The sequence below is a fragment of the Musca autumnalis genome, unplaced genomic scaffold (assembly GCF_047663935.1).
Source record: "Musca autumnalis isolate F117 unplaced genomic scaffold, ASM4766393v1 scaffold_363, whole genome shotgun sequence".
NCBI classification, from domain to species: domain Eukaryota; kingdom Metazoa; phylum Arthropoda; class Insecta; order Diptera; family Muscidae; genus Musca; species Musca autumnalis.
The window spans coordinates 1-72,089 of NW_027411937.1; the positions used below are offsets into that span (position 1 = coordinate 1).

Below are 72,089 nucleotides of genomic sequence, written 5' to 3' on the forward strand. Positions count from 1 at the left end.
TGTGGGCCCTGTGCTACAAAAAGATATTATTTCTCTCATATTAAATTGGCGTCTGTACAAATATGTCTTTAACGCAGACATATCTAAAATGTACAGGCAAATACTTGTCAATCCGAATCAAACCACTTTTCAAAGATTCGTTTATCGTACTTCCCCTGATGAGGAAATAAAAGATTATAAATTAAATACAGTAACATTCGGTCTCAATTGTGCCCCATATTTGGCACTACGAACTTTGCAACAACTAGCCCAAGATGAAGAACAAAGGTTCCCTATAGGGGCAAAGATTCTGAAAGAAAACATGTATGTTGATGATGCCCTGGTAGGCATACATACCATTCCAGAAGGAAAAGTTGCAAAGGAGCAATTAACTAACATTTTAAAGTCTGCGGGATTCCATTTGCGCAAATGGACATCCAATTGCAAGGAATTACTCGATGACCTGCCACGAGATCATCTTTTGAACGAAGAATTTCTAAACTTTGATGACAATAGTATGGCTAAAACCCTCGGAATTAGATGGAACGGTGCCTCAGATTCCCTTTTATTTCGTGACGGAAACGATAAGTAACAAAACTTCGTTTACCAAAAGACAAGTTTTGTCTGTTATTGCCCGATTGTTTGACCCTTTGGGGTGGCTTTCACCGGTTATAATCACAGCAAAAATTTTCATGCAACAACTGTGGTTAGAGGATATAAAGTGGATGACCAATTAAAACCATTACCTCTGATGAAATGGAGAGCTTTTCTGGCGAACTATAGTGATATTGAGAAAATAAATATACCACGATGGGTAAAATATTCGCCAGAATGTTCACTAAAATTCCACGGATTTTGCGATTCCTCCGAATTAGCATATGCAGCCGTTTTGTATGCAAGAGTTAAAGTGGGAAATGTCGCCTCTTCAAATTTACTGGTCTCGAAGTCCAAAGTTGCACCAATCAAGAAGGTTTCTCTGCCTCGACTGGAGCTATGTGGGGCTCTTTTGTTAGCTGACTTAGTTCATGCTTTTCTGCCTCAACTAGGCATTCAGAAACATATTTTATATTTGTGGTCTGACTCAACAATTGTTTTAGCGTGGCTTAAAAAACCATCTAATACATGGACAACCTTTGTCGCCAACAGGGTGGCCAAAGTCCAAGACATGGTGGGTGATAATTGGAAACATGTCTCTACCCACGATAACCCCGCAGATCTAGCAACCCGGGGGTGACTCCTTTAGAGTTAAAGGAGAAAGATCTGTGGTGGTTCGGTCCATACTGGCTCCGAAAAGACGAACAAGACTGGCCCTCGAATGTTCATATACCGGATGTAAACATAGAAATTAAAACACAAGTACATGTCGCTAGATCTGCTGATCCAAAAGGAGACGACAAAAATGATCCAGAAAGTCACCTTCAACATATTCACCGCTTTGTCACAGCTGTGCATGTCTTTGGATATGTGGAGAGGTTCATGAAAGCCACTCATCCTGCTACGAAGAAGACGTACAAATATGAAAGTACAAGGCTGTCCCCTAAGGAACTATCTGCTGGGCGCAAATATCTAACAATTTTGTCCCAAAAGCTCTACTTTCCGAGCGAATACTCCGCACTGTCCCAAAGAAAACCGATTGATAAAAAAGTCCCTTATATACACTAACACGCTCTTTCGATAAAGATAATATTATCAGAGCCAATGGACGCCTAGGATCGACAATGTCACTGTCTTTAAACGAAAGACATCCATTTATTTTGTCCCCGAAAAGTAAGTTTACTAAACTTTACATATCGTTTATACACGAAATAACATTGCACGGAGGACCACAATTAATGATGGCAACGATTCGTTTAGAATGTTGGGTTATCCGGGGAAAGAATTTAATCAAAGCCCACATTAATAATTGTGTCAAATATGTTCTGGCCCGTAAGAAGTTGCAAGGACAACTGATGGCAGCGTTGCCACCGGAAAGGACGACTTTAAGCAGGCCCTTTGCTAACACGGGAGTCGATTATGCAGGCCCTTTCGAGATTAAAACTTTCTCTGGTCGTGGTTGCCGCATTGTAAAGGGTTACATTTGTCTCTTTGTCTGTCTCGCCACAAAAGCTATTCACTTAGAAGCAGTGAGCGATCTTTCTACCCCGGCTTTCATGGCTGCGTTAACACGTTTTGTCTCTCGTCGTGGCTGTCCCAATAAAATATTTTCCGACAATGGTCGCAACTTCGTTGGCGCTGCTCGGGAGATCAAAGCTAACTTCCGAAAGGTTATCTTGGACCTTAAGGAAAAGGCCATTTCACATTTCGGCCAACAGAAATTAGAATGGCACTTCATACCTGCCTCAGCGCCACATATGGGTGGATTATGGGAGGCGGGTGTAAAGAGTTGCAAAACACATCTTAAGAAGATTTCCGGGCAGATACGCCATACTTATGAAGAGTTCACCACAATATTAGCAACTATAGAAGCCTGTTTAAACTCACGGCCACTGACTCCGCAGTCGGATAACATTGACGATTTGACTGCTCTTACGCCTGCTCATTTCTTGATCGGGTCATCTCTTTTGGCCCCAGCGGAACCTGAAGCGGTTCCTACCAAAACAGCGTTGTTAAATCGATGGCTTAAGCTAAAAGTGATTTCGCAAGAATTCTGTCGCCGATGGTAGTCCGATTATTTAAAGGAACTTCATAAAAGAAACAAGTGGAAGCGCCCGTCAGAAAATTTGATATTAAATGACCTTGTTGCTTTGCCCCAAGAATTGGGGAACCCTAATGAATGGCGTTTAGGGCGTGTGATGAAATTGTACCCTGGTCCGGATGGACATGTAAGAGTCGTTGACCTAAAAACATCATCGGGCATCATCCGACGCCCTGTTCATAAACTTGTTTTGCTTCCCAGATCCAACTAACTAAATTACCCCTATTGTCCCGGCCAGTGCATCACATCTTTCCTTAAACTTATTGTAATAATTGTTTCTTTTTCCTGCAGCCATGATGTATGATGATGAATACCGTTGTCCCATTTGCCAAACGCGCCATTCTCTTCGTCTGTGCCGGTCATTCTTGGCAATGCATCCCGAAGAAAAAATGAAATATGTACGACAGAACAAAATCTGCAGAAATTGTCTCGGGATGTCTCACGCACTGAAAGACTGCCGCAGTAACTCGGCATGCCATCGCTGTTGGTATGACCACCACACACTACTCCATCCTGTTACCAGTCCAAAAGAAACCTGGCTTCAAATGACCGCTCTGGCCCTTATACACCGTCCAAAGATGGATGAGAAGAAACGAGTTGTGCGGATTCTTTTGGACCCTAACGCCACGGAAAGCACTTTCTATAAGAGTAGCCTTTATGTTCCATTCGATATCGAGGAAGACGAAGGTCTGGTGGAGGTGCAGCTTACAGACCGCCACAGCGAAGTTCGAACGCTAACCGTGAAGCTAAACATCAAAGCCGGTGCACCGCCAGAACAGACTCCTAGGGGCCGTGGGCTCCCCGAGAAGGTTCTAAAGAGGTATGACTTGGAAGATTTAGCAGATCCTTCCTTTTACATATAACATGACTGTGTGGTGGTTTTAGGCCGGGATGTGTCGAAATCGATTTATTTGGGGCTGCCCCGGGAAGAAAAGGGTCTGCCCTATATGCAGAATAGTATCTTCGGCTACACCTTTTTTGGTCGAATCGAATTTGATCTGGAGGGAAACCGTGCAGAGGTCATCTGGCTCATGAAGAACGACAATGAAGAAGTTATTTATATGTGTATATAAATTTTTCGTTTAAATTGTCCCTGCAGGATTTTGTTTATTTTCATGCTAAATTTGCCCCAGGTGGGCTTGTAGTTAATGAATTCATTTAATATTTTATCATAAATACTTATCATTAACATATGTATATTAATTTACTTGCCCCAGGTGGGCTGAATTGAATTGTACTTGAAGTTTGTTATTTTGGAACTGACCGTCCAAGGGAGGCGGTATGTTCACGTACGTAGGGTTATGCTATTTAAATTCATTTATAGTTACTTAAATTTGATTGTTGAGTTAAAGTTTAATAATCACAACTATGTAAGCACGGCCTAATTATAAAGAGTCCCAACCCTGCGTACGTGAACTCCGTTTGTGTCATCACTGGTCAACATCAATTATCAGTGCTCCCTTTTTTTCCTTTTGTTTTGTTTTGATCCCTCATTCATTTTCTTAGATCGTAAGTTGAAATTTATAGTTATTAGTTTTTTGGCAATCGAGCGAACGACTTCTCCCTCAATCGTGTTTTGTGCATTCTTTAACTAATTAAAAAGAAACGTAATCATTGAATTCCAATATAGTTTTATGACTCGTTCAATATAAATAACAATTGTTGACTGGAAATAAAAGTGAATTGAAAAATAAACAACTTAAATAAAACCATTAAATTAAACCAATCAAATCGTGTTCCATTATTTCATGCCCCGTTTAGGGCGATCGATTAAATAATTAAAGAGTGTGGTTCTCGACATTTGTGTTCCCTCGGGTTTTGTTCCAATTAAAACTTGTGCTATTTTCTATTGATGCCCCAACTGGGCTAAGAACAGTCTCAAATCGAAAAGTGTTGTGTGTGATTTCCTGCCTCATACGAGTGTCACCAAACGGATTTATTTGTTTTGGTTGTTACCTCTTGTATTCACGCGGCTGTTCCTGTCTTCCCCTGCTGTAAATTTTGGTGTGGGTATCTTTGCTGCCCGAGGTTAGTGGTGTGGCCCTAACAAGAGTTGATTTTGAATGACCTAAATCAATCTTTGGTGATGGTAATGCTGTAATTTAAGGTTGTTTTTAATGATTTTTTTGAATATTTTTAAGTAATTATAACTTACTAGCATATGCCCGCTACTTCGTTAACGGAAAATCCCCATGGTATAAAGCACGATAATAAATAAATTGACCAAAATTCAGAATATAATGTCTCCATTTCCCATTTACAACTCTTTTTATCAAAATAAAAGCCAGTAATGCCACTTACGATAGTCAAGAGTGTTACTATTTATCTTTTTCTAAAAATCAAGTATGTAGTTTTCAAAAATAACTACATAAATCGAATCTTTCGCGATATAGTTTGACGTAAATCGACTTATCTCCAAAAATTAAAGTCTACAATCATAAGCAAATATGTCTCTCCCTCCCTCCTTCCCTTCGCATCTTATGGTATTGTATTTTTTGAAGGCAAAAAAATTATTTCTTTGTTAGTTAATACCAGCACTTTAATGTTAATTAACATTTAATTAACAGCGAAAACACTAATTATCAAAAACTCTACCCATCTGTAAAAAGTGAGCTTGCTTCTAGTTCTGTCTGTTCACACAACCCCAGTGATCCCCATTTTAACTTACAGAACTATATTTTAAAATCACCACTTTATCTCAACACCAATACTAAATATCAGTTTAGAAATCTGTCGGTTCACAAAAACCAAAGGTACCAAATTTAGTATGCAAATTAAAAACTTTTTTACTTTTCGGTTTTTTATTGAAATCGTTAGATAAGTACCCAACGCAATTTACCCCTCGCAACGTCTTAAAAAATGCATTTAAAGTTGCACTTTTGTTTCATAATTTTTGTAAGGAACAAACGGTAGACACATATCTATCATTCTTAATATTTTACAAAACAGTTATATTTTACTCTTAAAATCAGAAATTTGAAAAATATGGAAATTTAAAGCGACAGAAGAAATTAAAAAAATTAATCTACTAATAATTACAAAATATGATTTCTGTGATACTGAGAATCCTCTCGCAAATGAAACGGTAAAAATAGAAATGCAGTGACAACCTGAACTAATGTAAGACATTCTGTATAAAATTGATGGTATGATGATGGACCAAAGTCGATTGAAATTTTTGTCTTTAAACTTTAAAATACTTCAAAACCTTAACCTATGTTGCTAATATTTCGCACAGAGGTTTTCTATCTACAAAGAACAACAAATGCCAAATTACAACAAAATACGTAGGAAAATGTATCCTAACGGCCGTGTATTGAAAATATTTTGTACATATTCCGAAAACCCTATATTCGAAAGCGGAGTACACACGATCAGTTTTGACTGTTGAAGCAAACCATTTTTAATATTTTATGAATTATCTTATTTAGTTTATCTTCTCATTTGAATTCAATGTTTAGTATGTAAGTTTGTACATATTTAACGGTTTCTATGCAACACTGTACATATTTCTATTATCATACTATTTCATTACAACATTGTGTTTACTACTATAATACACATCTATGTAAGTCTAGACGACTTTTGCGCTTCTCAAACCAAGTACCTTAGTAGAATAAAAATGAATAAAATCACTTTGAGATCAAACTTTGAGAACCAACTAGTCAACCAGCTTTTAATAAGTTTGGGACAAAGTACTAGTTGAGAAACCAAGTGGAAGATACCAACCAAAGTACAAAGTTAAATGAAACATCATGTAAACAGCAATACTCTTCGTTTTAATGAACATTGGGTTTAACCTTAGATGAAGAACTGCTTTATTGGCGCTCCAACGTGGAGCACAACACCAAATAACTGCTTCATTGACGCCCAACTTAGTGGCCACGGAACACGACCACAAAGAAGAAGAACCCGATAACAACGCATCATCCAACAGCGACGAGTACGATTCAGGAGAAGAAATATATAGAATATGCTCGCTACTTCGTTAGCGGAAAATCCCCATGGTATAATGCAGGATAATAAATAAAATGACCAAAATTCAGAATATAATGTCTCCATTTCCCATTTACAACTTTTTTTATCGAAATAAAAGCCAGTTATGCTACTTACGACAGTTAAGTTTTGTTACTATTTATCTTTTTCTAAAAATGAAGTATGTAGTTTTAAAAAAGTACTACATAAGTCGAATCGTTCGCCGATATAGTTTGACGTATATCGACTTATCTCCAAAAATTAATGTCTACAATCGTAAGCAAAAATGTCTCTCCCTCCCTCCTTCCCTTCGCATCTTATGGAATTGTATTTTTTGAAGCAAAAAAAAAAAAAAAAAATGATTTCTTTGTTAGTTAATACCAGCATTTTAATGTTAATTAACATTAAGTAATATTCGTACCGCGAAAACACTAATTATCAAAAACTCTACCCGTTTGTAAAAATTGAGATTGCTGCTAGTTCTGTCTGTTCACACAACCCCAGTGATCCCCATTTGTAAACTTACAGAACTATATTTTAAAATCACCACTTCATCTCAACACCAATATTAAATATCAGTTTAGAAATCTATCTGTACCAAATTTTGTACGCAAATTAAAACCTTTTTTACTTTTCCGTTTTTTATTGAATTTTATTGAATTCGTTAGATAAGTACCAAACGCAATTTACCACTCGCAACGCCTTAAAAAATGCATTTAAAAGTTGCTCTTTTGTTTCATAATTCTTGTAAGGAACAAATGGTATGCACAAATCTATCATTCTTAATATTTTACAAAACAGTTATATTTTACTCTTAAAATCAGAAATGTAAAAAAGTGCACATTCAAAGCGAAAGTGAATTTGAAAAAATTAATCTACTAATCATTACAAATTATGATTTCTGTGATACTAAGAATCCTCTCGCAAATGAACTTAATGTAAGACATTCTGTATAAAATTGATGGTATGATGATGGACCAAAATCGATTGAAAGTTTTGTCTTTAAACTATGCCAGTACCATAACTTACAGTTCTCCGAAGTTTTCAGTATGTATTACATTTTTATTTTCCAGGGTTGTAAGATGGTTGCGCCATACTTTTTGGGTCCCCTCGTAATAATACAACATAATGTTCTTCTCATTGGAAAATATAACGTCATCAAAGTACTTTAAAGGGCTTGAAATCTTCTCTGTAGAAAATTCGTTTCCCTATATTTTACGGGGAGAGCAGTGGTTTTTCCTATCCCCTCGTGATAATGCTTTTCAGACTTTTTCACGTAACGCACATATTCCAAAATCGTTTTCAATTACAAAACCAAAATTTGATTCTGGTTTGTGGTCTATTATTGATTTCCTAAATTATTTAGTGGCGAAAAGTTATAGACACTACATTTCTTTATACCAAGAACGCCATAAAAATTTTTAATTGCAAACAAATCGTGGGAATATTCACAATTTTATTGCACTTTAACATACAGCTTTTGTTGTTGTTATTTCTGGCCGATTTCTGATTTTATTGCCTTAATGATATTTTAAACAGTAAAAAACTTTACATTATTGAACTAAATTTTGTTTTAATCTTAAATTAAAAATCAAAATGTTCCAAATTTGTTGGCAATAATTTTTTTGTTTAAAAAAGAAAATCTGTTGTGCGACATCTGTTAAGTGAAAACAAAATTACTCCAGACTCGTAAATCTGGATCGGTTAGTTTTTACTGCTTACATTACGTTAATACTATACAATTGCGATATCTGTTGAAACGGAAGAAAAACTTCTAATGTCTACAATCGTAAGCAAATATGTCTCTCCCTCCCTCCTTCCCTTCGCATCTTATGGTATTGTATTTTTTGAAGGCAAAAAAATGATTTCTTTGTTAGTTAATACCAGCACTTTAATGTTAATTAACATTTAGTAATATTCGTACCGCGAAAGCACTAATTATCAAAAACTCTACCCTAAAACCCAGTGATCCCCATTTGTAAACTTACAGAACTATATTTTAAAATCACCACTTTATCTCAACACCAATACTAAATATCAGTTTAGAAATCTATCTGTACCAAATTTAGTACGCAAATTAAAACCTTTTTCATTTTTCAGCTTTTTATTGAATTTTATTGAATTCGTTATATAGGTGATGGAAGATACCAAGCAACGGTCCTGACCGGTTTTAACATGGCAAAGCCCAGGATTTATCTTGGTCCCTCTTTCATCTCATCTCACACTGACCTCCCCGTGGTGTCACCTGTGGAACTGCCTTTAACACCCGTTAATGGTAGTGAGCTAACATGTGCCGCGAGTAATGTAAACCGCTTATTTATCCAGGTTAAATTCGATTTCATAAATAGTTTTCAATAATTTATTTGCAATTAATATTTTTAAAATATATGTTTCAGAATAAAGATCTTATTTATTTGAAGGGAAATACAAAAGTGACAAAATATGAAAATATGAAAAATATGTTTTACAGGAAATGAAAATTATGAATAACTGTAAATTCAAATATGTCGATAAGTACAATTATACAAAGTATTGATATTATAATAATGAAGAGAACAAATCTATAAATTAATCATTTATAATAAAATGTGTGTTATATATGTTTATAATTATTGAATTAATGGAAATAAGGGGAAGAAGGAATGATATTTAGCTATTTATTTTTTTACGAAAATAAATAGATTATTAAATTAAATTATAAAATGAATAAATAGAATTATTATATTCGTAATGATAATACTATCACTACTTCTCCCCCATTAAACAATAATATCATGTTGTAGATTGTTTTGTGGTACAGTATACAATAAAGTTTTAAAATATATGACAACAGGAAGAAATAAGATATAATATTATCATTCTTAAATAAATACATACATATAACATAAATATTGATATTATATTTAATATATTACTTAATACTTATTTAAAATACTAAAATGTTTTAACTAATCGTTTTATTTGGCTTCACGTTATATATCTTTAGTGTGCTCATTGTTTAAATCATTATATCTGAATTTAAGTCCTCCTTTTTTCTAACTGATTTATAATTTGTTATTAATTTTATTTCTCCTTTTTCTTTATAAATTTCCCTATGTAAATTTTTGTTCTCAACGTTATGTATTTTATATTTTAGAAGTTTGTTATAAATATCTGTTTTGTTGCGTTTTCTATATCCATTTGTAAAAGGCTTCTCTTTAGTAACTTTGTGTAAATTCTTATTATAATATTCAATTGCCTTAATCTTTTTATATTTAGTTTCCAATGATTTTTCTTTTTTATATAACATTCTAATTTTTTTTAAATCTCTGTCTGTAATTTAGAAATTTATTATCGACATTTATTAGAATTAATGTATTCATTGTATTTATTTAGTGAATTTTGTATTTTCCCGCCTTTCTTATTTGATGGTTTAAGATCTTCGCTCTGAGACACGGAATGAATGATATTTTTTTATACCCCTGTATTCCCGGTTTTCATTTTATCAGATAATGCAAAATTGTTAAAATGATCGTGTTGTTCGAAATACATCACATTAATAATTTTATTAAGAGTCGCAACATCGTCCGCAAGTTCAGTTCCTTTTTCTTCAGAGAAAGAAACATTATCAATAGCTTCAGTTTTTTTATTTTAGATAAAGAAACTTTATCAAGAAGTTCTGTAGTTTTATCTTCCGATATAGAAACATTGTCAAGAACTTCCATTTCTTTATCTTCAGATAAAGAAATAATCTCATGAAATTGTTTTTCTATGCCTTCAGTCGGATAATCATTATTACTATACAAAAAACTTATGTCATAATCCATATGATTTATCTGCTGATACGTTTTTTCTTCTGTATTGAAATCAATGCTGTCATATAAAGGGCTACTTACAATATTGTTTATTCCACCAGTATCGTTGTTTATACTGCTTGGGAAGTGCCTTTTCGAAGCAGTTAAGTGAAAATTAAAATAATTATTCATTTTCTCTGGGTACTGATAACTATCCCTACCCATTTCATTGTGTACTGACTCTTTGTACCTGCCACTGTTATAATAATCGTAATGGGAATTATTGTGATTGCTTGTATTTGTTTTTTGACAGCTAAGATTATTGTTGTAATTATTTCGAAAATTCGTTTGAAAGCTATGACTTTGTGAGCTGATATGCTGATTATTATTATAGTTATTTGTATTATTCCTATTAGAAAAAATTACACTTGCTGGTCTATTTTGATTTAAGTACGGGTTATTAAAATTAAAGCTATGATTTCTATTTTTGGGAATGTTCTTAGATGAAAATTTATGGGAGTTTCCCTGTATATTTCTTTTTTGATAATTGTATTTAAATCCTGAATTTGTATTCGAAAAACTATTATGATTACTAATTTGTGGTATGAATTGTGTGTTGGGATATGTCTCTGAAATATGTTATATGTTATGAGTATTGTTATTATATGATTTCTGACCGCTATTCCTAATTAGGCCCTGTTGCTCTAGTAAGATGTAAGCATCTCTTAATTTAGTGACGTTTCTATTAATTAAAACTGAAGCCAAATTTACATCTATATTATTAACAAAAGTTCCAAAAATTATTTTTTCTGAATTTGTAGGACTAAACTCTACAGGCTTCTCTAAATCATATTCATACTTTTCGTTAATCTTGCAAAGAATATTTAAAAAATGATTATAATAGCTAACTATGCCATTATTTTTAACTCCAAATGCCTCTTGAAAAACTTGATGATACGATTCCCTTATTCCAAAATTTTCAGTTAATGCACTTTTGGTTTCAATCCAAACCGGATTAGGCGCCAAAGATCTTAAGACATGGATAGCCTCCCCTTGTATTTTATTCAGAATAATTCTGTTGAATATGTAACCTCTTACTTCAGCATTGCTCTCAACCAATGCAAGAACAGTGTCAACTTCCCTTAAAAATGAGGTGAGCGCGTAAGAATTATCACCTCTAAATTCATGAATTCTTTGTGCATCTTTGAGTCAATAAATTAAAGGACCAGAGATAATTGTACGTTGTTGTTGCTTATATTGCTTGACGATTGCATGTTTTGAGATATGTATGTATTTTTTTCCTCTTCTAAAAATTTAAAATTAACAAATTTGTTCTATATGTGTATTCGTTTCCCTCCAAAAATGGAAAAAAATGTAAAACTGATTGATTCGTTATTTGCTATTGTTTTCCTTCAAAAAATATGAAAATATGGAAATTTACAGGAAATAAAAATTATGAATAACTGTAAATTCAAATATGTCGAAAAGTACAATTATACAAAGTATTAATATTATAATAATGAAGAGAACAAATCTATAAATTAATCATTTATAATAAAATGTGTGTTATATCTGTTTATAATTATTGAATTAATGGAAATAAAGGGAAGAAGGAATGATATTTAGCTATTTATCTTTTTAAGAAAATAAATAGATTATTAAATTATATTACAAAATGAATAAATAGAATTACTATATTCGTAATGATAATACTATCATTACTCGCGCGTTCACCCATAAGAACGTTAAAAACTTGGGTTTGGGCGTCGGGTTAGTAACCCTCCCCTAGAAAAAACAGCCTACTATGAAAAAACGAAAGAAAAGAAAAACAAACCCCTCTAAAGTTTACAAACCCCGCAAACGTTTTAAGGACCTTGGTCTGCGAATCTGCACCTGGAATGTTCGCACTCTTTATAGAGAAGGCGCAGTCTTCGCATTGGCAGACGTACTTGAAAAGTACAAGGCCGATATTACTGCCATACAGGAAATACGATAGATTCGGAAAGGCGTCACAACAACACCTAAAGGTGACGCACTGTATTATAGCTGCCATGACGTAAAGCATGAGTTTGGATGCGGATTTGTAGTTAGTCGGAGACTAAAACATCTGTTATCCAGCTTCACCCCAGTGAATGAAAGATTTGCTGCAATTCGAATAAAAGCTAAATTCTTCAACTTACTTGCGCTCATCCTCCCACTGAAGAAAAGGTCGAACAGACCAAAGATATATTTTACGAGCGCATAGAAGAAACATATGACCGTTGCCCTGCCCATGACATTAAAATCATTCTAGGCGATTTTAATGCCAAAATTGGAAAGGAGAATATCTTTGGCCCAACAGTCGGGAAATTCAGTCTCCACAGTGAAACATTTGACAATGGTATGAGGCTGATAGACTTTGCAGCTGCAAAAAACATGGTAGTTAGCAGTACCAGATTTAATCATTTCGATATTCATAAGGGCACCTGGCTGTCTCCAGATCAAAGAACAAGTAATGAAATTGATAATGTTGTTATAGATGGAAGACATTCATCCAGCGTGTTGGATGTACGATCGTTCCGAGGCGCAAACATTGATTCGGACCACTACCTTGTTGCAGCAAAGGTACGTACCCGTCTAAACGTTGCAAATAAAGCACGAACAGACACAACGCGGAAGTTAGACATCGATAGGCTGCAAACACAACAGATAGCCATAGCATATTCCACTCAACTAGCCCAATTGCTTAACGCGAGCACTCCTTGTTCCGATAACATAACAACACAATGGCAAAATATTCCCCACTCCATGCAAACAGCCGCAAAATCAGTACTTGGATACCAGAGACCTCCACCAAAGAATCCGTGGTATGACCAGGAGTGCCGTGCTGCTACCGAAGAAAAAAATGCGGCATATAGGGCTACTTTACAATCAGTAGCAACGCGTAGCGCACGAGAGAGATTTCGGGAGAAAAGGAGAGAAGAGAAACGTCTTTTCCGCAAGAAAAAGAGAGAAATGGAAAAGCAGGAGTGTGAAAAAATCGAGATGTACAGGAGCCAGAATTAAGTCCGAAAATTCTACCAAAGAGTAAAACATCAAACAGATGGCTTTGGTACAGGCACATCCTCCTGTAGAGATCAGCAAGGTAAACTGGTAACAGATACAGATAGCGTGCTCAGGATATGGAAGGAACATTTCTCCAATCTGCTGGTATCCAATAGTAGCGAAGACGATGATACCAAAGATCCAATCCCAGAAGATGGTATAGAATGGCCAAGCTGAGGTAAAAACAAACAAACCGGATGCGACGCGCTGATAAGGAGTATTTATCAGCTAGTTAGCACCATCTGGCAGGAAGAACGCGTACCCGACGATTGGAACCTGAGCATCCTATGTCCCGTCCACAAGAAAGGAGATAAGACTGTATGCACCAACTGTAGGGGCATAAGTCTTCTCCCTATTGCCTATAAGATAGTGTCAGGGATATTGTGCGAACGACTAAAGCCAATGGTCAACGAAATAATTGGACCATACCAATGTGGCTTTAGACCTGGCAAGTCCACCATTGACCAGATATTTACTCTGCGGCATATCCTAGAGAAGACCCAAGGGATGCAGATCGACACATTTCACCTTTTTGTCGATTATAAAGCAGCATTCGGCAGTCCCCTCCGATCAAAAGTATTCCATGCAATGTCTGAATTTGGTATCCCCGCAAAGCTCATCCGGCTTTGTAAGATGACTTTAACTGATACTAGGTCCTCAATTAAAATTGGAAAGAACCTCTCCGAAGAATTTTGTACCAAAAGAGGTTTCAGACGAGGAGACAGCCTTTCGCGTGACCTATTCAACATTTTGCTGGAAAAGGTAATACGAGATGCAAATGTCAAAAGAAATGGCACAATTTACACCAATAGCCACATGTTACTTGCCTATGCTGATGACATAGACATCATGGAACATCGAAGCAGAGTCTGCGAAAGTGAGTCTGGCGGTAAACGGCAAAAATACCAAATTGATGTTGTCGACGCGCAAAGCGTCCATAGAGCTCGGACCAACTGTGGAAGTTGGTACCTACAAATTTGAGGTAGTTAAAGACTTCGTCTACCTCGGTACTGCCATAAACACAACCAACAACACCAGTTGTGAAATAAGAAGAAGAATTGTATTGGCCAACAGATGCTACTATGGTTTAAGTAAGCAAGTTAAAAACAAAGCCACATCTCGTCAAACAAAAATAACACTATACAAAACGCTGATACTACCCGTGCTAATGTATGTCTCCGAAGCATGGGTACTTGCGCAAGCAGATAAGGCAGTGCTAGGTGTGTTTGAGAGGAAAATTCTTCGAAAGATCTACGGGCCGATTTGCGTTGACGGTGAATATCGACGTCGTATGAACCACGAGCTATATAAGCTATACAGAGACATGAATATAGTTAAACGTATCGAGATGCAACGATTACGTTGGCTAGGCCATATCATGAGAATGAGCGATGATGAACCCGCTAAAAAGGCGTATAAATACGGGCCGCATGGAGGTTCTCGCAGATCTGGAAGGCTTCGTTGGAGCGAACAAGTGAAACGAGATATCACAAAGCTACATATCCCAGATTGGGAAAATACAGCAGCAAACAGAGAGGATTGGAGATTTTTTCTTAGTTCGGCTTATGGAACAAATGTTCAGTAAAAGGCCAGCTAAGTAAGTAAGTAAGTCAAGTTAGGTTAGGTTGGGTTAAGGTCAAGGGATACACTATTTATATGGTAACAATATTCCACATTTAACAGTAGAATTCTAACAATGGAAGAAGAAATGTTAAAACGACTGGTTCAATCCCACAATGTTTTCAAAAGAAAATGTCGATATATTGAAAGGGGAGAACAAGCATGAACAACGCAATTGGAAAATACCTTCAAACCTATAACAGATGAATTAAACAAATTAGTTTAAACAGCAAGTGAAAATACGTCTAAATACATGATTCCCAAGAAAAACATGCATGAATATTAGAAATCAACGTCTTCCAGTTTCAAAAAACATAAAGAAGATATTAAAAACGAAATCAATGCAAGCGATGAAGACTACGAAGAAGATAATAATCAAGATGACTCAAGCAAAGATGAGGATGGGTAAAAATCTTTTTATTCTGTTCATGATGATTATGATTACGAAAATAATCTTTCGCAGATGAAAAGTATGAATAACCTGGACACGGTATACGGTGCACATAAAGATGATGATGGGGAATGGAAATTTGGAGATATAAATAATGAAAAAATTGTCGTAGAATTGGGTGCTCACACCAGGCTTATTTGAACTCCTATTTCATCAAAAACCGAAAAACAACGCTCAAATGCACATAAAGTAAACTACAACCGTAATGAACGAGAAAAATCTAACAAAGGATATAAATACACCAATATAATAAAGAAGACAATCGATGGCACCGAAAAACCTCAATATGTATATTGGAACGATCCCAATGTGCTTGTTGAACGACTAAAGCGGTTGGTGGAATCAAATCAAAGTGGAAAATATGACCATACAAATGAGATGGTTTCTATAATTGAAGAACTACGAGAGACAGATATTATATATTAATTATTCATATGTGTTTATTCTGGGTGACGTAGGGGATGGAAGATACCAAGGAACGGTCCTGACCGGTTTTAACATGGCAAAGCCCAGGATTTATCTTGGTCCCTCTTTCATCCCAAGTGGACACTGACCTCCCCGTGGTGTCACCTGGGGAACTGCCTTTAACACCCGTTAAAGGTAGTGAGCTAACATGTGCCGCGCGTTCACCCATAAGAACGTTAAAAACTTGGGTTTGGGCGTCGGGTTAGTAACCCTCCCCTAGAAAAAACAGCCTACTATGAAAAAACGAAAGAAAAGAAAAACAAACCCCTCTAAAGTTGACGAACCCCGCAAACGTTTTAAGGACCATGATCTGCGAATCTGCACCTGGAATGTTCGCACTCTTTATAGAGAAGGTGCAGTCTTCGCATTGGCAGACGTACTCGAAAAGTACAAGACCGATATTACTGCCATACAGGAAATTCGATGGATTGGGAAAGGCGTCACAACAACACCTAAAGGTGACGCACTGTATTATAGCTGCCATGACGTAAAGCATGAGTTTGGTTGTGGATTCGTAGTTAGTCGGAGACTAAAACATCTTGTATCCAGCTTCACTCCAGTGAATGAAAGACTTGCTGCAATTCGAATAAAAGCTAAATTCTTCAACATCAGCTTTATTTGCGCTCATGCTCCCACTGAAGAAAAGGATGAACAGACCAAAGATATATTTTACGAGCGCTTAGAAGAAACATATGACCGTTGCCCTGCCCATGACATTAAAATCATTCTAGGCGATTTTAATGCCAAAATTGGAAAGGAGAATATCTTTGGCCCAACAGTCGGGAAATTCAGTCTCCACAGTGAAACATCTGACAATGGTATGAGACTGATAGACTTTGCAGCTGCAAAAAACATGGTAGTTAGCAGTACCAGATTTAATCATCTCGATATTCATAAGGGCACCTGGCTGTCTCCAGATCAGAAAACAAGAAACCAAATTGATCATGTTGTGATAGATGGAAGACATTCATCGAGCGTGTTGGATGTACGATCGTTCCGAGGCGCAAACATTGATTCGGACCACTACCTTGTTGCAGCAAAGGTACGCACCCGCTTAAACGTAGCAAACAAAGTACGAACAGACACAACACGAAAGTTAGACATCGGTAAGCTGCAATCACAACAGATAGCCACAGCATATTCCACTCAACTAGCCCAATTGCTTAATCAAAGCCCTCCTCATCCCGATAACATATCAGCGCAATGGCAAAGCATTGCCCACTCCATACAAACAGCCGCAAAATCCATACTTGGATACCAGAGACCTCCACCAAGGAATCCATGGTATGATGAGGAGTGTCGTGCTGCCACCGAAGAGAAAAATGCGGCATATAAGGCTACTTTACAATCCGTAGCAACGCGTAGCGCACGAGAGAGATACAGGGAGAAAAGGAGAGAGGAGAAACGTCTTTTCCGCAGGAAAAAGAGAGAGATGGAAAAGCGGGAGTGTGAAAAAATCGAGATGTACAGGAGCCAGAATGAAGTCCGAAAATTCTACCAAAGAGTCAAGCATCAAACTGACGGCTTTGGTACAGGCACATCCTCCTGTAGAGACCAGCAAGGTAATTTGGTAACTGATACAGATAGTGTACTCAGGATATGGAAAGAACATTTTTCAAATCTGTTGGTATCCAATAGCAGCGAAGACGACGAAGATACCACAGTCCCAATCCCAGAAGATGGTATTGAATGTATACCGCCCAGCCAAGATGAGGTAAAGACAGCAATAAATCGGCTGAAGAATAATAAGGCAGCAGGGGCCGATGGCTTACCAGCCGAGCTGTTCAAAACCGGAGGCGACACGCTGATAAGGTGTATTCATCAGCTAGTTAGCACCATCTGGCAGGAAGAACGAGTACCCGACGATTGGAACCTGAGTATTCTGTGCCCCGTCCACAAGAAGGGAGATAAGACTGTATGCTCTAACTAGAGGGGCATAAGTCTACTCCCTATTGCCTACAAGATCGTGTCAGGGATATTGTGCGAACGACTAAAGCCAATGGTCAACGAGATTATTGGACCATACCAATGCGGCTTTAGACCTGGCAAGTCCACCATTGACCAGATATTTACCCTGCGGCAAATCCTGGAGAAGACCCAAGAGATGCAGATCGACACCTACCACCTTTTTGTCGATTATAAAGCAGCCTTCGACAGTCCGCTGCGCTCAAAGGTATTCCAAGCCATGTCTGAATTTGGTATTCCCGCAAAGCTCATCCGGCTTTGTAAAATGACTTTAACTGACACGAGGTCCTCAGTTAAAATAGGAAAGAACCTCTCCGAAGAGTTTGGTACCAAAAGAGGTTTCAGACAAGGAGACAGCCTTTCGTGTGACCTCTTCAACATCCTGCTAGAAAAGGTTATACGAGAGGCAAACGTCAAAAGAAGTGGCACAATCTACACCAATAGTCACATGTTACTTGCTTATGCTGATGATATAGACATCATGGGTCGATCAGTAAAAGAAGTAACTGATACCTTTATAAAAGTCGAAGGAGAATCTGCTAAAGTGGGTCTGGCGGTAAACGGTGAGAAGACCAAGTTGATGGTGTCGACGCGCAATGCGTCCATTGAGCTCGGACCGACTGTGGAAGTTGGTTCCTATAATATTGAGGTAGTAAAAGACTTCGTCTACCTCGGCACCTCCGTCAACACAACAAACGACATCAGTTGTGAAATAAAAAGAAGAATTGTATTGGCCAACAGATGCTACTTTGGATTAAGTAAGCAGTTTAAAAACAAAGCCACATCTCGTCAAACAAAAATAACGCTCTACAAAACACTGATACTACCCGTGCTGATGTATGGCTCCGAAGCCTGGGTACTTGCGCAAGCAGACATGGCAGTGCTTGGTGTGTTTGAGAGAAAAATTCTTCGAAAGATCTACGGACCAATCTGCGTTGACGGTGAATATCGACATCGCATGAACCACGAGCTGTATCTGCTATACAACGACATCAATATTGTTAAACGTATCGAGATGCAGCGATTGCGTTGGCTAGGCCATATCAAAAGAATGAGCGATGATGAACCCACTAAAAAGGCGTATGAATACATGCCACATGGCGGTGCACGCAGAATTGGCAGGCCAAGGAATAGATGGCGCAAACAAGTGGATGATGAGATGACAAGGCGCGGTATTCCAGAGAGCAAAGCAACAAATAGAGAGGAATGGAGATCTCTTCTTAGTTCGGCCTATAGAACAAATGTTCTGTAATGGGCCAGCTAAGTAAGTAAGTATGTGTTTATTCAGATTATGTAACAAATTCAACCTATCTTCTTCTGAATATCATTGTTTGTAATTCATTTTTGTTTTGTTTTAAATGAGTAATAAGGTACAGTTACGTAAGCAAGTCGTCATTTGTAATATCTTCGTAATAATTTAGGTATCGGTACGTCAACCCCTTGATGACGTTAAGTTTCTTTTCCTTTGAATTTTTAATTTGAGTGAGGAACACTAATATTTATTTGCTTGAAATAAATATTCTTGAAAATATCATATATGTACTCTTTGTAATTTTTGTAATTTTCATAAATTTAAACCAAATGGTATGTTTGAGAACTATCAAAATGTGTTCCTTGTGTGAAGAGGTTCGATTTAAAGTGAAGAGGGTTGAGCAGGAACCTGTTGAATCGAAAAGGTATCTGTGGAATAAGATTAGGGAGCTGTTGAGTTATAATATGAAGCTGTTGAACCCTAAGAGAGAGCTGTTGAAACAAATTAGGGATAGGGTGAGCTATAATAATAAGTTGTTGAAACGAAAATCGAGCTGTACAACGAAAAAGTTACTGTGCATAGTGTTGCCACATTTTCTCTAAATACAGGGACAAAATTTTAGATCAGAAGATGGCAATTAGACTTAAACCAGTATAACCAGTAAAGTATGTCTCTGACTAATAAAATTATTACAATGTAGGTGTGCATTTATAGATCTTAAATGTTAATGAAGAGTGATATTTTTTTTTCATAATTTGTGTATTAAGTTGCGGAGAAATGGGGTCACATTTAGATGTTGTGATAAAAAGCAACATAGGCATATTTTCAAATTTTATTTCAAGGTCAAGTTGAAGCATACCTTTGCCTCTATTTGATGTTCCAGCCCAGCAGGCCAGGTCCAGCACGACTGTCCATCGAGGAATACTTTATGAGGCAGCAGAGAAGGAAAGAAGAAGAGCTGGTTAGAATTCCGCGGACGTAAAAGCCGAAACATAAAAGAGGAGGTAAACTTGTGAAGCTCCGTCGTCAGTTGGCAGACCTTAAGGCCTGAATAAATTCAGATCCTCCACCACCATGGAATGTTGCCATCGAATTGTGGAAGCTGGTGGACGAAATTAAAGCCCAAATGCCAAAGAAGAATGGGCTAACAAAAATACATGACAAAATAAATATAATCAATAAAATAAGCAGAACTTTCTTTTTATTAAATAAGTTGTTTAAATTCATTTATTTTTACAAAAAGGAAACATCAGAAATAACACTTAGAACACAAAAACTTGAAAAACTAAAAGAAATCACAAATAAGAAGAAGAAGGATCTAAATAAAAACTGCAGAAAATTAATTATCACGATCAACTAATAATGACAACTACTCGGCTGTTACAATAACAATCAGATAATCAGTAACCACAATCAGAGTTGTTCACGTACGTAGGGTTATGCTATTTAAATTCATTTATAGTTACTTAAATTTGATTGTTGAGTTAAAGTTTAATAATCACAACTATGTAAGCACGGCCTAATTATAAGGAGTCCCAACCGTGCGTACGTGAACTCCGTTTGTGTCATCACTGGTCAACATCAATTATCAGTGCTCCCTTTTTTCCTTTTGTTTTGTTTTGATCCCTCATTCATTTTCTTAGATCGTAAGTTGAAATTTATAGTTATTAGTTTTTTTGGCAATCGAGCGAACGACTTCTCCCTCAATCGTGTTTTGTGCATTCTTTAACTAATTAAAAAGAAACCTAATCATTGAATTCCAATATAGTTTTATGACTCGTTCAATATAAATAACAATTGTTGACTGGAAATAAAAGTGAATTGAAAAATAAACAACTTAAATAAAACCATTAAATAAAACCAATCAAATCGTGTTCCATTATTTCATGCCCCGTTTAGGCGATCGATTAAATAATTAAAGAGTGTGGTTCTCGACATTTGTGTTCCCTCGGGTTTTGTTCCAATTAAAACTTGTGCTATTTTCTATTGATGCCCCAACTGGGCTAAGAACAGTCTCAAATCGAAAAGTGTTGTGTGTGATTTCCTGCCTCATACGAGCGTCGCCAAACGGATTTATTTGTTTTGGTTGTTACCTCTTGTATTCACGCGGCTGTTCCTGTCTTCCCCTGCTGTAAGTTTTGGTTTGGGTATCTTTGCTGCCCGAGGTTAGTGGTGTGGCCCTAACATATGGTCCTGACGATCCCTACAAGAACGAGTTTTTGCAAAGTTTCAGGCCGATACCAACCAAAACGATAAGGTATGTACACAATCCTATTTATATTGTGATGCATTTGGAAAATTACTGGCCCTTAAATCCATTGCCTCCTACAACATACCCTTTCCCCAACCTATCCCGTGCTGTGTTGCAAAATTTCAAAAAATTTTAATTTTTTTTGGCTCAAAAATAAATAAGCAAAAAACTGTTTACCGCTATCCCTTGCTTTGTTGTTGAGGTAGGTCATCGTCATTTGCCTACACCTCAAACACATAAAACCAATGAGAGATTTCAGAGTCTAATATAAAAAAGTAGTTGCACATACACACATACTGGATTATTTGATTGTCATGTTGTTGCTGTGATCTATTTCAACTCGCTCTATCCCTTATTTATTTAACACCGGAGAGAAAGCCTTAATAAATTTTACTAAATAAAGAGAACACATAACAGAGGTGTCAATACGAAGTGCAGAAAAAATCGTCAATATTTTATTATGCCCCATCGAACAGAAACAATAAAAATAAATCGAGTTTAAATCATTTACATTTTATAAACGTTATTATACTTTAATGTTCTCCAATATCTATATACATTTGTTTGGAAATATTTGTCGTACCTTTTTGCGGACACACATCACTTTTGAGGAATAAAAACACTGTTTATGAGACAGTCATAATTTGCTCTTAACAACAACAAAACACAAAAGCTAGCTGATTTAATTTTTTACATAAATTGCCTCAATGCATCGTTAATTGGAAGCGTGCTGTTTTTTTGTCAAATTTATTTCTACACACATACATACATACGCTCTCTCCGTCTCTGCTTTGTAAGAGTTTCTTGCCTTTCGCGCTACTGTGGTGGCTTAACTAAAGAAGATACATACAGACATACATACTGCGTTAAAGCATTTGATGGAATATTGTTTTTTGGGCACAGTGGTTTCTAGAGAAATTTTGATATTTTTATATTTATTATTGCTAATTGGAAATATCACTATTTTGAAAAGACATTTATATCGTGATACTTATGCATGATAGTTTGATCTGTCCCTGCACTAAAAAACCTTTGCCGTAGAAATTTGAGTTTTATATTGTTGATTAGATACTAAATAAATTTCGGTCTCAAACAAATTTTGTGAGCTTTTTGTTGGTTTTGCCTTTTAAATATCACATTTCTACTTCTGTCTTTGAGGACAAGTTAAATTAAATAAATACATTGTCTCTGGAGCATACTAAAAGAAGTTTGGACAAACATTTTTTCCTAAAACAAGTATCTGATTTAAAGCGAATATTTTGAAAAATCACTTTTCCCAGTTTAAGGAAACATAAATTGAGGCAGAAAGTTGAATTTTCATATCAAATTTAAGTATTTAACAACATTCGTTCAAAACTGTCCCTTGTTGTCGAATCAGCGACGCATTATTTATTTTTTAAATAAAAATATTTTACTTGTTTAACTGACATTGACGTCATGGGAGTAATGGAAGACTTTTTAGTCCAATGCGAGGAAATAGCTTCGTTTGAACAACAGCTTAGAGGAGCCGACTTCAAAGTTTACAACGAAATGTCCTTAGAGGCGGAAAAGCAAGAAGTGGAACGTTTATGGGAAGATTAGAACACTTCGTATAAGAACTGTTTATCTGCCTCTGATTTACAGAAGAAAGATAAGGCAACATTAAAAAATAAAAAGGCAGAAGCTCATACAAATTATATTAAATGTCTGACCCTGATCGGTGACGCCAAAGAAAATCTGAAGACTGAAAGTTCAAAGTCAAATCCAAAAATAAATTCTTTAATTTCTGTCCCGCCGTGTGATACAGAGGTATTTCACGGAGATTACCTAAACTGGCCTAGTTTTAGGGATCTATTCACGGCGATATATATTAAAAACAAGAAGCTTAGTTCTGTAGAAAAATTATACCACCTTTTTCAAAAAATTAGTGGGGAAGCGAAACAGATCATCCAACATATCCCACTGACGGATGAAGGGTTTGACATAGCATGGGAAAACCTCAAAAATCAATATGAAAATAAGAGGATCCTCATAAATAATCAATTGCGAACCATTTTTAACCTGCCCCAATGTGCTCACGAATCAGCGAGTGCCTTAAAGAAGCTGCAGAGGGACTTCAATAATGCTATTTCGATTTTAAAACTATATAAGATAGATATTGGGTCGTGGGATCCAATTTTTGTGTTCCAATGTTCATTAAAATTGCCAAAACTTACTTTGTCTCTTTGGGAGCAATCAATTGCCAAGAAGACTGAAATGCCCTCTTGGGAAGAATTAAATACCTTCTTAACGGAACGGTTTCATGCACTAGAGAGTGTATCCGATATTTATGGCCCCCAAAGCTCACGATCTTCTTTGCCCCAACAGCAAAAATTCAACAATTTTGAACGTACAAAGAATTACAAAGTCCACCACACTAAAGTTAGTAGTCAAAAATGCAATTTGTGTAAAGGCAATCACATTTTGCGGTCGTGTCCCAAGTTCCTAAGCATGGACTTTACAAATAGAATGTCTATTGTAAAGCGAGACAATCACAGTCTCAATTGCCTAGCTCAGGGTCATATGGTGGCAAATTGTTCCAGTAAAAATAGATGTTCTAAGTGCAATTCCAATCACCATACACTCTTGCACAAGCCAAACATGTCCCAGCAGGGGAATAATAAGTCGAAAGAGTCGAGGCAAATGTCTCAGTCCTCACAAACAACAAGTTTACAGTCCACTGATATGCCTTCTACATCTGAAAATATCAGAACATACCATACTTCCGTAGCAAGTAAAACAATGTTGGCCACCGCTTGGGTGACAATTGTGAAAAATGGTATGTCTCATAGAGTCAGAGCATTGATAGACCCCTGCTCGGATGATTCGTTTGTCTCAGAGCGGATCCAGAAGTTGCTGAAATTGCCCACTATGCCGATTGCGGCCAATATTAGCGGTCTTGGCGGCGAATGCCTAGCAAGATGCAATAAAGTAGCGGTATTCACAATATCTTCACTAATTGATCCCACATTTTCAATCGATATCGATGCCTTAGTTGTCCCTGATGTTACAGGAAACGTTCCAACACATTCCTTTGATCAATTTAATAGAAAACGATTACCAAAATTGAAATTCGCTGATCCTGATTTCTACAAAAGTGCCCCAGTTGATATCCTCATAGGAGGAAACTTATACCCAGTGATCTTACTCGGCGGAGTGGAACATGGGATACTTGGATCGTTGGTAGCCCAGGAAACAGTCTTTGGATGGATTGTTACTGGCCCAACGAACAGCAGGGTCCCGAGAACAACAACGAGGGTGTCTCATTGTACGAGAGTGTCCATTGACAAACAATTGGCTCGATTCTGGGAAATCGAAGAAATCCCAACCAAACCTAAGGTCTCTGAGGACGACAAAATATGTGAGCAAATATACGCCGATACGGTTAAAAGGAACACCGACGGCAGGTACATGGTAGATTTGCCATTTAAGATTGATGAACCATCAAAATCGGTCCTCAATTCAAATAGATACGTGGCTCTTTGTCAATTTCTTAGGAATGAACAATCAATGTCTAAAAAGCCTGAACTCAAATCGATGTATGACGAGGTCATACAGGAATATCTGTCCCTGGGACATATGGAATTAGTTGAACCACCTACTTCGAACTACGAACAGTGTTTTTATTTGCCCCACCACGGCGTATATAAGCCGGAAAGTGCCACAACTAAACTGAGAGTAGTGTTTAACGGATCTTGCGCTACCGCAACCGGGAAAAGTCTGAACGACAAATTATATGTGGGCCCTGTGCTACAAAAAGATATTATTTCTCTCATATTAAATTGGCGTCTGTACAAATATGTCTTTAACGCAGACATATCTAAAATGTACAGGCAAATACTTGTCAATCCGAATCAAACCACTTTTCAAAGATTCGTTTATCGTACTTCCCCTGATGAGGAAATAAAAGATTATAAATTAAATACAGTAACATTCGGTCTCAATTGTGCCCCATATTTGGCACTACGAACTTTGCAACAACTAGCCCAAGATGAAGAACAAAGGTTCCCTATAGGGGCAAAGATTCTGAAAGAAAACATGTATGTTGATGATGCCCTGGTAGGCATACATACCATTCCAGAAGGAAAAGTTGCAAAGGAGCAATTAACTAACATTTTAAAGTCTGCGGGATTCCATTTGCGCAAATGGACATCCAATTGCAAGGAATTACTCGATGACCTGCCACGAGATCATCTTTTCAACGAAGAATTTCTAAACTTTGATGACAATAGTATGGCTAAAACCCTCGGAATTAGATGGAACGGTGCCTCAGATTCCTTTTATTTCGTGACGGAAACGATAAGTAACAAAACTTCGTTTACCAAAAGACAAGTTTTGTCTGTTATTGCCCGATTGTTTGACCCTTTGGGGTGGTTTCACCGGTTATAATCACAGCAAAAATTTTCATGCAACAACTGTGGTTAGAGGATATAAAGTGGGATGACCAATTAAAACCATTGCCTCTGATGAAATGGAGAGCTTTTCTGGCGAACTATAGTGATATTGAGAAAATAAATATACCACGATGGGTAAAATATTCGCCAGAATGTTCACTAGAATTCCACGGATTTTGCGATTCCTCCGAATTAGCATATGCAGCCGTTTTGTATGCAAGAGTTAAAGTGGGAAATGTCGTCTCTTCAAATTTACTGGTCTCGAAGTCCAAAGTTGCACCAATCAAGAAGGTTTCTCTGCCTCGACTGGAGCTATGTGGGGCTCTTTTGTTAGCTGACTTAGTTCATGCTTTTCTGCCTCAACTAGGCATTCAGAAACATACTTTATATTTGTGGTCTGACTCAACAATTGTTTTAGCGTGGCTTAAAAAACCATCTAATACATGGACAACCTTTGTCGCCAACAGGGTGGCCAAAGTCCAAGACATGGTGGGTGATAATTGGAAACATGTCTCTACCCACGATAACCCCGCAGATCTAGCAACCCGGGGGGTGACTCCTTTAGAGTTAAAGGAGAAAGATCTGTGGTGGTTCGGTCCATACTGGCTCCGAAAAGACGAACAAGACTGGCCCTCGAATGTTCATATACCGGATGTAAACATAGAAATTAAAACACAAGTACATGTCGCTAGATCTGCTGATCCAAAAGGAGACGACAAAAATGATCCAGAAAGTCACCTTCAACATATTCACCGCTTTGTCACAGCTGTGCATGTCTTTGGATATGTGGAGAGGTTCATGAAAGCCACTCATCCTGCTACGAAGAAGACGTACAAATATGAAAGTACAAGGCTGTCCCTAAGGAACTATCTGCTGGGCGCAAATATCTAACAATTTTGTCCCAAAAGCTCTACTTTCCGAGCGAATACTCCGCACTGTCCCAAAGAAAACCGATTGATAAAAAAAGTCCCTTATATACACTCACACGCTCTTTCGATAAAGATAATATTATCAGAGCCAATGGACGCCTAGGATCGACAATGTCACTGTCTTTAAACGAAAGACATCCATTTATTTTGTCCCCGAAAAGTAAGTTTACTAAACTTTACATATCGTTTATACACGAAATAACATTGCACGGAGGACCACAATTAATGATGGCAACGATTCGTTTAGAATGTTGGGTTATCCGGGGAAAGAATTTAATCAAAGCCCACATTAATAATTGTGTCAAATGTGTTCTGTCCCGTAAGAAGTTGCAAGGACAACTGATGGCAGCGTTGCCACCGGAAAGGACGACTTTAAGCAGGCCCTTTGCTAACACGGGAGTCGATTATGCAGGCCCTTTCGAGATTAAAACTTTCTCTGGTTGTGGTTGCCGCATTGTAAAGGGTTACATTTGTCTCTTTGTCTGTCTCGCCACAAAAGCTATTCACTTAGAAGCAGTGAGCGATCTTTCTACCCCGGCTTTCATGGCTGCGTTAACACGTTTTGTCTCTCGTCGTGGCTGTCCCAATAAAATATTTTCCGACAATGGTCGCAACTTCGTTGGCGCTGCTCGGGAGATCAAAGCTAACTTCCGAAAGGTTATCTTGGACCTTAAGGAAAAGGCCATTTCACATTTCGGCCAACAGAAATTAGAATGGCACTTCATACCTGCCTCAGCGCCACATATGGGTGGATTATGGGAGGCGGGTGTAAAGAGTTGCAAAACACATCTTAAGAAGATTTCCGGGCAGATACGCCATACTTATGAAGAGTTCACCACAATATTAGCAACTATAGAAGCCTGTTTAAACTCACGGCCACTGACTCCGCAGTCGGATAACATTGACGATTTGACTGCTCTTACGCCTGCTCATTTCTTGATCGGGTCATCTCTATTGGCCCCAGCGGAACCTGAAGCGGTTCCTACCAAAACAGCGTTGTTAAATCGATGGCTTAAGCTAAAAGTGATTTCGCAAGAATTCTGTCGCCGATGGTAGTCCGATTATTTAAAGGAACTTCATAAAAGAAACAAGTGGAAGCGCCCGTCAGAAAATTTGGTATTAAATGACCTTGTTGCTTTGCCCCAAGAATTGGGGAACCCTAATGAATGGCGTTTAGGGCGTGTGATGAAATTGTACCCTGGTCCGGATGGACATGTAAGAGTCGTTGACCTAAAAACATCATCGGGCATCATCCGACGCCCTGTTCATAAACTTGTTTTGCTTCCCAGATCCAACTAACTAAATTACCCCTATTGTCCCGGCCAGTGCATCACATCTTTCCTTAAACTTATTGTAATAATTGTTTCTTTTTCCTGCAGCCATGATGTATGATGATGAATACCGTTGTCCCATTTGCCAAACGCGCCATTCTCTTCGTCTGTGCCGGTCATTCTTGGCAATGCATCCCGAAGAAAAAATGAAATATGTACGACAGAACAAAATCTGCAGAAATTGTCTCGGGATGTCTCACGCACTGAAAGACTGCCGCAGTAACTCGGCATGCCATCGCTGTTGGTATGACCACCACACACTACTCCATCCTGTTACCAGTCCAAAAGAAACCTGGCTTCAAATGACCGCTCTGGCCCTTATACACCGTCCAAAGATGGATGAGAAAAAACGAGTTGTGCGGATTCTTTTGGACCCTAACGCCACGGAAAGCACTTTCTATAAGAGTAGCCTTTATGTTCCATTCGATATCGAGGAAGACGAAGGTCTGGTGTAGGTGCAGCTTACAGACCGCCACAGCGAAGTTCGAACGCTAACCGTGAAGCTAAACATCAAAGCCGGTGCACCGCCAGAACAGACTCCTAGGGGCCGTGGGCTCCCCGAGAAGGTTCTAAAGAGGTATGACTTGGAAGATTTAGCAGATCCTTCCTTTTACATACAACATGACTGTGTGGTGGTTTTAGGCCGGGATGTGTCGAAATCGATTTATTTGGGGCTGCCCCGGGAAGAAAAGGGTCTGCCCTATATGCAGAATAGTATCTTCGGCTACACCTTTTTTGGTCGAATCGAATTTGATCTGGAGGGAAACCGTGCAGAGGTCATCTGGCTCATGAAGAACGACAAATGAAGAAGTTATTTATATGTGTATATAAATTTTTCGTTTAAATTGTCCCTGCAGGATTTTGTTTATTTTCATGCTAAATTTGCCCCAGGTGGGCTTGTAGTTAATGAATTCATTTATGCTCTGTTCCAGAACCTGCAAGAATCTACTATTTTTTACTACGATAACAATTTTTCCTTTATGTTATCGAAAAAAATAGTAAAAATTAGTAGATTCTTGCAGTACTGGAACAGACCATTAATATTTTATCATAAATACTTATCATTAACATATGTATATTAATTTACTTGCCCCAGGTGGGCTGAATTGAATTGTACTTGAAGTTTGTTATTTTGGAACTGACCGTCCAAGGGAGGCGGTATGTTCACGTACGTAGGGTTATGCTATTTAAATTCATTTATAGTTACTTAAATTTGATTGTTGAGTTAAAGTTTAATAATCACAACTATGTAAGCACGGCCTAATTATAAGGAGTCCCAACCCTGCGTACGTGAACTCCGTTTGTGTCATCACTGGTCAACATCAATTATCAGTGCTCCCTTTTTTCCTTTTGTTTTGTTTTGATCCCTCATTCATTTTCTTAGATCGTAAGTTGAAATTTATAGTTATTAGTTTTTTGGCAATCGAGCGAACGACTTCTCCCTCAATCGTGTTTTGTGCATTCTTTAACTACCAATATAGTTTTATGACTCGTTCAATATAAATAACAATTGTTGACTGGAAATAAAAGTGAATTGAAAAATAAACAACTTAAATAAAACCAATCAAATCGTGTTCCATTATTTCATGCCCCGTTTAGGCTATCGATTAAATAATTAAGGAGTGTGGTTCTCGACATTTGTGTTCCCTCGGGTTTTGTTCCAATTAAAACTTGTGCTATTTTCTATTGATGCCCCAACTGGGCTAAGAACAGTCTCAAATCGAAAAGTGTTGTGTGTGATTTCCTGCCTCATACGAGTGTCACCAAACGGATTTACTTGTTTTGGTTGTTACCTCTTGTATTCACGCGGCTGTTCCTGTCTTCCCCTGCTGTAAGTTTTGGTGTGGGTATCTTTGCTGCCCGAGGTTAGTGGTGTGGCCCTAACAAGAGTTGATTTTGAATGACCTAAATCAATCTTTGGTGATGGTAATGCTGTAATTTATGGTTGTTATAATAATCGTAATGGGAATTATTGTGATTGCTTGTATTTGTTTTTTGACAGCTAAGATTATTGTTGTAATTATTTCGAAAATTCGTTTGAAAGCTATGACTTTGTGAGCTGATATGCTGATTATTATTATAGTAATTTGTATTATTCCTATTAGAAAAAATTACACTTGCTGGTCTATTTTGATTTAAGTACGGGTTATTAAAATTAAAGCTATGATTTCTATTTTTGGGAATGTTCTTAGATGAAAATTTATGGGAGTTTCCCTGTATATTTCTTTTTTGATAATTGTATTTAAATCCTGAATTTGTATTCGAAAAACTATTATGATTACTAATTTGTGGTATGAATTGTGTGTTGGGATATGTCTCTGAAATATGTTATATGTTATGAGTATTGTTATTATATGATTTCTGACCGCTATTCCTAATTAGGCCCTGTTGCTCTAGTAAGATGTAAGCATCTCTTAATTTAGTGACGTTTCTATTAGTTAAAACTGAAGCCAAATTTACATCTATATTATTAACAAAAGTTCCAAAAATTATTTTTTCTGAATTTGTAGGACTAAACTCTACAGGCTTCTCTAAATCATATTCATACTTTTCGTTAATCTTGCAAAGAATATTTAAAAAATGATTATAATAGCTAACTATGCCATTATTTTTAACTCCAAATGCCTCTTGAAAAACTTGATGATACGATTCCCTTATTCCAAAATTTTCAGTTAATGCACTTTTGGTTTCAATCCAAACCGGATTAGGCGCCAAAGATCTTAAGACATGGATAGCCTCCCCTTGTATTTTATTCAGAATAATTCTGTTGAATATGTAACCTCTTACTTCAGCATTGCTCTCAACCAATGCAAGAACAGTGTCAACTTCCCTTAAAAATGAGGTGAGGGCGTAAGAATTATCACCTCTAAATTCATGAATTCTTTGTGCATCTTTGAGTCAATAAATGAAAGGACCAGAGATAATTGTACGTTGTTGTTGCTTATATTGCTTGACGATTGCATGTTTTGAGATATGTATGTATTTTTTTCCTCTTCTAAAAATTTAAAATTAACAAATTTGTTCTATATGTGTATTCGTTTCCCTCCAAAAATGGAAAAAAATGTAAAACTGATTGATTTGTTATTTGCTATTGTTTTCCTTCAAAAAATATGAAAATATGGAAATTTACAGGAAATAAAAATTATGAATAACTGTAAATTCAAATATGTCGATAAGTACAATTATACAAAGTATTAATATTATAATAATGAAGAGAACAAATCTATAAATTAATCATTTATAATAAAATGTGTGTTATATCTGTTTATAATTATTGAATTAATGGAAATAAAGGGAAGAAGGAATGATATTTAGCTATTTATCTTTTTAAGAAAATAAATAGATTATTAAATTATATTACAAAATGAATAAATAGAATTATTATATTCGTAATGATAATACTATCATTACTCGCGCGTTCACCCATAAGAACGTTAAAAACTTGGGTTTGAAAAAACAGCCTACTATGAAAAAACGAAAGAAAAGAAAAACAAACCCCTCTAAAGTTTACAAACCCCGCAAACGTTTTAAGGACCTTGGTCTGCGAATCTGCACCTGGAATGTTCGCACTCTTTATAGAGAAGGCGCAGTCTTCGCATTGGCAGACGTACTTGAAAAGTACAAGGCCGATATTACTGCCATACAGGAAATACGATAGATTCGGAAAGGCGTCACAACAACACCTAAAGGTGACGCACTGTATTATAGCTGCCATGACGTAAAGCATGAGTTTGGATGCGGATTTGTAGTTAGTCGGAGACTAAAACATCTGGTATCCAGCTTCACCCCAGTGAATGAAAGATTTGCTGCAATTCGAATAAAAGCTAAATTCTTCAACTTACTTGCGCTCATCCTCCCACTGAAGAAAAGGTCGAACAGACCAAAGATATATTTTACGAGCGCATAGAAGAAACATATGACCGTTGCCCTGCCCATGACATTAAAATCATTCTAGGCGATTTTAATGCCAAAATTGGAAAGGAGAATATCTTTGGCCCAACAGTCGGGAAATTCAGTCTCCACAGTGAAACATTTGACAATGGTATGAGGCTGATAGACTTTGCAGCTGCAAAAAACATGGTAGTTAGCAGTACCAGATTTAATCATTTCGATATTCATAAGGGCACCTGGCTGTCTCCAGATCAAAGAACAAGTAATGAAATTGATAATGTTGTTATAGATGGAAGACATTCATCCAGCGTGTTGGATGTACGATCGTTCCGAGGCGCAAACATTGATTCGGACCACTACCTTGTTGCAGCAAAGGTACGTACCCGTCTAAACGTTGCAAATAAAGCACGAACAGACACAACGCGGAAGTTAGACATCGATAGGCTGCAAACACAACAGATAGCCATAGCATATTCCACTCAACTAGCCCAATTGCTTAACGCGAGCACTCCTTGTTCCGATAACATAACAACACAATGGCAAAATATTCCCCACTCCATGCAAACAGCCGCAAAATCAGTACTTGGATACCAGAGACCTCCACCAAAGAATCCGTGGTATGACCAGGAGTGCCGTGCTGCTACCGAAGAAAAAAATGCGGCATATAGGGCTACTTTACAATCAGTAGCAACGCGTAGCGCACGAGAGAGATTTCGGGAGAAAAGGAGAGAAGAGAAACGTCTTTTCCGCAAGAAAAAGAGAGAAATGGAAAAGCAGGAGTGTGAAAAAATCGAGATGTACAGGAGCCAGAATGAAGTCCGAAAATTCTACCAAAGAGTAAAACATCAAACAGATGGCTTTGGTACAGGCACATCCTCCTGTAGAGATCAGCAAGGTAAACTGGTAACAGATACAGATAGCGTGCTCAGGATATGGAAGGAACATTTCTCCAATCTGCTGGTATCCAATAGTAGCGAAGACGATGATACCAAAGATCCAATCCCAGAAGATGGTATAGAATGTATACCGTCCGGCCAAGCTGAGGTAAAAACAAACAAACCGGATGCGACGCGCTGATAAGGAGTATTTATCAGCTAGTTAGCACCATCTGGCAGGAAGAACGCGTACCCGACGATTGGAACCTGAGCATCCTATGTCCCGTCCACAAGAAAGGAGATAAGACTGTATGCACCAACTGTAGGGGCATAAGTCTTCTCCCTATCTATATATATAAATGAGCTTGGTGATAAGTGATTGACTGACTGACTGACTCATCATCAACGCCCAGCCAAAACCGCTAAAGCTAGGACCTTGAAATTTTACCAGTGGGTCACTGTTGATGCAAATGTGCGAGATAAGGCCGGGTTTTAGAAAATTCGTCCTGGAACCACAAAAAATAACAACAACAAAAATCCTTATTTTTCATTATTATTACGTACTTATGCACTTAGTTGGCCCTCTGCAAGACATGTGTCAAATTAACAATGCTATAACTTCATGATACCGTAAACGATCACACATAATTTCAAATTTTGTAGTTTACTTCTAGGCGCACTTATTTCATCGTAAACCACTAAATAATAGAAAGACAAGACATTTGTTATCTTCCATTGCAACAGATGTCGTGAATAACTAAATGTTTGCAAATCAATGAAAGTCATAACTGTTCAATTTCAACATCTGTAATTTGAAGAAATCGCTAAATAATTAATGAAATCAATAAAAGGCCCCAGGAATATAGGAATTTGGTATGGAAATCAACGTTGGGAAGTGGTGCTTCTAAAAGGAAATGGTTTGGAAAATTACCAATCATGTATACGAAAAGTACTAAATGGTACTAAATGTAGTACAATTTAGATTTGGGTGAACGTAAAGAGCTGGAAACCTGAAATTCGGAATTAAGGTTACTGTTGTAGTGTAGGATTGAGATATGAGGGTAGTTTTGGAAATTCGTGCTTATGTGTACGAAAAGTACTAAGTAGTACTAAATTTGGTACAATAGGGATTTGGGTGAACAGATAGAGCTGGAATCCTGATATTTGGAATTGAGATTACTGTTGGAGTGTAGGATTGAAGAACTTTTGGAAATTCGTACTTATGTGTATGAAAAGTACTAAATGGTACTAAATTTGATACAATGGGGATTTGTGTGAACGGATAAAAGCTGGAATCTCGAAATTTGGAATTGAGATTACTGGTGGGGTGTAAGATTGAGGTAGTTTTGAAAATTCGTACTTATGAGTACGAAAAGCACTAAATGGTACTAAATTTAGTACCATTTGGATTTGAATGAACGGAAAGAGCTGGAAACCTGAAATTTTGAATTAATATTACTGTTGAAGTGTAGGATTGAGATATGAGGGTGGTTTTGGAAATTAGTAATTATGTGTACGGAAAGTACTAAATGGAACTAAATTTTGTATAATGGGTATTTGGGTGAACGGATAGCTCTGGAATCTCGAAATTTGGAACTGAGATTACTGGTGGAGTTTAGTATTGTGGAAGTTGTGGAAATTCGTACATAGGGTACGAAAAATACTAAATAGCACTAAATTTGGTACAGTTTCGATTTGGGTGAACGGATAGAGTTTGATTCCTCAAATTTGGACTGAGGATCACAGATGAAGAGTAAGAAAGATGCACTAAAGGGTTTTTGGAAACTTGAGTGTACGAAAAGTACTAAATGGTACTAAATTTAGTACAATTTGGATTTGGGTGAACGGATAGAGCTGGATTCCTTAAATTTGGAATTTATATTACTGTTGGAGTGTAGGACTGGGGAAGTTTTGGAATTTCTTACTTATGTGAATGAAAAGTACTAAATGGTACTAAATTTGGGACAATGGGGATTTGGGTGAACGGATATAGTTGGAATCTCGAAATTTGGAATTGAGATTACTGGTGGGGTGTAGAATTGAGGTAGTTTTGAAAATTCGTACTAAATGGTACTAAATTTAGTGCAATTTGGATTTGGGTGAACGTATGTATGTAGCTGGAAACCTGAAATTTGGAATTAAGATTACTGTGAAGTGTAGGACTGAGATATGAGGGTGGTTTTGGAAATTCGTACTTATGTGTTCGAAAAGCACTAAATTTGGTACAATAGGGATTCGAGTGAACGGACAGAGCTGGAATCCTGAAATTTGAAATTGAGATTATTGTTGGAGCATAGGATTGGGGAAATTTTGGAAATTCGTATTTATGTGTACGAATAGTACTAAATGGTACTAAATTTATTACAATTTGGATTTGGGTGAACGGATAGAACTGGAATCCTGAATTTTAAGTATTTTAATTTTATTTATTTTAATTTAAAGTATGAATTTTAGTAAACGGAAAGAGTTAGAATTTGCAACCCGTTCGCGGTAGGCTATAGAGGTAGAATTTGGATAGGGTGACGGATAGTGTTTGAGTCCTGAAATTTGAAATTAAGATAACTATTGGAGTGTAGGACTGAGGTAGTAAGGGTACGAAAATTACTAAGTGGTGCTACCTGTGATACAATTTGGATTTGGGGGAACGGATAGAGCTGGAATCCTGGAATTCGGTCAGACTGCTGTTGGAGTATAAGATTGAGATGGAAGTAGTTTTTGAAATTCGTACTTATGGGTACGAAATGTACCAAATGGTACAACTTGGATTTGAGTGCACGGATAGCGCTGGAATCCTGTTATTTGGAATTATGGTTACTGTTTAAGTGAAGGATTAAGGTTGTTTTGGAAAATCGAATTGTACAGAATTTGGTACAATTTGTTTTTGTGTAAAGGGGTTTTTGGAAATTCGTCGTAGAAAGGTACGAAAAGTGCTAAAGTGTACTAAATATGGAATCCATTGTATTAGGCAAACGCGAAGAGCTAGAATTCTGAAATTTTGAACGAGTGGTCATTGATGAAGAGTTAGGAAGATGTACCAAAGGGTATTTAGAAACTCGACCTATAAGTGTACGAAAGGTACTAAAACTTTCTAAATTTGGAACCAATTGCATATTTTTAATGGATAAAGCTAGAATCTTCAAATTTGGTATGGGAATCAAGGTAGGGAAATGGCGTTGAAATAAGGATATGGTTTTGGAAGTTCGTATTTATGATTACGAGCAGTAATAAATTTGGATTTGGGTGAACGGATAAAGGTGGAATCCTAAAGTTTTGAATTAAGATTACTGTAGAGGTGTAGGATTGAGATAGTTTTGGAAATTCGTACCTTTGGGTACGAAAAGTACTAAATGGTACTAAATTTGGTACAATTTGGATTTGGATGAACGGAACTAAGATTACTGCCGGACAGTAGAATTGAGGTAGTTTTGGAAATTCGTACTTATGGGTAAGAAAACCACTAAATTTGGTACAATTTGAATTTTAGTAAACGGATAGTGTTGGAATTAGGAGTTAAGATTACTGCAGGAGTGTAGTATTGAGGAAATTTTGAAAAGTCGTACGTATGGGTACGAGAAGTACTAAATGGTACTAAATATGGTACAATATGGATTTGGGTGAACGGGTAGACCTGGAATCCTGAAATTTTTGTTTGGGAAAGAAATGGTACTAAATTTGATACAATTTGGATTCGGGTGAATTAATAGAGCTGGAATCCTGAAATTTGGAATTACGATTACAATCGAAAAGTAGGATTCAGGTTGTTTTGAAAAAGCAAACTTATGGTACTAAATTTAATACAATTTGTATGTAGGTGAACGGATAGCGGTGGAATCCTGCAATTTGAAAGTATGATTATTGTAGCCATGTTGCGTTGAGGAAGTTTTGAAAATTGGTACGAAAATTCTAAATTGTTCTAAATTTTTTTACAATTTTAATTTGGTTTAACGGATAGAGTTTGAATCCTGAAATTTGGAAGTAAGATTACTACTAAAGTGAAGGATTGAGGTAGTTTTGGAAAATCTTACTTATGGATACGAAGAGTTCGACTTGATACTAAGTTTGGTACAATTTGGAATTGGACGAACGGATACAGCTGGAATCTTGAGATTTGGAATTACTGTAATTATTATGGAGTTTACTGTAATTATTTTGTATTAATGTCCGTGTATGGCTGAGATATGTCGTCGAAATGCGTACCATAAGTATAGCAAAATTACTTAATGGTACTCAATTTGTTTTTGGGTGTAGGGACAGTGCTGGAATTTTTATTTTTTGGAGTTAGGGTGTGTATTGGTGTGCAACGTTGATCTCGCTGTTAATGTGTAAGGGTGAGATACGGCTGATCTTTTTGAAAATCGAACTTAAGGGGTACGTACAGTACTAAGATAAAAATAAATATTGATTAAAATTGGTATTAGTGCGACCAAATTTTCAGAGTTTGTCATTTCCATATTATATATTGTTTATTCCTTTTTTATATGCTTTCCGCATACGAAGTAGCGGGCATTTTGCTAGTTGCCTATGAGATAATGTCAGGGATATTGTGCGAACGACTAAAGCCAATGGTCAACGAAATAATTGGACCATACCAATGTGGCTTTAGACCTGGCAAGTCCACCATTGACCAGATATTTACTCTGCGGCATATCCTAGAGAAGACCCAAGAGATGCAGATCGACACATTTCACCTTTTTGTCGATTATAAAGCAGCATTCGACAGTCCCCTCCGATCAAAAGTATTCCATGCAATGTCTGAATTTGGTATCCCCGCAAAGCTCATCCGGCTTTGTAAGATGACTTTAACTGATACTAGGTCCTCAATTAAAATTGGAAAGAACCTCTCCGAAGAATTTTGTACCAAAAGAGGTTTCAGACGAGGAGACAGCCTTTCGCGTGACCTATTCAACATTTTGCTGGAAGAGGTAATACGAGATGCAAATGTCAAAAGAAATGGCACAATTTACACCAATAGCCACATGTTACTTGCCTATGCTGATGACATAGACATCATGGAACGATCAGTACAGGAAGTAACTGATACCTTTAGGAAGATCGAAGCAGAGTCTGCGAAGGTGAGTCTGGCGGTAAACGGCAAAAATACCAAATTGATGTTGTCGACGCGCAAAGCGTCCATAGAGGTCGGACCAACTGTGGAAGTTGGTACCTACAAATTTGAGGTAGTTAAAGACTTCGTCTACCTCGGTACTGCCATAAACACAACCAACAACACCAGTTGTGAAATAAGAAGAAGAATTGTATTGGCCAACAGATGCTACTATGGTTTAAGTAAGCAAGTTAAAAACAAAGCCACATCTCGTCAAACAAAAATAACACTATACAAAACGCTGATACTACCCGTGCTAATGTATGTCTCCGAAGCATGGGTACTTGCGCAAGCAGATAAGGCAGTGCTAGGTGTGTTTGAGAGGAAAATTCTTCGAAAGATCTACGGGCCGATTTGCGTTGACGGTGAATATCGACGTCGTATGAACCACGAGCTATATAAGCTATACAGAGACATGAATATAGTTAAACGTATCGAGATGCAACGATTACGTTGGCTAGGCCATATCATGAGAATGAGCGATGATGAACCCGCTAAAAAGGCGTATGAATACATGCCACATGGCGGTGCACGCAGAATCGGCAGGCCTATGCTTCGATGGAGCATACAAGTGGATGAAGAAATGAAAAGGCGCGGTATTCCAAAAAGTCAAGGGAAAAACAGAGAGGATTGGAGATCTTTTCTTAGTTCGGTCTATGGAACAAATGTTCTGTAATGGGCCAACTAAGTAAGTTAGTAAGTAAGATAAGTAGCCAACGCAATTTACCACTCGCAACGCCTCAAAAAATGCATGTATAAGTTGCACTTTTGTTTCATAATTTTTTGTAAAGAACAAATGGTATGCACAAATCTATAATTCTTAATATTTTACAAAACAGTTATATTTTACTCTTAAAATCAGAAATGTAAAAAAAGTGGACATTTAAAGCGACAGTGAAATTGAAAAAACTAATCTACTAATCATTACAAATGAAACGGTAAAAATAGAAAAGCAGTGACAACCTGAACTTAATGTAAGACATTCTGTATAAAATTGATGGTATGATGATGGACCAAAGTCGATTGAAAGTTTTGTGTTTAAACTTTAAAATACTTAAAAACCTAAACCTATGTTGCTAATATTTTGCACAGAGGTTTTCTATCTACAAAGAACAACAAATGTCAAATTACAACAAAATACGTAGGAAAATGTATCCTAACGGCCGGCATGGTTAAATGAGGGCTATATCAACGTGTATTGAAAATATTTTGTACATATTCCGACAACCCTATATTTTAAAGCGGGGTAGACACGATCAGTTTTGGCTGTCGATTTTTCGGAAATATCGATAAATGTCAAACTATCCAGCAACCAAAAAAATATTTTGTGGTTGAATGATGACTGACAAAAATGAACGGTCACACTGGCAAGCAACCGATTACTTGAGCAAAACTGACAGTCAAAACTGATCGTGTGTACCCCGCTTAAAGGGGAGTACACACTATCAATCAAAAATGACAGCCAACGTACTTTTAGGACAATTTTCCGGCAAATAACAACTTTTATTTAGCGAAAAACCTTTTAAATACAATATATACGGTATTATTTAGATATTACAAAAGAAAATTTTCAGTTAGTCTTTGATATTCACGAAATAGACTGACTGGCAGTTTTGCTTGTCAATGTGTACTATACTTAATTTGCAGCAAAATTGATTGAATGAGTCTATAACGTAAAAATGGACGCTACCGCTACATTAACCCTACAGGAAACCGCGATGTAAATATTGAGTCTCGCACTACCAACTAATATAAGCGGAATTTTTGTGTTTTACTGCAAAAATTAGTAACCTATGTCCTTCATCAAATGTTTCGAAACATTTGTACTAATTATTACAAATTATCGAGTACACGGACAGACATATTGTCAAATAGTTAATAGGCGGCAGAGGTCTTATGATGTATTTTTGTTCATATTTGTGTAGTATTATTAAGAATTTAATCATATACAAAACATAAATTCGTTTTTTAGAAAACTGTATTAAATATTTTCGAAGTCGATTAATTTGAGGGTACACAAACATGTAGTGGGATTCTGCAACTAATTTTTGCTGTTACCGGCCAAAATCTGTAAAATTAAATAGCAAAATTATGACTTAAAACATAAAGAAAAGTTGACATCACTGTTTGTGTCGCTAGAGGCTAGCGACTACTTTTTATTCTTCGTTACAGAATCCTACTAATGAACGCAAAAACCGTTTTGTGCGACATCTTTTAGAATCATTTAACCGGTATGATTAAATGAGGGCTGTACCAACGTGTATTGAAAATATTTTGTACATATTCCGAAAACCCTATATTCTAAAGCGGGGTACACACGATCAGTTTTGACTGTCGATTTTTCGGAAATATCGATAAATGTCTAACTATCCAGCAACCACAAAATATTTTGTGGTTGAATGATGACTGAAAAAAATGAACGGCCACACTGCCAAGCAACCGATTACGTGAGTCTGTTGACAGCACACAGCATGAGTAATCTTTTGTCTATACAATTCGTTTGTCTATGCCAGTACCATAACTTACAGTTCTCCGAAGTTTTCAGTATGTATTACATTTTTATTTTCCAGGGTTGTAAGATGGTTGCGCCATACTTTTTGGGTCCCCTCGTAATAATACAAAATAATGTACAACATAAGTACAGCGTTAAAATTCAGGAACTAAAGTTACCCAAACATATCCCCCAGTGTAAAAACTGTCTAGGATACAACCATACAAAAAATTATTGCAATAAATAAGCACGATGTGCTATATGTGCAGGAAAGCACGAAACTAAATCTTGCGAGAAACCAACAGTTTTCCTCCCGAAGTGCTGCAATTGCGGAGAACAGCATCCCGCTACCTACAGAGGATGCATTGTGGCAAAGGAGTTGCAGAAGTTGAGAAATAAGAAGAATAAACAATCAAATGTCACATACTCTAGTGACAAGACTGTCAAATCTTCAAGTTCGAATGTAGTGAGAAACATTATTAACACGCAAAAACTAGATAATAATAATATCGCACAAAACAAACGTCATACGCAATTCTCAGAAGTTGCAAAACAAACCAAAACACAACAATCCGCCAATAACAACATACCGAACGAAAACCCATTAGTTAAAATACTATCCAAATTGGAAGCTATAGAATCCTTTAATAAAGCATTAGACGTTCGTCTAAGCTTGCTGGAAGAGAGTTTCTTTAGTTGTATCAATGATTAAAAGTTTAAAAATAATGCAATGGAACGAAAATGGCCTCCTCAGGCACAAAGATGAAATCTCCCTGATTATGGAAGAAGAAAATATTGATATATGTCTTATCAGTGAAACTCATTTTGTAAAACATTCCTATATTCACTTCAAAAATTACGATACATATCACTCAATTCACCCCAGTAATAACGCTCGTGGAGGTAGTGCAGTGATCATCAGAAAATCTATTGAACATTGGAGAGAAAACATAATCAGTTTAGAGGAATTTCAAGCCATCACCATAACCATAGTTGAAAACGGCATGCCGCTGTCGGTTACATCAGTGTATAGTCCACCACGCCACAATATTAAACAAGACCAATACGAGAATCTAATAACCTCTCACAACCATAGATTCATTATGGGTGGGGATTTCAATGCCAAACATACTACATGGGGCTCCAGATTAACAACAAGCAAAGGAAGAGAATTATACAAGGCAATAAAAAGCAAAGGGTGCCAAGTTCTATCAACAGGAACGCCTACTTATTGGCCATCTGATGCAGCTAAAAACCCTGATCTTATAGACTTCTTTGTCACGTGTAAAATTAATACAAACAGGATTTCAGTGCATGATGGGTATGGTCCCACCTCTGACCACTCACCTATCTACCTAACATATCGCAATCAGCAGCCCTCAATGTATTATCCAAGTTCTGGACTAACTAACGGAAGAACAGATTGGTGTAAATTTAAAATCTTAATCAATGAGTCAATCAAACATGAATATATAGAGACCGAAGAGGATATAGAAAAAGAAGTAAATTCGTTCACAAACATCATTCAACAAGCAGCCTGGGATAGCACACCTCCACAGAAGGAACCTAAAACTACACTATCGTACCCAAATCACATTAGGGGTTAGTGAAAAATAAACGAAAGATGCGTAAGAATTGGCAACACTCTCCATCGCCAGAGCATAAGAGAGCCCGGAACAACATCACTCAAAGATTAAGCAGAGAAATAAAGAGGCACAATGAGCAAGATCTCAACAATTATCTTTCCAATCTTACCTACGACAGTAAAACCAACTATTCCTTGTGGAAAGCAGTAAAGCAAAAGAACATGCCAATATCTCAAAAGGCTCCTATTTTACAAGAAAACGGCCAATGGGCAAAGAGTAGTGCAGAAAAGGCTAATACATTTGCAGAATATCTACAAAAACAATTTTCTAGCGTTTCAAGTAATCCGATAACCTCTATTGAAGACAGGGAAATCATTAATACACCACAAACGTGTCAAGAATACAATAATGACACTGAATTCGAAAGAATTACATTCAAAGAAATCTGTAACTCAGTGAAAAATCTCGATAACAAAAAGACCCCTGGGTTTGACTTAATAAGAGGAGATGTTCTTAAGCACCTACCTTACCACGGCATCGCAAAGTTGTATTTTATAATGAATGCTGCTTTCACTTAGACTTAGATACGTCCCCAGTTACTGGAAAGTTGCTGAGATAATAATGATACACAAACCTGGTAAACCCCCAAACGCAATCAAATCATACAGACCAATATCTTTACTACCTCTAATTGGAAAGTTATTTGAAAAATTACTTTGCAAACGCCTTGAAACTATTGTGACTTCGAAGCGAATCATACCGGACCACCAATTTGGATTCCGGAAAAAACACTCAACCTTTGAGCAAGTACACAGAGTTGTTCACAAAATAGAAAATGCATTTGAAAACAAGCAGGTATGTACCGCCGTCTTTCTGTACATTTCCCAAGCTTTCGACGGGGTATGGCTTAGCGAACTTATTGAAAAAATTAAAACTTTACTACCTCAAAAGTTCGTCGACATCTTGTCATCTTACCTGGAAGATAGATATTTCAGTGTCAGATACGACAATGATTTTACAAAATTATATCCAATAAAATCCGGTGTCCCACAGGGCAGTATTCTGGGACCCCTTCTCTACCTCATATAAACCTATGATATGCCTTTACACGATAATTGTTTCATTGGAACTTTCGCGGATGACACGGTGCTAATGTCAACTGGTCGAAATTCCACCGAATCAACAAAAAAACTCCAATCGGCGCTAAATAATGTAGTCCAATGGACCGATAAATGGGGCCTAAAACTAAATAGCAATAAATCTATTCACGTTGACTTTTCGACAAGGCCGATACAATACAAACCATTGTATATAAATACCAATGAGGTTCCACATGAATCCTCAGCTAAATATTTAGGGATAACCCTAGATTCAAAACTCAGCTGGAAGGAACACATCAACAATAAGCGGGAAGAATTGAATATTAAATACCGCAGTTTAAATTGGCTGTTGGGAAGAAACGCAGTCATTTCAACCGACAACAAATTAATGATATACAAACAAGCATTAAAACCGGTCTGGCTCTATGGTATTCAGCTGTGGGGCTGTGCTAAAGATAATCATCTGGAAAAAATCCAACGTTTTCAAAATAAAGTTTTAAGAAATTCTGTTAACGCACCTTGGTATGTCCGCAATAGCGACTTGCATCGCGACCTGAAAATGAAAACTGTCAAGGAAGAAATATGCCTGCATGCTGAAAAATACTACCCAAGACTTCAAGAACATGAAAATATTGAAGCAACGAAGCTGTTACACACATCAAATCTGCGGAGAAGACGCCGCAGATATAAACCGTATGATTTGCTTACCCGATTTGATACTCTAATTATATGATGATAATTAACCTTATTTAACTTATTAACTAATTTTAAGTTGAATACTTTTGTTCTTAATACCTGTACTATATGAACTACTAATTAGTCACTTTAGTTATTAGAGACTAGTTGTAGTATTAGTTAAGCTGCCTGTGTATAAAAAGCTTAATAAATAAAATAAAAAAATAAGTACTTTAAAGGGCTTGAAATCTTCTCTGTAGAAAATTCGTTTCCCTATATTTTACGGGGAGAGCAGTGGTTTTTCCTATCCCCTCGTGATAATGCTTTTCTGACTTTTTCACGTAACGCACATATTCCAAAATCGTTTTCAATTACAAACCAAAATTTGATTCTGATTTGTGGTCCATTATTGATTTAATAAATTATTTAGTGACGAAAAGTTATAGACTCAACATTTCTATATACCAAGAACGCCATAAAAATTCTTAATTGCAAATAAATCGTGGGAATATTCACAATTTTATTGCACTTTAACTGATTTTCAAACATTAAGACCAAGACCAAGAATTCAAGCACATACAGCTTTTGTTGTTGTTATTTCTGGCCGATTTTTGATTTTATTGCCTTAATGATATTTTAAACAGTAAAAAACTTTACATTATTGAACTAAATTTTGTTTTAATCTTAAATTAAAAATCAAAATTTTCCAAATTCGTTGGCAATAATTTTTTTGTTTAAAAAAGAAAATCTGTTGTGCGACATCTGTTAAGTTAAAGCAAAATTACTCCACACACGTAAATCTGGATCGGTTGGTTTTTACTGCTTACATTACGTTAATACTATACAATTGCGATATCTGTTGAAACGGAAGAAAAACTTCTAATGTGGTTTTAAAATTTAGTGGTTTACGATAAAATGATACGATAAAACCTGCGCCTAGAAGTAAGCTACAAAATTTGAAATTATTTTTGATATTTTACGGTATATAATATTTTACGGTATAAAATAACAAAATACAAGGATTTTTGTTGTTGATATTTTTTGTGGTTCCAGGACGAATTTTCTAAAACCCGGCCTTATCTCGCACATTTGTACCATCAGTGACCTACTGGTAGAATTTCAAGCTCATAGCTTTAGCCGTTTTGGCTGGGCGTTGATGATGAATCAGTCAGTCACTTATCACCAAGCTCAAATATATAATACTAGCAAAATGCCCGCTACTTCGTATGCGGAAAGGATATAAAAAAAAACAAATAAACAATATATAATATGGAAATGACAAACACTGAAAATTTGGTCGCACTTATACCAATTTTAATCAATATTTATTTTTATCTTAGTACTGTACGTACCCCTTAAGTTCGATTTTCAAAAAGATCAGCCGTATCTCACCCTTACACATTAACAGCGAGATCTACGTTGCACACCAATACACACCCTAACTCAAAAAAATAAAAATTCCAGCACTGTCCCTACACCCAAAAACAAATTGAGTACCATGAAGTAATTTTCGTATACTTATGGTACGTATTTCGACGACATATCTCGGCCATACACGCCATTAATACAAAATAATTACAGTAAATTCCATAATAATTACAGTAATTCCAAATCTCAAGATTCCAGCTGTATCCGTTCGTCCAATTCCAAATTGTACCAAACTTAGTATCACGTCGAACTCTTCGTACCCATAAGTAAGATTTTCCAAAACTACCTCAATCCTTCACTTTAGTAGTAATCTTACTTCCAAATTTCAGGATTCAAACACTATCCGTTAAACCAAATTAAAATTGTACTAAATTTAGAACAATTTAGAATTTTCGTACCAATTTTCAAAACTTCCTCAACGCAACAGGGCTACAATAATCATACTTTCAAATTGCAGGATTCCACCGCTATCCGTTCACCTACATACAAATTGTACTAAATTTAGTACCATTTAGTGCTTTTCGTAACCATAAGTTTGCCTTTTCAAAACAACCTGAATCCTACGTAATTCCAAATTTCAGGATTCCAGCTCTATTAATTCACCCGAATCCAAATTGTATCAAATTTAGTACCATTTCTTTCCCAAACAAAAATTTTAGGATTCCAGCTCTACCCGTTTACCCAAATCCATATTGTACCATATTTAGTACCATTTAGTACTTCTCGTACCCATACGTACGACTTTTCAAAATTTCCTCAATACTACACTCCTACAGTAATCTTAATTCCTAATTCCAACACTATCCGTTTACTAAAATTCAAATTGTACCAAATTTAGTGCTTTCTGTACCCATAAGTACGAATTTCCAAAACTACCTCAATTCTACTGTCCGGCAGTAATCTTAGTTCCAAATTTCAGAATTCCAGCTCTATCCGTTCATCCAAATCCAAATTGTACCAAATTTAGTACTATTTAGTACTTTTCGTACCCAAAGGTACGAATTTCCAAAACTATCTCAATCCTACACCCCTACAGTAATCATAATTCAAAACTTTAGGATTCCAGCTCTATCCGTTCACCCAAATCCAAATTTAGTACTGCTCGTAATCATAAATACGAACTTCCAAAACCATTTCCTTATTTCAACGCCATTTTCCAACCTTGATTCCCATACCAAATTTGAAGATTCTAGCTTTATCCATTAAAAATATGCAATTGGTACCAAATTTAGAAACTTTTAGTACTTTTCGTACGCTTATAGTTCGAGTTTCAAAATACCCTTTGGTACATCTTCCTAACTCTCCATCAATGACCACTCGTTCAAAATTTCAGATTTCTAGCTCTTCGCGTTTGCCTAATACAATGGATTCCATATTTAGTACACTTTAGCACTTTACACAAAAACAAATTGTACCAAATTCTGTACAATTCGATTTTCCAAAACAACCTTAATCCTTCACTTCAACAGTAACCATAATTCCAAATAACAGGATTCCAGCGCTATCCGTGCACTCAAATCCAAGTTGTACCATTTGGTACATTTCGTACCTATAAGTACGAATTTCAAAAACTACTTCCATCTCAATCCTATACTCCAACAGCAGTCTGATCAACTTCCAGGATTCCAGCTCTATCCGTTCTCCCAAATCCAAATTGTACCACAGGTAGTACCACTTAGTACTTTTCGTACCCTTACTACCTCAGTCCTACATTCCAATAGTAATCCTAATTTCAAATTTCAGGACTCAAACACTATCCGTCACCCAAATCCAAATTCTACCTCTATAGCCTACCGCGAACGGGTTGCAAATTCTAACTTTTTCCGTTTACTAAAATTCATACTTTAAATTAAAATAAATAAAATTAAAATACTTAAAATTCAGGATTCCAGTTCTATCCGTTCACCCAAATCCAAATTGTAATAAATTTAGTACCATTTAGTACTTTTCGTACACATAAATACGAATTTCCAAAATTTCCCCAATCCTATGCTCCAACAGTAATCTCAATTTCAGGATTCCAGCTCTGTCCGTTCACTCGAATCCTTATTGTACCAAATTTAGTACTTTTCGAACACATAAGTACGAATTTCCAAAACCACCCTCATATCTCAGTCCTACACTTCACAGTAATCTTAATTCCAAATTTCAGGTTTCCAGCTACATACATACGTTCACCCAAATCCAAATTGTACTAAATTTAGTACCATTTAGTACTTTTCGTACCCATAAGTACGAATTTTCAAAACTACCTCAATTCTACACCCCACCAGTAATCTCAATTCCAAATTTCGAGATTCCAACTATATCCGTTCACCCAAATCCCCATTGTCCCAAATTTAGTACCATTTAGTACTTTTCATTCACATAAGTAAGAATTTCCAAAACTTCCCCAGTCCTACACTCCAACAGTAATATCAATTCCAAATTTCAGGAATCCAGCTCTATCCGTTCACCCAAATCCAAACTGTACTGAATTTAGTACCATTTAGTACTTTTCGTACACATAAATACGAATTTCCAAAATTTCCCCAATCCTATGCTCCAACAGTAATCTCAATTTCAAATTTCAGGATTCCAGCTCTGTCCGTTCACTCGAATCCCTATTGTACCAAATTTAGTACTTTTCGAACACATAAGTACGAATTTCCAAAACCACCCTCATATCTCAGTCCTACACTTCACAGTAATCTTAATTCCAAATTTCAGGTTTCCAGCTACATACATACGTTCACCCAAATCCAAATTGTACTAAATTTAGTACCATTTAGTACTTTTCGTACCCATAAGTACGAATTTTCAAAACTACCTCAATTCTACACCCCACCAGTAATCTCAATTCCAAATTTCGAGATTCCAACTATATCCGTTCACCCAAATCCCCATTGTCCCAAATTTAGTACCATTTAGTACTTTTCATTCACATAAGTACGAATTTTCAAAACTACCTCAATTCTACACCCCACCAGTAATATCAATTCCAAATTTCAGGAATCCAGCTCTATCCGTTCACCCAAATCCAAACTGTGCTAAATTTAGTACCATTTAGTACTTTTCGTACATTCAAGTTTCCAAAAACCCTTTGGTACATCTTTCTTACTCTTCATCAGTGATCCTCAGTCCAAATTTGAGGAATCAAGCTCTATCCGTTCACCCAAATCGAAACTGTACCAAATTTTGTGCTATTTAGTATTTTTCGTACCCTATGTACGAATTTCCAAAACTTCCACAATACTAAACTCCACCAGTAATCTCAGTTCCAAATTTAGAGATTCCAGCGCTATCCAAATCACCCAAATTCACCCAAATCCCCATTATACAAAATTTAGTTCCATTTAGTACTTTCCGTACACATAAGTACTAATTTCCAAAACCACCCTCATATCTCAATCCTACACTTCAACAGTAATATTAATTCCAAATTTCAGGTTTCCAGCTCTATCCGTTCATTCAAATCCAAATTGTACTAAATTTAGTACGATTTAGTACTTTTCGTACCAATAAGTACGAATATTCAAAACTACCTCAATCCTACACCCCACCAGTAATCTCAATTCCAAATTTCGAGATTCCAGTTATTATCCGTTCACCCAAATCCCAATTGTATCAAATTTAGTACCATTTAGTACTTTTCATACACATAAGTACGAATTTCCAAAAGTTCTTCAATCCTACACTCCAACAGCAACCTCAATTCCAAATATCAGGATTCCAGCTCTATCCGTTCACACAAATCCCTATTGTACCAAATTTAGTACTATTTAGTACTTTTCGTACACATAAGCACGAATTTCCAAAACTACCCTCATATCTCAATCCTACACTACAACAGTAACCTTAATTCCAAATTCCAGGTTTCCAGCTCTTTACGTTCACCCAAATCTAAATTGTACTAAATTTAGTACCATTTAGTACTTTTCGTACACATGATTGGTAATTTTCCAAACCATTTCCTTTTAGAAGCACCACTTCCCAACCTTGATTCCCATACCAAATTCCTCTATTCCTATATTCCTGGGGCCTATTATTGATTTCATTAATTATTTAGCGATTTCTTCAAATTACAGATTTTGAAATTGAATAGTTATGACTGTACATATCCATATACGATAAAATTCTTAATTGCCAATAAATCGTGGTAATATGCACAATTTTATTGTACTTTCATTGATTTGCAAACATTTAGTTATTACCAAAAAGTGAGGTCCATACAGTTTTTAGTTGTTGTTATTTCTGGCCGATTTCTGAATTTATTCCCCTAATGTTGTCTTCAACAACAACTCATTTGTTCAACAAACCCAACATCATTTATTGAAAGAATTTTTGTTTTAATTTTAAATTGAAAATCAAAATTTTTACAAATGCATCGTTGGTAATCATCTTTTCTAACTGTATTTTAACGAATGAAAATCTTTTGTGCGACACCTGTTATGTGAAAACTAAATCAGGATCGGTTTGTATTTTTCGCGTAATTTATGTTTAAACCATTATCACCAACTGCGACATCTGTTGCAATGGAAGATAACAAATGTCTTGTCTTTCTATTATTTAGTGGTTTACGATAAAATAAGTGCGCCTAGAAGTAAACTACAAAATTTGAAATTATGTGTGATCGTTTACGGTATCATGAAGTTATAGCATTGTTAATTTGACACATGTCTTGCAGAGGGCCAACTAAGTGAATAAGTACGTAATAGTAATGAAAAATAAGGATTTTTGTTGTTGTTATTTTTTGTGTTCCAGGGCGAATTTTCTAAAACCCGGCCTTATCTCGCACATTTGCATCAACAGTGACCCACTGGTAAAATTTCAAGCTCCTAGCTTTAGCCGTTTTGGCTGGGCGTTGATGATGAGTCAGTCAGTCAGTCAATCACTTATCACCAAGCTCATTTATATATATAGACTAGCAAAATGCCCGCTACTTCGTATGCGGAAAGGATATAAAAAAAAAACAAATATATAATATGGAAATGACAAACACTGAAAATTTGGTCGCACTTATACCAATTTTAATCAATATTTATTTTTATCTTAGTACTGTACGTACCCCTTAAGTTCGATTTTCAAAAAGATCAGCCGTATCTCACCCTTACACATTAACAGCGAGATCAACGTTGCACACCAATACACACCCTAACTCCAAAAAATAAAAATTCCAGCACTGTCCCTACACCCAAAAACAAATTGAGTACCATTAAGTAATTTTCGTATACTTATGGTACGTATTTCGACGACATATCTCGGCCATACACGGACATTAATACAAAATAATTACAGTAAATTCCATAATAATTACAGTAATTCCAAATCTCAAGATTCCAGCTGTATCCGTTCGTCCAATTCCAAATTGTACCAAACTTAGAATCAAGTCGAACTCTTCGTACCCATAAGTAAGATTTTCCAAAACTACCTCAATCCTTCACTTTAGTAGTAATCTTACTTCCAAATTTCAGGATTCAAACTCTATCCGTTAAACCAAATTAAAATTGTACTAAATTTAGAACAATTTATAATTTTCGTACCAATTTTCAAAACTTCCTCAACGCAACAGGGCTACAATAATGATACTTTCAAATTGCAGGATTCCACCGCTATCCGTTCACCTACATACAAATTGTACTAAATTTAGTACCATTTAGTGCTTTTCGTAACCATAAGTTTGCTTTTTCAAAACAACCTGAATCCTACTCTTCGACTGTAATCGTAATTCCAAATTTCAGAATTCCAGCTCTATCCGTTCATCCAAATCCAAATTGTACCAAATTTAGTACTTTTCGTACCCAAAGGTACGAATTTCCAAAACTATCTCAATCCTACACCCCTACAGTAATCATAAGTCAAAACTTTAGGATTCCAGCTCTATCCGTTCACCCAAATCCAAATTTAGTACTGCTCGTAATCATAAATACGAACTTCCAAAACCATTTCCTTATTTCAACGCCATTTCCCAACCTTGATTCCCATACCAAATTTGAAGATTCTAGCTTTATCCATTAAAAATATGCAATTGGTACCAAATTTAGAAACTTTTAGTACTTTTCGTACGCTTATAGTTCGAGTTTCAAAATACCCTTTGGTACATCTTCCTAACTCTCCATCAATGACCACTCGTTCAAAATTTCAGATTTCTAGCTCTTCGCGTTTGCCTAATACAATGGATTCCATATTTAGTACACTTTAGCACTTTACACAAAAACAAATTGTACCAAATTCTGTACAATTCGATTTTCCAAAACAACCTTAATCCTTCACTTCAACAGTAACCATAATTCCAAATAACAGGATTCCAGCGCTATCCGTGCACTCAAATCCAAGTTGTACCATTTGGTACATTTCGTACCTATAAGTACGAATTTCAAAAACTACTTCCATCTCAATCCTATACTCCAACATCAGTCTGATCAAATTCCAGGATTCCAGCTCTATCCGTTCTCCCAAATCCAAATTGTACCACAGGTAGTACCACTTAGTACTTTTCGTACCCTTACTACCTCAGTCCTACACTCCAATAGTAATCCTAATTTCAAATTTCAGGACTCAAACACTATCCGTCACCCAAATCCAAATTCTACCTCTATAGCCTACCGCGAACGGGTTGCAAATTCAGTCCTACACTTCACAGTAATCTTAATTCCAAATTTCAGGTTTCCAGCTACATACATACGTTCACCCAAATCCAAATTGTACTAAATTTAGTACCATTTAGTACTTTTCGTACCCATAAGTACGAATTTTCAAAACTACCTCAATTCTACACCCCACCAGTAATCTCAATTCCAAATTTCGAGATTCCAACTATATCCGTTCACCCAAATCCCCATTGTCCCAAATTTAGTACCATTTAGTACTTTTCATTCACATAAGTAAGAATTTCCAAAACTTCCCCAGTCCTACACTCCAACAGTAATATCAATTCCAAATTTCAGGAATCCAGCTCTATCCGTTCACCCAAATCCAAACTGTACTAAATTTAGTACCATTTAGTACTTTTCGTACATTCAAGTTTCCAAAAACCCTTTGGTGCATCTTTCTTACTCTTCATCAGTGATCCTCAGTCCAAATTTGAGGAATCAAGCTCTATCCGTTCACCCAAATCGAAACTGTACCAAATTTAGTGCTATTTAGTATTTTTCGTACCCTATGTACGAATTTCCAAAACTTCCACAATACTAAACTCCACCAGTAATCTCAGTTCCAAATTTAGAGATTCCAGCGCTATCCGTTCACCCAAATCCCCATTATACAAAATTTAGTTCCATTTAGTACTTTCCGTACACATAAGTACTAATTTCCAAAACCACCCTCATATCTCAATCCTACACTTCAACAGTAATATTAATTCCAAATTTCAGGTTTCCAGCTCTATCCGTTCATTCAAATCCAAATTGTACTAAATTTAGTACGATTTAGTACTTTTCGTACCCATAAGTACGAATATTCAAAACTACCTCAATCCTACACCCCACCAGTAATCTCAATTCCAAATTTCGAGATTCCAGTTATTATCCGTTCACCCAAATCCCCATTGTATCAAATTTAGTACCATTTAGTACTTTTCATACACATAAGTACGAATTTCCAAAAGTTCTTCAATCCTACACTCCAACAGTAACCTCAATTCCAAATATCAGGATTCCAGGTCTATCCGTTCACCCAAATCCCTATTGTACCAAATTTAGTACTATTTAGTACTTTTCGTACATATAAGCACGAATTTCCAAAACTACCCTCATATCTCAATCCTACACTACAACAGTAACCTTAATTCCAAATTCCAGGTTTCCAGCTCTTTACGTTCACCCAAATCTAAATTGTACTAAATTTAGTACCATTTAGTACTTTTCGTACACATGATTGGTAATTTTCCAAACCATTTCCTTTTAGAAGCACCACTTCCCAACCTTGATTTCCATACCAAATTCCTATATTCCTATATTCCTGGGGCCTATTATTGATTTCATTAATTATTTAGCGATTTCTTCAAATTACAGATTTTGAAATTGAATAGTTATGACTGTACATATCCATATACGATAAAATTCTTAATTGCAAATAAATCGTGGTAATATGCACAATTTTATTGCACTTTCATTGATTTGCAAACATTTAGTTATTACCAAAAAGTGAGGTCCATACAGTTTTTAGTTGTTGTTATTTCTGGCCGATTTCTGAATTTATTCCCCTAATGTTGTCTTCAACAGCAACTCATTTGTTCAACAAACCCAACATCATTTATTGAAAGAATTTTTGTTTTAATTTTAAATTGAAAATCAAAATTTTTACAAATGCATCGTTTGTAATCATCTTTTCTAACTGTATTTTAACGAATGAAAATCTTTTGTGCGACACCTGTTATGTGAAAACTAAATCAGGATCGGTTTGTATTTTTCGCGTAATTTATGTTTAAACCATTATCACCAACTGCGACATCTGTTGCAATGGAAGATAACAAATGTCTTGTCTTTCTATTATTTAGTGGTTTACGATAAAATAAGTGCGCCTAGAAGTAAACTACAAAATTTGAAATTATGTGTGATCGTTTACGGTATCATGAAGTTATAGCATTGTTAATTTGACACATGTCTTGCAGAGGGCCAACTAAGTGAATAAGTACGTAATAGTAATGAAAAATAAGGATTTTTGTTGTTGTTATTTTTTGTGTTTCCAGGACGAATTTTCTAAAACCAGGCCTTATCTCGCACATGTGCATCAACAGTGACCCACTGGTAAAATTTCAAGCTCCTAGCTTTAGCCGTTTTGGCTGGGCGTTGATGATGAGTCAGTCAGTCAGTCAGTCAGTCAATCACTTATCACCAAGCTCATTTATATATATAGATATAGCATATGCCCGCTACTTCGTTACCGGAAAATCCCCATGATATAAAGCAGGATAATAAATAAATTGACCAAAATTCAGAATATAATGTCCCCATTTCCCATTTACAACTTTTTTTTTATCAAAATAAAAGCCAGTAATGCTACTTACGACAGTTAAGAGTGTTACTATTTACCTTTTTCTAAAAATCAAGTATGTAGTTTTCAAAAAGAACTACATAAATCGAATCGTTCGCGATATAGTTTGACGTAAATCGACTTATCTCCAAAAATTAATGTCTACAATCGTAAGCAAATATGTCTCTCCCTCCCTCCTTCCCCTCGAATCTTATGATATTGTATTTTTTGAAGGCAAAAAAATTATTTCTTTGTTAGTTAATACCAGCACTTTAATGTTAATTAACAATTAGTAATATTCGTACCGCGAAAACACTAATTATCAAAAACTCTACCCTAAAACCCAGTGATCCCCATTTGTAAACTTACAGAACTATATTTTAAGATCACCACTTTATCTCAACACCAATACTAAATATCAGATTACAAATCTATCTGTACCAAATTTAGTACGCAAATTAAAACCCTTTTTAATTTTCCGTTTTTTATTGAATTTTATTGAATTCGTTAGATAAGTACCCAAAGCAATTTACCACTCGCAACGCCTTAAAAATGCATTTAAAAGTTGCACTTTTGTTTCATAATTTTTTGTAAGGAACAAACGGTATGCACAAATCTATCGTCCTTAATATTTTACAAAACAGTTATATTTTACTCTTAAAATCAGAAATGTAAAAAAAGTGGACATTTAAAGCGACAGTGAAATTGAAAAAATTAATCCACTAATCATTACAAATGATGATGTCTGTGATACTAAGAATCCTCTCGCAAATGAAACGGTAAAAATAGAAATGCAGTGACAACCTGAACTTAATGCAAGGCATTTTGCATAAAATTGATGGTATGATGATGGACCAAAGTCGATTGAAAGTTTTGTGTTTAAACTTTAAAATACTTAAAAACCTAAACCTATGTTGCCAATATTTTGCACAGAGGTTTTCTATCTACAAAGAACAACAAATATCAAATTACTACAAAATACGTAGGAAAATGTATCCTAACGGCCGGTATGGTTAAATGAGGGCTATACCAACGTGTATTGAAAATATTTTGTACATATTCCGAAAACCCTATATTCTAAAGCGGGGTAGACACGATCAGTTTTGACTGTCGATTTTTTGGAAATATCGTCAAATGTCAAATTATCCAGCAACCAAAAAATATTTTGTTGTTGAATGATGACTGACAAAAATGAACGGCCACACTGGCAAGCAACCGATTACTTGAGCAAAACTCACAGTCAAAACTGATAGTGTGTACTCCGCTTAAAGGGGAGTACACACTATCAATCAAAAGTGACAGCCAACGTACTTTTAGGGCAATTTTCCGGAAAATAACAACTTTTATTTAGCGAAAAACCTTTTAAATACAATATATACGGTATTATATAGGTATTAAAAAGAAAATTTTCAGTTAAGCTTTGATATTCACGAAATTGACCTCGATGACTTGCAATGTTGCTTGTTAATGTGTACTATACTTAATTTGCAGCAAAATTGATTGAATGAGTCTATAAAGTAAAAATGGACGCTACCGCTACATTAACCCTACAGGAAACCGCGAGGTAAATATTGAGTCTCGCACTACCAACTAATATAAGTGGAATTTTTGTGTTTTACTGTAAAAATTAGTAACCTATGTCCTTCATATCAAACTAATTAAATAGCAAAATTATGACTAAAATCATAAAGAAAAGTTGACATCACTCTTTGTGTCGCTAGAGGCTAGCGACCACTTTTTATTCTTCGTTAACTTACCGACAAAATTCGTTAATTATCGAAATTATAAGCATTTTAATTTTGCCGACAATTATCGATAACAGCAAAAATGAGTTACAGAATCCTACTAATGAACGTAAAAACCGTTTTGTGCGACATCTTTTAGAATAATTGATTCGCCCTACTGCATGCTACAATAATTGCAAAATTTTTTGAAATTTCATCATTTTATAGCGTTAACATAGATTCACCACAACACAAAAGAAAAAAGCAAATTTTTTTATTAAAACACCAACTTCCCCAGCTTTATATATCACCGTGGGTCATCTTTCAAAACAAATAAAAATCAAACTCTTCATACAGCACGGAAACAACTCGAGTTTAACAGCGTGTTTTTGTAAAAATTTTTGCCTGTCACACGAACCGTTCATACTAAAACGTATACGTTCAAAATTTGGTTCTTGTAAAATTTTACGAACCATTCGTTTTTATCTAAAAGCTTTCGTCTATTTCATAAAAGCTTTTATATTTCAGGGTTTCCATGATACTTATTTTGTGAATTTTGCATAGGCATCTGTACGTACAGTGTGTTACTTGATGGCAACCCCGATAAACAGATGACAAACAAAAAATAAGAAAGAAATGTAAACAAATTTTCCAAAAATAATTGTGGTAACATGAAGAAACGAATGAACATGTACGCGTGTGATTCTATGGAAATTAATAAAATTGCATTCTCCTCCAGTTTTCGTGTGTTTTGTGCCATTTATTACTCACATTTTTTAATTTTCATTCAAAACGATGGGTCTTTTCCATTCGTTTATTTTTGACGTATTCGTTCGTCTGATTTTGTTACGAAAACCAAAAAAATTACGAAAATAAAAAGCTTTCATTTGTTTGTCACACGAGTACAAAAGTCAACCGCTATGAAAACCAAATTGTGTCTTCGTTCATGAAATCGACGAACGAATGGGCAAAAACTTTTTACAAAAACACCCTGTAAGACTGCCATAATCCGGTTTATAGTCTGGTCTTCAATCGTTTTGCAATTGCACTACTTGTGATGCTTAATATTCCTATTGCCACCTGAGATTTATGAACAGTTTCGTTAAGACGATACGAATACAAATGTGCTCAAACTGCTACCTGAGTTACGTTTTGTTTAGTCGAACTACCATTTTCTACACCGAAGGGCGTTTGGTAGTACAGTCGAAATCGCTTATAACGTCGGTCAAGGGACCGACTAAAATCGGACGCTATAAGCGATAGTCGTTATAAACGATACTTATAAGAGAGGTGAAATTATATTATGTATAGTGACTTTTGGGTAAAAATACGTTGTTTTATTATTTTTTCTTCTATTTACATACGTAGGAATGACTTAAATACCAAATAATAAAAAAATAACGATTTTACCTGGTTATCTTTAAAATAGTCTGTTATTTTAGTTTGGGCTTTTGAATTCTAACATAAACTACAGCTAGACACGCCTCTGAGACTGACGGTAATTGACATTCTGGCTCTGTTGTATCCTCAATTTCTTTGTTAGAAATGTCTTCCTCTTCCAATATTATGTTGTCATTGAAAACGTGCTGGGAGAGATTAGAATGAAGAAAAATGTCTTCAGAATCGTTTAAAGGACCAATGACAATCGCGTATGATGAAAACAATTAGCAACGGCAGATGACGTTACATTTATCCACGCTTAATCTAACATAACACGGCATCCAACACATTTAATTTCGTACTTTGATCCTTTTCTATTCCTGCCAGGATAGTGGATATTTTCCGACTCCAGCAATGTGATTTTAATACACCTTGGTCCATGGGTTGAAAGCAAATGTGATATTGGATGGCACAAATTCAAGCTTATTTGACTTGAGAGCGCCTCTGTGAGAGAAATTTTTCTTCTTCGTATGGTTCGACGTTATATCCGATAGAAAAATTCAAATATTTCACAAAAAACAGACGTTACAACCGATATGACGTTATAAGCGATATTTTTTTTGTGTGGAATATAAAGGGCAGAAATTCGGGACTATTGGATTTCGTCGTTATAAGCGATATGACGTTATAAACGACGACGTTATAAGCGATTTCGACTGTAATTCGAACGAATTTGATATCCGATCGTCTTAGAAATCAAATATATTATAGTCATTCATTAACCATCATTCAAAACACAAATTTGTCTTTCACTGAACACTAACTTTAAATGTAAGTTATATGCATAGGTAAGGGTACTTTACACGATATGAAAAAATACATTTCGAAATGTCATATTTTATTAGTATTTTTCCCATTGATCTTTATTAAGTTTCGCATATTAGTGGAGGGTCTTTTTCCAGCTTTTTTCCTCAGATGAATCCATAAAGTTTTTGTAAATAAGATTTACGTCTAGAATGTCTTGTCTTGGTAGATTTTATATTGTACTAGTGGACCCTGCGAACTTCGTCTCGCAGTTATTAAAGGTACATTGAAGTTGATTATTTGCCCTGCAATTCATTTATTGTCATGGCTATTGCGAATCGAATTTGAAATTAAATTACTTAAATTCGATACATTTTATATTTGTTGTTATATATAAAGAGTTTTTTATATCTTCAAGCATAATGGAGGGTATAATTAAAGTTGTATTCCGTTTGTAGCACCGTATAAAGTATTTATTATTGATCAGCATAAAATTCTTAGTCGACATAGCCTTTTGGAATCAAGAAACAGCTCGCAGAGCTTTTATTTTGGTACAGAAGTTTATATTACTTCTAGGATGTTGATATAACCCAATTTCAAGGCTATATCGATCCATGTTTTGATATAGCCCTCATAGAACGCCACCTACCGATTTTAGGTGTTTTTAAGGGTTTTAGGCACATTTTCTCACCGAACTGGCTCAATAAGTTCGTATTAAGTTTTCTTTGGAGCTACATAATGTTTCCCCATAAATTTTTCAGTATAGATCCACGTTTTGATATAGCCCCCATAGAAGGTACCTCCCGATTTTCAGTATTTTGAAGATTTTAGCCACATTATCCTACCGAAATGACTGAAGTTTGGTATTTAGTATTCGATATGGGTAATAATTCATACCGAGAATTGGTATAGTGTACTCTTTAATATAGGCCCCATAGAAGAGGTACATTCGATTTTGAAGCTTTTGGCAAACATTATTCATTTTAATACCCTCCACCATACGATGTTTGCCATTCCAATCATTCATTCATTACAACACTACTTTTTGTCTGAGAATAAATTATATACATATGTATATTATTGATCAGCATACACTTCTAATTCGATTTAACTAGTCCGTCTGTCGGGCTGATGAAATGAACATAGAACTCACAACGAATTAAATTTTATTTAGTCATTTGTAGTAATCGTAAGATAATTTTCTAACTGAATTAGGTTTAATCTCACATTTAAAGCTTCCAGTGGTTAGAAAACTCCTCGAAAATTTTTTGGCATACATCCCCATTTCGGTGTACCCCAAACATAACAGTACATCCAGATCTAATTAGTCATTAAAGGAGGCTAGTGTTTAAAAAACTTATCGGCAAACATTTTATACATTGGTCCATATTTTCTTCTGACCGAAAGTGCAGTAATTTGATATTGTGGTTTGTCAGATTGGAAGGTACAATCATGGCGGTCGATGTGAAATTTTTTAAAAGATTTTTCTCCTGTAGTGAAGGTAACATGGTATTTCGGTTTGTTAATGGGTGGAAAACCTCGACATAGAAAATTGTCGATATTGGTTTATATTTTTGCGTATATCCCAATTGAAGGAACCTCCAGTTTTTATGACATTTGAAGGTTGTGCGCGCATCGTCCAAATGGAAGTCTCATTCGTATTAAAAATGGTTTAAAAGAAAGTTAGCAGTTAGCATATTCCACGGCTCCTGGGAATAAGCCGTAGAGTTTAGTATTTTCAAAATCGAACAGAAACTAATGGTTCCGTTTTACTAAGATACAACTCGTGGTGGTGGGTATAAAAAATTCGCCCTAGCCGAACATACTTCTTTTGGTTTAAAGTACCACAATGAAGAGAATTTGAGGCAAGCATTGAACTAGCCAAAAGCTTTGGAGACTGATGTACATTGGCCGGTTTTCTCAAAAACATCCGATCACAGAATCGACATACCTTCAACAAACATTTTGCATTTATTGTCTGTTTTCATTACCACCTCGGTTTCGCATCTCGTTATTCATATTAAACATGGATCCCTTGATTACGCACGAACTCTATGCAATGATGTGAATAATGTAAGTTGTTGAGTTGATCAAAATAAGAATGTGGTAACAAAGATCCGAATCAATGGTGAATTTGGCCGTGGGTATGTGGGGTCGATGACAACGAACACAACAATCAATTTTGGGTTACATAAATAATAATAACCACATCAATAGAACGGTCATTTAATGTCAGTTTTAATCCGCGTTCTTCAATAATATTAACTACGAAGTCATTTGAAAACATCCGTTATATTCTGCCAGCGTTCCGGCGAACTTCCTATTGGATTTTCCAACAATAACAATCCAGAGAAAATAAAGACCATACTCACGTCTTTTAAATTATTTTTCGCAATAAATGTGTACAAAGAATTGTTTGAATAAAATGAAAATTGATATTTATAAAATTAAACAAAACCATTTTATAAAAATTGACTTAGAGATCTTTTAAAAAGTCAGTAGCAGGTGGTGCATACACGATTTTCGCCAAAAAACTGTTAATTAAAATGACACGATATACTCCGAAAGCAAAAGCTCGAGGAAATGTGTGGAAAAATTGACATTCTTCATAGAACATTTTTGCAAATTCTACGCAGATTTTCGCGATTTTTTAGGTTTTATCCTTTTCTGCCATGAGACCATTCCGAATTGGTGCGAATTGTCAAAATCTGTTCAGCCGTTCTTGAGTTATAAGCGTAGTAACTAACATAATTCTTTTTTATATATATAGAAGATTTTCTTTTTTGATTTTCAGGTTCCAAAAAACACAATTTCGTTAAATAAGCTGTAGAAGAGCTTCAAATAAACCTCAGAAAACTTATTTTACCTAAAGCCATTGCTTCATATACAACCCTTTGTCATAGACAAATTAAATGTACATATGGACAAAGGAATGCTCTAAACAATGTTCTTAACATCGAGTTTGTTGACAGAACAACTCAATTAAAACTACAATAAATACAACTCCATAAAGTTAGTTTTTGACGGAATCTACATCCTCGGATAAAAATGTAAAAGAAAATCTTGCAATTTTTCTCAAAAATCGCCTTCGAAAAATATTCAGTATTTTGGTTTGAGTCTGTTGACAGCACACAGCATGAGTAATCTTTTGTCTATACAATTCGTTTGTCTATGCCAGTACCATAACTTACAGTTCTCCGAAGTTTTCAGTACGTATTACATTTTTATTTTCCAGGGTTGTAAGATGGTTGCGCCATACTTTTTGGGTCCCCTCGTAATAATACAACATAATGTTCTTCTCATTAGAAAATATAACGTCATCAAAGTAATTTAAAGGGCTTGAAATCTTCTCTGTAGAAAATTCGTTTCCCTATATTTTACGGGGAGAGCAGTGGTTTTTCCTATCCCCTCTTGATAATGCTTTTCTGACTTTTTCACGTAACGCACATATTCCAAAATCGTTTTCAATTACAAAACCAAAATTTGATTCTGGTTGATTTCCTAAATTATTTAGTGGCGAAAAGTTATAGACTCTACATTTTTTTTATACCAAGAACGCCATAAAAATTCTTAATTGCAAACAAATCGTGGGAATATTCACAATTTTATTGCACTTTAACTGATTTGCAAACATTTAGACCAAGACCAAGAAATCAAGTACATACAGTTCTTGTTGTTGTTATTTCTGGCCGATTTCTGATTTTATTGCCTTAATGATATTTTAAACAGTAAAAAACTTTACATTATTGAACTAAACTCTACATTTTGTTTTAATCTTAAATTAAAAATCAAAATTTTCCAAATGCGACATCTGTTAAGTGAAACTAAATTACACCAGACACGTAAATCTGGATCGGTTGGTTTTTACTGCTTACATTACGTTAATACTATACAATTGCGACATCTGTTGAAACGGAAAAAAACTTGTGTTTTTATAATTTAGTGGTTTACGATAAAATGATACGATAAAACATGCGCCTAGAACTAAACTACAAAATTTGAAATTATTTCTGATATATTACGGTATATAATATTTTACGGTATATAATAGCAAAATATAAGGACTTTTGTTGTTGATATTTTTTGTGGCTCCAGGACGAATTTTCTAAAACCCGGCCTTATCTCGCACATTTGCACCAGCAGTGACCTACTGGTAGAATTTCAAGCTCATAGCTTTAGCCGTTTTGGCTGGGCGTTGATGATGAGTCATTCAGTCAATCAGTTATCACCCAGCTCAAATATATAATAGATAAATGGAGGAGTTTATCGGATATGTACATGAATTAAATACATTAAAGACAAATTTAAAGAAGAGCGTGAACAAAGTATTTTCTCAGAAATATGTTGATGAAAAATTGGATAAATTAAAAATAATAAGAAGTTGAAAATACTGAAGAATTAACTCAGTCAAAACGATGAATTAAATTATTGTGTAAAGAAATAGAGGATATTTAAAAGAACTTAAAAACAAAAAAGATAAAGAAAACTTACCAAGCATGGCATTTGACATTTCGGTAGTAGGAAAGAATCTACATGTGTTTAAGGGTGCGTACAAGTTCTTAGACGATTTTTTGTCTCAAACTGAACTATAACATGATTTGGTAATAGAAGAAGAAAGAGAGCTAGGAATGAGGATAATAGCGGTTATAGTGGTTAGAAAAAACAACAATGCAAATAATAGAAGCAATAATAACAGTAACGATAGTTACAACAAAACATACAACAGAAGGCCTAATGATCGGAATTATGATAGAGGTAGACAATTCACCAATAACACATACCAACGTAGTCGAAGTAACAACAGAAGCGAAGATGAATTTATAGCGTATGCTTATGAGGAGAAGGGAAGCTGCGACTGTCGGATGACAGAGGAAGCTGTCCAAGAAGGCCAAATATGAAGATAGATAAATATCTATCGCTCTTAATAGATACAGGTGCAGATGTATCGATATGCAAAAATAAAGACGTGAAAAATATAAATACAAACGAAATAGCAAAACTGAGTGGAATTACAGAAAATTCAGTGAAATGCATGTGAACTTTTCGCTTAACTTTATGCGCTGATACTGAAGAGATAGCATATACATTCTACATAGTAGAAAAAGATTTCCCGATACCGACTGATGGTATAATAGGACGCGACATATTAACAAAATTTTTGTGTAAAATTGACTTTGAAACATATACAGTCAATTTTCTTATAAATGACCATGAAATAACGTTACCAATAAATACAAACCAACAACGTGCAAATGATATAAAAATACCAGCTCGAACGGAAATGATTGTACCAATCCGCGTGGATATAAATGAAGACAGCATTATTGTAAACAAAGAGATTGCGAACGGAAAAACATGTTAAATTGTTGAATACAACTAATGATAAAATCACATTAAAAAAACTGTACTTCGAACTATATAGACTAAATGATTACTATATTTACAGAGCTAGTAAATCCCATTCTGAACTGAGTAAAATAGCTGAAACTCTCCTAAGCAGCTTGGATATTGGGACAAATGATTCAGAAGCCAAAGATTCCATAATTTCCATAGTAAAAGACTTTGGGGACATTTTTCACTTATCAGCGTATAAACTAATGGCCAATAACTTCTACTCACAACATATAATAGTAAATGATAATACACCAGTATACGTTAAAAACTAAAGGCTACCACAAACACAGATGAATGAAGTAAATAACCAGGTAGCAGAATTACTCAAGGATGACATAATTGAAAATTCCGTTAGTCCCTACAATTCTCCCTTGTGGTGGTACCAAAAATGTCTAAGGATGAAAAGAAGAAGAAATGGCGTTTGGTAGTAGACTTCAGAAAATTGAACGATAAGATCATAAATGACAAATTCCCTCTGACCAGACCAGAAGATGTTCTGCATAGGCTCGGAAGAGCGAGGTATATTTCAACACTTGACATGACTAGTTCTTTTCACCAAATAAATCTTGACGAAGAATCACGTCCGCTTACAGCGTTTTCCATTGGAAATGGTAACTATCAATTTAAGAGATTACCGTTTGGTTTGAAGATATCGTCAAACAGTTTTCAACGAATGTTGACGATAGCGCTAAGCGGTTTGGACGCGGCTGTATTTCTATATGTTGATGACATAATTGTCTACGGATGCAGTCTGCAACACCACAACAACAACTTCTTCTTCTTTATTTGCCAATCCGTGTTCGGATGCTAGCGATCATACAATTATAATTTAGTGTTACATAATTTAATATTATAGTACAATTAAATGATATGTTCTAATTAATTATCGAAAGGTTTCGGTTTCTGGCGGCATTTAAAAGAATTCGTTCGTTTTGCACATCCGTCCATTCTTAATTGTTGCTTAACCATGTTGTTTCTTTTCTTCCTCTGGGTCTTTTTCCTTCGATATTGGTCTGTATAATGGCTTGGAGCAGCTTATATTTTTCATTCCTCATTAAATGGCCCAAATAGGCAGTTTTTCTGGTTTTTATCATACGTGTAACTTGAAGTTCGGTATTCAACAAGAACTTAGTAAATGTATTTAGTCGCGTAAGAGACTACAATTTAAAGCTTAACGCAACTAAATGCAGCTTTCTGAAACCAGAAGTTATTTATCTTGGACATTTGATCACCGACAAAGGCATAAAAACTGAAACTATCCAGTACCGAAGAATGCAGATAAAACTAGAAGATTTTTAGGTTTCTGCATTCCTGGATTTGCAGGCATTGCTAAGAGTCTTAATACCTTATCGAAGAAAGACAAGCCTTTCGAATGGAGCCCAGAAAGTCCAAAAGCTTTCGAAACACTGAAAGAGAAATTATTGAAACCACCTATACTTCAATACCCAGATTTCGAGAGATCATTCATATTAACTACGGACGCTTCAAATTACGCTCTTGGGGCAGTCCTGTCCCAATGAGATATAGGTTCCGATCTCCCAATATCTTACGCCAGCACAACTCTACAAAAACATGACTTAAATAAACCAATTATAGAGAAAGAAGTACTAGCTATACATTGGGGCATAGATTTTTTCAGGCCATACCTTTTTGGTAGGAGGTTTATGGTAGTAACAGATCACCGCCCTCTTGTGTCGCTGTTTGAATCTCTCTGATTACGACTTTGAGATCATTTATAAGAAAGGCAAAATTAATACAAATGCAAAGTTAAATATTGATAAACTTAAATCGATGATACCGACTAGAGATGATGAAAAGCGGATATTAGCAATAACACGAGCCATGGCATCGAAATCTCCAAAGAATATACAAGACAGACCAAACACAGAAAAATACATCACAGGAACACAAACAGATGATATCCTTATTTGGAATTGTACATCTATAAGCGACATCAAATACATGAAAAGGCTGCAATTTTCCCAGAGAAGAACAATAAAAATATACAAATAAACATAATCGACAATAACGTCATAGCGAATGTTGCGAAGATACATTGAACATCAAGATGACTTTGGAAAAGTTGACATCAAAACTGCGTAACTTGAGGTTGAGCGAGTTAGCACTAAGCAAAAATGATAATATATTGAAGAAGGTGGATATCAAAGAATTCAAAAGAATATTTACACATATACAGGATGAAAAGAAAGAAGTGATAAAAATACTAATCTACAGCGAACCAAGAAAAATCTATGATCACAAAATGCAAACGGAAATAATCGAAGAATTCCAGAAGTCGAAACTTAGCGGGCACCTTGGAGTAAGAAAAACAACACTGAAAATTAAACAAAGGTTTTTATGGAAAAATATTAACAAAATGGTCAAAAAGTACATATTAAATTGTGCCCAATGCAAGCTGAATAAACAGACAAAACACACTAAAGAAAAGTATAAACTGACTGACACACCAGAAACAAGTTTCGAAATAGTAACCATAGACACGGTAGGACCTTTAAGAATTTTTGATAAATATCGTTACATATTAACAATTCAATGCGATTTAACCAAGTATATAGAAGCTTGTCCAATGCAGACAGAAGATGCAAGAACAGTAGCTAAAACATTGGTAGATAACTTTATCCTTATTTTTGGTACTTTCAAAATTTTGAAGTCAGACAAAGGCACAGAATTCACAAACCAATTGATGTCAGAACTTTGTAAACTGCTTGAAATTGAACAAACTTTTTGTACTCCGTACCACAATGAAACTTTGGGCTCAATAGAAAGAAACCGCCGAGTACTTAATGAATTTCTTCTTAATTATTCTAAAGACAATGAATGGCATTCTTGGGTACCTTACCTTTACAACACCACACTGGATATTCACTGGTTCACTAGTATTCGGTAAGCTTCCATATTTACCCAATGACGAGGTAAAAAGTAACAAACCTTTTTATAATACGGATGATTATGTTAAAGAATTGAAGCATAGACTTAATTTTTCTCTTCACAAAGCAAATCAATTCCTTAAAAAGAGTAAAATCAAACGATCTAATTTACAGAATAATTACAATTCTTTGAACCTTAAAGTTGGGGATAAAGTTCTCCTTAGAGTTATTAATCGAAGAAAGTATCAGGCTCCTTATCAAGGACCCTATACTGTTATAGAACAGAATGGCGTTAATTCTTCAATATCAGTAGATGGAAAAGTAAAGGAATACCACAATAATATGTTAAAAAATTGAATTTAATTTAAATATGTTTACATTTGAATGTATTGTATAAAAATTATTCTTTTAAAGGGTGAGGGTGTGGTGAAATCGAATGTAATTGAATGTTATCGATACACGCATCAATAGATCCCTGTAGATATCCACTTAATCAGCTGTTACACCAGCTGTTTCATCAACAGATGTTTAACTTGTTTATGATTTATTGTTTACATTTAAGGATGATAGTTCATAAGAAAATATGATAAGTAAATCCCGTTATTTTTATATATATGTAGGAAATTTTTGTAAATAAATTCAATTAAGTTTTTACTGCCGACTTATTGGCAACTTATAACAACCTAGTTTTATTTACCACTCTGGAAGTGCTGATCAAAATGTTGTATTGGCATTATTATTAAGTGCCTACAACAATAAAAATTAGAATACCAGTGGCGATCCTAAGCGCCGGTATAAAAAGTCAGGCAGGTACACTAAAAGTATTCCCCCCAAAAATTCACCTTCACTACACTTTAAAAAAGGCGCAATAATCCATATTGAATATTCAATAATAACAAATTTTGTTTTAATGTAAACATATAACAACATACAGTTGATAGGTCATACATAATAATGCCTCAACAACGATCATTGCTTCAATCGAATGGTCGCAGAACAATGCTTCCTCCTTTTGTTTCAAATATAAATGACACTCAGTTTAATAACTTCGTAGATTGTTCAGTGTATATAGCCATATCATGGAGTAAATCCTTCTTCAAAGAAGCATATGTTTTTCAATATCTTCCATTTTCAAAAAATATATACATATACATATGTAAATACATACATACAGTGATCAAAGAATCAGACGTTGTGTGGTCCAATAACGCAGATTCATAACATTTAATCAAAACAAATACGATATTGTGTAATACTGAATGAAAGTTCAATGATACCTCCTTTTTGGTTTAATGCAAACATACACAGCATAAATTTAAAGGAAGCTGGACTGACGTACGTACAAACGCTATGCGATGGTGGCTGCTGATCCAATGCAAAGCAAAGGAATCATACGGCATACACACAAACATACATATAAACTCATTGCCTCAACAATGGTCATTGCTCCAATAGAAGGGTTGCAGATCAATGCTTCCTACTTTTGTTACAAATATAAACAGAAGCAACATTCATTCAAACACAGGGTTATGCTCTAGCTAATCTTAAAGCGTTCGATGCTTTCCCATTTCAGCCTTTTACTCACAACAAAGTGCTGCAACATAATGCCATACATTCCATACATACGACGAATCAAACATACACACGCACCCACATATGCTCTAATATCCCAAGCCATCCCTTCAATCCAATATATTCAAGTCTTTGCTAATTCTTTACTTGACTTCTGAAATAAACAAATCGAACATATCCAAATGAATTCATTTGGATCGTTTCGATTTCTGCACTCAAAGAAATTCTTGTTGCGTACAGTTTCAATCATAATTATTTAAACCCAACTGATGATGACTCATTTATTTCACAACATTGGGAAATTAGATCAATGAACTGGCAAACGGACGAACAGACGTTGATTTTAATCTTGATTGAATATGCTTACGGACAGACGGACGGACAAACAGGACCACCCACGTTGATCATGGACACGATTCGGCATTCCCACGGACAGACGGACGGACAAACAGAATACCAAAAACGGTCAGCAGACGGACGGACGGAATTCCAAGAATTGCCAAGTGGTAACACGTGCTATTTGTTTACATTACGGACGGAGGGAACTCCAAGAATTTTCCCACGGTCACACATACATACATATTTTCCCAGTGTACTACCCACTTGTTTGTTTGTTTACATAATGTATCAAATTACATAAAATTCCAGGAATTTTGTCGGCATTTCCTTTAATTCAAAACATATATTTATATCTCCTTATGTGATCAGAATTTTGCGTTAGCGTGGGAAGCTTTATCACTGCGATACGAAAATGTAAGCGTATTAGAGGATAATCAATTGAAAATTCTATTCAGTCTTTCGCCATTAAAGGCTGAATCTAGTTAAGACATTAAAAGAATTCAATCCACAGTTGGCGTTTTTCTAGTTATTTTAAAAACACACAATGTAAAAGTGGACAAATGGGATCCAATTCTAATACACTTACATATGTTCAACTAAACTTCTGATTGAAACATTGACCCTTTGGAAACAAACGCTCCAATCACATTCAGAGCTACCCAAATGGTCAAGATGGAATAATTATTAAGAAACAGACATCAAGTTCTGGAGGGAATTGATTGTGTAAGAAACCAACGAGTTCCAATCAGTTCTGAATACGAATTTACAGCACATTGAACACTGTATGTCCTGTGTGGTGAAAACCACATATTAAAAAACTGTGTGAGATTTAACAATATGTAAGTAAATAAAAAGAATTGAATTTTCACAAGAGAATTGTTTTTGTAATAATTATCTTAAAAGTGGACATGTAATTCAAGAATGTTTTAGTATGCATAGATGTCTATATTGCAAGAAGAACTAACACACAAAATTGCATATTGGGATTGCGTCACAATTTCGAGGGAGTACGAACTCACCAACATGTGGTTCTCAAAGACCTCGATCGGAGGCAAGTCGACAAACAGTATCACATGTCACGACAAATGACATACCGTGTATTTCTAATAATGATTTTTGCTACCAACGGTACTAGTAAAAATTAAACATGCCGGAAAAACTTTCACTGCAAGGACTAAACGATCACTCATAATAATCAGCATTGTAAAAAATTGGTATTATAACAGAAGAATCTAATGTTAATATAAGTGGACTTAGTGGGTCTATGGCTGCACATAGTAATGAAAAGTGTAACACAACTTTGTGTGGAGATAGAAGGAACTTAAGTAACAGCAAATGTTATAATAATGCAAAATCTGACTAGTTCAACTCCCACTAAATCACATAATATTTTAAGTATGCGAGGAATTCACGACTTAAAACTTGCTCATCCAACGTACGTAAAGTCGGATCAAGTTGATATGTTAATCGGCAGTGACTTGCTACCATCTATTATATTAAATGGAACTAAATAGAACATACTTGGGAGCGTGGTAGCTTAAAAAAAGTTTTGGATGGTATGTATACGGTCCTATTAATATGAATACAAATGTAGTAAACCACAATAAAAAGAAAAATGATATAACTGGTCCATGTGAACATGATGAATCATTATTTAAAGGATTTGATTTATTGCATTTTGTTGAAATGATCTGACAATAATAATGTGACAAAAAATTAAGAAGAAACTAATAGTAAAATTTCAATCGTCATAATTGGGTTTTTTTACAAGGTGATAACAGTGATTTTGAAAATGATGTTGTAAAAAGCCAAATATTGTACGTTCATTGGCGATTGTTTCATTATGTGTACAAATTATGAAGGAGAATGATGAAAGAGCTGAAGTTTTTATGAAAGATTTGATGAATATAAATGATAGTTTATCTTGTCCCTTGTGACAACAATGATTCAATACGGATAAGGTGTCGTGGCACATTAACTGGTGTTTAGGTATTGGCAAATCACCCGCATAATGAGAAAATATTTAAAGACTAAATGTCACTTGAAGTTATAACGGAAATTCGTAGATCAATTTAGTATTGGTTCTGCAGTAAACATGCAAGCACTAGAGGTGCCTGAATAAAAATAAAAGCAAACAATAAAAGTCACTAAAAGAGGCTAATAAAAAATATTATGATTAAAGATAGAGATAAAAAAAAATTTTAACAAAAGTTTTTTCTTAATAAAAAAAAACAATGAAATGAGAAGGAAGAATTATCCACTTGAGGTGGTAATTCGGAATTCGTTTATGAGCTACTAGATGCGCCTCATAAACATTTTCACTTAAAAACTACTAAGAAAAGCGTAAAGTTCGGCCGGGCCGAATTTTTTACCCTCCACCACGAACTGTATTGAAGTGAATAGGAACAATTTATTACAGGAGTAGGGCATATATCTCAACTGATAATGCCCCCTTCAAAACAGCTCATATGGGGCGACATTTTTGTTCTTTCCAAAACATGGACCAATACTTACAATTTTCCGAATTGAGCGAAATACATAAAATTGGGAAATACCGACTAGATTTGCATATTCGGGATTTAGATAGTAAACAACATCGGGAGCACCGGTCTATGGAGCCTGTATAAAACGTTGACTTGTACCGATAAATTTCTGGAGGAAACTTTCACAACTCTAGCGAAGACTAAATACAAATTTTAGTTATTCCCGTTGAATACTAAAACTTTCAAAATACCGAAAATTGGGAGGGACATTTCTATGGGGGCTATATAACAATACCGGAAAATTTCAGGTGGAAAGTTTTATACCATCAACGGACTGTTCAATATCATCCGTTTCGATGCGATATTGATGACACAACCTTCAATGTACCGAAAATCGGAAAGTACGCTTCTAACGGGGTTACTTGAAGAAAAGGGCTTATACTGATAATTCTCTTCCGCAATATTATATATATTGAGGCCACAACTTTCAAAATACCTTAAATCGGGAGGTACGGTCCTATGGGGCAATTAGAAGACGTCGACCTATACCGTCATAATTCGGGTGGAATGTTTTATACCCCTATCAAAAACGTAATACCAAATATAAGCTATTTCGGTGGGGAACGAAGACTAACTACCAAATGTCACTCATTTCGATGGGATATCGATCAGCAACCTTCAAAATACTGAAAATCGGGAGGTACCGTTCTATGGGGATATACGAAGACATGGACCTATACCGAAATTTCGGGTGAAAAGTTGTATACCCTCAACGAACACTAAGTACCAACTTGCAGCCATTTCGGCGTTATAATGAGGCTAAAACCATCAATATACAGAAAATTCGGATATACCGTTCTATGGGATGTATATCAAAAAATTTCTGAGGGAAGCCTAGCCCAGAAAAAGACTAAATGCCAAATTTCAGCCACTTTGGTGGAACAATGAGGCTTCAACCTTCAAAATGCCGAAAATTGGGATCTACCTTTCCATGGGTATACATCAAAACGTGGACGAAACCGATAATTTTCTGGGAGAAAGTTTGCATTCTCGAAGGCGGACGCAATATCAAATTTCAGCAATTTTGGTACGATAATACAGCTAAACCTTCAAAAATATCGTCCTATGTTGGCTACCGATGGTATACCGACAAATTTCAGGTGGAAAGTTGTATACCCTTAACGATATACAGAAAATTTGGATATATGGGGATACATCAAC

The 72,089-nt window shown here is 35.7% G+C and overlaps 2 protein-coding genes across 2 annotated transcripts; both read left to right on the forward strand.

The window, feature by feature from the left end:
- The first annotated feature begins 1,814 nt into the window (after positions 1 to 1,814).
- LOC141400538 (uncharacterized) lies at positions 1,815 to 2,642 on the forward strand. The gene has a single exon (XM_073979745.1). The coding sequence runs from the start codon at positions 1,815 to 1,817 to the stop codon at positions 2,640 to 2,642; it is 828 nt and encodes a 275-aa protein (XP_073835846.1).
- Positions 2,643 to 3,252: 610 nt separating this feature from the next.
- Positions 3,253 to 27,907, forward strand: LOC141400539 (uncharacterized). The gene is made up of 3 exons (XM_073979746.1): positions 3,253 to 3,466; positions 23,576 to 25,759; positions 27,351 to 27,907. Exons 1-3 carry the CDS (start codon positions 3,253 to 3,255, stop codon positions 27,905 to 27,907), a joined length of 2,955 nt encoding a protein of 984 aa, XP_073835847.1.
- The last annotated feature ends 44,182 nt before the right edge of the window (positions 27,908 to 72,089 follow it).

Excerpts from the sequence above, each read along its gene's own strand:
- LOC141400538 (XM_073979745.1), top strand. The coding sequence starts at position 1,815 with ATGGCAACGATTCGTTTAGAATGTTGGGTTATCCGGGGAAAGAATTTA.
- LOC141400539 (XM_073979746.1), top strand. The coding sequence starts at position 3,253 with ATGGATGAGAAGAAACGAGTTGTGCGGATTCTTTTGGACCCTAACGCC. Across the intron at positions 3,467-23,575 it reads AGAACAGACTCCTAGGGGCC|CGAGTGCCTTAAAGAAGCTG; the intron begins GTGGGCTCCCCG and ends CTCACGAATCAG. Across the intron at positions 25,760-27,350 it reads TCTAAACTTTGATGACAATA|CTATTCACTTAGAAGCAGTG; the intron begins GTATGGCTAAAA and ends TCGCCACAAAAG.